Genomic DNA, 72089 nt, shown 5'->3' with positions numbered 1-72089 from the left:
AGATAGCCCCTGCAACCACAGTATCCTCTGTGACCTCATTGGCTCAGATGGCTAGAGCGTCTGCCATGTAAGCAGGAGATCCCGGGTCTGAGTCCCGGTGGGGCACACATTTTCACCTGTTCCCGTTGATGTATATCAACGCCCGTCAGCAGCTGAAGGTATTAATAAATAATTCTAATTCCATTTTATATTAGGGTGGTAGGTAAGTTCGTAGCCTTTCACCTCAGGTTTAATAAACGCAACAGACACACGTAAAGCCGCCGGCACACGGACCGTGCTGTCGAGCGTTAACGGTGAGCGTGCCAAGTTCAACGTCCTGCTGAACGCTCAGGAACGATGCGACTTGTGCATACGGTACGTGGGCCCCAACGTGGTATACGCGATCGCAACGCACTCCAGCGGCAGTTGAAGGATGTTTCTAGTTCATAAATCACACTGTTTACTGAACGGGCGTGCGTAAAATTTCCACGTTATTTCTATTAAAACACACGTTTCCTCCACCGTCCACGAAAAGGAAAGTACCATGTCCAATCAATAATGACGCAGGCTTATAAAAGTTCCATTACAAACAGTGCGGTACAAATTTGAAATACATACTTCTCCGCATAAGACAAACATTGTTTCATCATTCCCACATTTTAGTTAAACCCCAAGATCTGTCTTACTTGATCACTGTTCCAACCCAGTAGCAGAATCTTTGCAACATGTGAATTACGAAGCGTAAAAGACAAAGGAGCAAAATAACTTTATACAAGTAGCGCAAGCTGTCCTGTGGATTAATCCAATCAAACAAAGTCACCCTTCAAAAAAAGGTGAACTTATATTTACATAACATCAAATATTATAGCATAAACTTATATTAAACTAATAATAAAGTATCAGAACCTAATAAATGTTAGGAAATGTTAGGAAAAAAAATTTGGGTGTGTTAAGACGCGTACCACAGCCCAACAAAAACTAATTATTGGATAGAGGCTCTACTCATTACACTATACGAAAACCACAATCCTTGTACTTAATCATATTGTTTTACCCCGTGCTAAAAACGTTAATCGTAGCTAATTATGTTACTAATTGGAATTTAATCATAACAAATTGTACCAAGAAAAATGCGTTTTGGGTGGATCTTCAGTGTGTCGCTGCCTTCAAATAGCCTACTCTCATAATACGAAAGTTACAATAATTCATTACCACGAACATGATGTTTCTCATTATTTTATTGGAACGAATCACACAACTAACAACGGGTTTTCTAGTGATTCTTTCTTTGCTGGTGCTCAGAAACGGCATATATACATACAGGCTTGAAATGAACGCCAATATGGCGCCTCACAACTCTGTACTGAAGGGGTTGGGTTGTTTTGGGGAAGAGACCAAACAGCGAGGTCATCCGTCTCATCGGATTACGGAAGGACGGGGAAGGAAGTCGGCCGTACCCTTTCAAAGGAACCATCCCGGCATTTGCCTGGAGCGATTTAGGGAAATCACAGAAAACCTAAATCAGGATGGCCGGACGCGGGCTTGAACCGTCGTCCTCCCGAATGCGAGTCCAGTGTGCTAACCACTGTGCCACCTCGTTCGGTCTGTATTGAAGGGAGACGGCGTACGTGTGACGTAGGTGGCGTTGTGCCATCTCATTGGTCAACGCTCAGACGCACGCTCAGAATATCTGACATGCCAGATATTGCTCTGCACGTTCGGAAAGACTGCCGAACGTGCTGTTCCACACTATGACGTCAGAAACTCGGCACGCTCAACGCTCAACGTTCGGATGCTCAGTCCGTGAGCCGACGGCTTAATAGAAACTTTAGTATTCAGTAATATATCCTTCTTCACTACTTACAACGGTCTGCTAATGATGTTCCTTTTCGATTCAGTAAAAAACACTTGCTTTTGAGGCGAAGAACACGTCGAGCTATGTTCGGAGCGCAGTTTTGTCTGTAAAGGAAGTTCCTCGAAGGTTGTTCGATAGAAAGCGGAAAAAGGGAAAATATGAGGGTGCATGATCAGCTGAATAAGGTGGGTGCGATATGACTTCCGAATCCAACTCCTGTATAGTTTTTTGTTAGTCTAGCGGAATGCAGGCTGGCGTTGTCGTGGAGTAGCATCTCTTCACGCAGTCTTCCTGGCCGTTGTTCTCGTACTGTGTCTCCAAGACGTCTCAGTTGCCGAAAGTAAATGTCAGCAATGCTGGTTACAAATCGGGGAAGCAATTCGTATTGCTTCGCACCGTTGCTGTTCCGCCAGATGACTAACATTTGTCTCTGCTGATGTGCGCAGGTGTCCGTATGGGGAGATGCTGCTCTGTTTGGACTCAACCATTCCTCTCTTTTCCTTGTGGTAGCGTAAAGACACCATTTCGCATCACCGGTAAGGATACAGGATAGGGATTGCCCGAGTTGTTCACGAACCAAGTGATGACGAGCAAGGAGAGACGCACATACGGCCACCCACTGATTTTGGTGATTTGGGCATAGAGCTTGCTGCACCCCTACACCCGATTTTTGAACCTTCCCCATTGCATGCAAATGTCCCATGATGGTAGAATGACCACAATTCGTCAAGTTTTCCAGTTCTCTAGTGCACTGACGCGGATCATTGTGGATTAATGCGTTCGAACGATCAAATATCGAAGGCCTTCCTGAACGTGGAGAGTCACTAATGTCAAAACGACCCTCCTTAAAACGAAAACAACATTTTCTTGCCGTGCTCTGTCTAATTACATTACCCCTACACACGACGCACATGTTTCGGGCTGTCTCCGCTGCTCTCACTCCCCCCTATTGAGCACAGACAGAAGAGAAAGTCGGAAACGTTCCGATTTCTCCAGTTGGCACGCCATTTTCTAGCGTCCACAGCTCCACTCAGTATCTCCAAAAGACAAAATGACACTATTTAAACTCAAATAGCAAGAGTAAACTACAAATAAAACATGACAATGGATAAATACACCCATAGCAACCGGAACACTAACACGCAAAACAAAAACGCAACGAACTTATGCACCGACTTAATAGTTTAATAATTTCTTACGTCAGAACATTTGTAGATACGTTGGACTGCAGTCTGTTTCGAATATAATCTGTAACTTATTCGTGCTGGCTTTATTGTAATGTTTCGAGAACTTAGGGACTGTGATACAATAATAAAAAGAAAGTTACCTGTGCTGCCATACTTCTCGTTAAATGAACACTTTTAACTCTAACAGCTTTCGACCCTAACCCTTTCTGCTACATCTGCACACTGAGTATGCTGCACATACTCAAATCTTCCAAGATGATAACAGCCGTATTCGCAGGGCTGCACCCATTTTTCCTGACGTCGCACAGCATCTTGACTAGCTCGCTAAATCGCCTTTCCTTAATCACAAAGAGAATATCTACGACTATTTGATGCAGAAGGTGAAACGTGGCAACCAGCATCAACGTAGTTTGGAACTTCTAGGTGCACTAATCACCAATGAGACCTTTCAGTTGGATACATCATGCCTGAAGAAACATGCAGACATTCTTCCTCGCAGAACTTAGGTCGTTTCCAACGCTATAGGCGATGTTACGCGGTATTAGCGCGATGGAGATGACTAGTGTTTTGTCAGTCCAGCTTATTTGTTGTCACATCAGTACAGCACTCTTTGCGGCAGTTCCTGTCTTGAAAATTGTCGAAGCAGACGTATTTTGTTGTTTATCGATGATGTAGTGAAGCACTGACAGTGGAAGTATCTGTTACTATCAGGTTGTTTTGCATGTCGGTATTCCGGTTATTATGAGTACATTTATCGATTGTTATTTTTTGTTTGTATTTCACTGTTGCTATATGAGATTACACAACGGCCTTGCCGCAGTGGATACACCGGTTCCCGTGAGATCACGAAGTTAAGTGCTGTCGGGCGTGGTCGCCACTTGGATGGGTGACCATCCAGGTCGCCATGCGCTGTTGCCATTTTTCGGGGTGCACTCAGCCTCGTGATGCCAATTGAGGAGCTACTCGACCGAACAGTAGCAGCTTCGGTCAAGAATACCATCTTACGACCGGAAGAGCGGTGTGCTGTCCCCACGCCCCTCCTAAGCGCGTCCTCCTCCAGGGGTGACATGGCGGTCGGATGGTCCCGGTAGGCCACTCGTGGCCTGAAGACGGAGTGCTTTTTTTTATATGAGATTACATATTGTCACTCTGTCATTCGGAGACACTAAATGGTGCTCCGAACGCTAGAAAATGGAGTGCCAAGCATAGAAATCGAAATATTTCCAACAAATTCTTCTGTTGGGGTGCAATAGAGGGGTGAACGCAGCGAAAGCAGCCAAAAAATTAGCGCTGTGTATACTGCCATTGACCAGAGCACGGCAAGAAAAAGGTTTTCTCGTTTTAAGGAGTGTGGTTTTGACATCAGTGCTTCTCCACGTTCAGGAAGATCGTTAAAACGCATTAATCCAGAACGATCCACGTCAATGTACTCGAGAACTGACAGATGTGATGAACTGTCATTATTCCACTTCCGTGAATCATTTGCAAGGAATGGAGCTGGTTCAAAAATCGGGTATATGGATACCACATGCTCTAAACCAAAATCACAAAAATCAACGCCGGACGTTGTGGAAGAGCGGTTCTAGGCGCTTCATTCTGGAACCGCGCGGCTGCTATGGTCGCAGGTTCGAATCCTGCCTTGGGCATGGGTGTGTGTGATGTCCTTAGGTTAGTTAGGTTTAAGTAGTTCTAAGTTCTAGGGGGCTGATGACCTCAGATGTTACGTCCCATAGTGTTTAGAGCCATTTGAACTATTTGAACTATTTGAACAAAAATCAACGGGCGGCCATGTGTGCATCTCTGCTCCCTAGTCATCAACTGGCTCGTGAACAACACCGACCATTCCCATCCTGTATCGTCACTGAAGACGAGAAATAATGTCTTCACGCTAACGTAAGGGAAAGAAAGGAATGACTAAGCCCAAACCAAGCAGGAACTCGCCCTACAAAGACATGCGCTCATCCACAAAAGATATTGCTACGCATCTGACGGAATACGAAATGCTTCCCGAGGTGTAACCATCACTGCTGATATTTGTTGTTTACAACAGAGACGTCTTGTAGGCACAGTCCAAGAACAATGAGCAGGATGACTGCGTGAAGCGATGCTACTCCAAGATAACGCCTGCCCATATTTTGCTAGACTGAGAAAAAGCACTATACAGGAATTGGGTTGGGTAGTTATTTCTTAACCACATTATTCACCTGATCTTACACTCTCAGATTTTTACCTTTTCCGCTCTCTACCGAACAGCATTTAAGGAACTTGCTTTCAGAACGAAAGTGCGCTCCAAACATTACTCAATGAGTTCTACTCCTCAAAACGACGTGATTTGTACGGTCGCGGACTCGAAAAGTTACCTCAGTGTTGCCAGACTGTTGTAAATAGTGAAGGAGAATATACACTACTGGCCATTAAATGCGCTATACCAAGAAGAAATGCAGATGATAAACGGCTATTCATTGGACAAATATGTTATACTAGAACTGACATGTGATTACATTTTCACGCAATTTGGGTGTGTAGATCCTGAGAAATCAATATCCCGAACAACCACCTCTGGCCGTAATAACGGCCTTGATACACCTGGGCATTGAGCCTAACAATGATGGTGTGTACAGGTACAGCTGTCCATGCAGATTCACCACGATACCGCAGTTCATCAAGAGTAGTGACTGGCGTATTGTGACGAGCCAGTTGCTCGTCCACCATTGACCAGACGTATTCAGTTGGTGAGAGATCTGGAGAATGTGCTGGCCAGTGCAGCAGTCGAACATTTTCCGTATCCAGAAAGACCCGTACAGGACCTGCAACATGCGGTCGTGCATTGTCCTGCTGAAGTGTAGGGTTTCGCAGGGATCGAATGAAGGGTAGAGCCACGGGTCGTAACACATCTGAAATGTAACGTCCACTGTTCAAAGTGCCGTCAATGCGAACAAGAGGTGACCGAGACGTGTGACCGTGGCATCCCATACCATCACGCCGGGTGATACGCCAGTATGACGATGACGAATATGCGCTTCCAATGTGCGTTCACCGCGATGTTGGCAAACACGGATGCGACCATCATGCTGCTGTAAACAGAACCTGGATTCATCCGAAAAAATAGCGTTTTGCCATTCGTGCACCCAAGTTCGTCGTTGAGTACACCATCGCAGGCGCTCTTACATGTGATGCAGCGGCAAGGGTAACCGCAGCCTCGGTCTCCGAGCTGATAGTCCATGCTGCTGCAAACGTCGTCGAACTGTTCGTGCAGATGGTTGTTGTCTTGCAAAAGTCCCCATCTGTTGACTCAGGGATCGAGACGTGGCTGCACGATCCGTTACAGACATGCGGATAAGATCCTGCCATCTCGACTGCTAGTGATACGAGGCCGTTGGGAGCCAGCACGGCGTTCCGTATTACCCTCCTGAACCCACCGATTCCATATTGTGCTAATAGTCATTGCATCTCGCCCAACGCGAGCAGCAGTGTCACGATACGATAAACCGCAATCGCGATAGGCTATATTCCGACCTTAATCAAAGTCGGAAACATGATGGTACGCATTTCTCCTCCTTACACGAGGCGTCACAACAACGTTTCACCAGGCAACGCCGGTCAACTGCTGTTTGTGGAGGAGAAATCGGCTGGAAACTTTCGTCATGTCAGCACGTTGTAGGTGTCACCACCAGCGCCAACGTTGTGTGAATGCTCTGAGAAGCTAATCATTTGCATATCACAGCATCTTCTTCCTGTCGGTTAAAATTCGCATCTGTAGCACGTCATCTTCGTGGTGTAGCAGTTTTAATGGCCAGTAGCTTACTATTGACGATCAAAGTCTCTGTAATTTGTCTTATGGAAAAACTCTATGAATTTACACACCAACCCAGTAGTTGGTCTGATGTCCACTTTGGTGTGTGTAGCGGGGATGCATATCCGCGCAGGCGTCGCTGCACACGCAAGCCCGCGGGTGGCGCGGCGGGAATTTATGCGGCGCCACTAATTACATTAGCAGGCGGGCCGGCGCTCCGCCCTTAATGAATCACCTGTTTATTCTTAGATGAGCTGCTAATCTCGCGATCCCCTGCTATGCCCGGCCGCCAACCGCTAGCTGCCCGTTCCGCACTCCAGGTCGGCCACTGGCACCCTTCCCTCACCAAGTGCACCCGGCTTATCTCGCAGTGGTCACTGTGAGGTTTATGTTCCACAATGTGTGCGCCACAGTACGCCTGATAAGCTTTATGATGAATAATTGGCCAAGTGGATACGATGCTGACTTGAGGTGGACGTTAAGGAATTACCTGTTTTACTAGTCACCGTACCCTCAGACTTCAAGAAGAACGTAACCATTCCACTTTCAAAGAAGGCGGGTGGTGAGAGATATGAACACTACCGAACCATCAGTTTAACACATCAGGGTTGCAAAATACTGACAGAGAAATGGAAAAAAGCTGATAGAAGTTGCCCTCGACGTAGATTGATTTGTGTTCCGAAGAAACGTAGGAGCATGCGAGCAGTACTAAAGCTATGATTAGGGTACAGCGGTGCTAATCCACTCTATTCAACTATAAGCCCTATTTAATATAACGTGAGACTTCTTAAAAATCTATCAATGTGATACAGTTATGGTATTTTAATTCTATGCATTCCAGTATACGAAATGACGAAGGTCGTTTACACGAACGAAGTATTAAACATGCATCTTACAGCAGAAACACAATATATAAAAGTCATGAGGCTATCGCACCCTGTCAAGAGGTTATTCCACCCAGGCATTTCAGTGTCAAACATTTGCTAGAAGTAAATATCTTTTGCACCCACACACATTTTGTGAAACCATGCAGCACACTGCTAGCACTTTATCCGGAGGGGCTGCCTGTAACACTTATAAACGTTTGTTTTATGCCTTCCTCGGACCGTGAAGCACTTTGTTTTTCCTTTTTGTATATACAGAAACCATGAAAATACGTTCTCTAGAATTTCGCATAAATCATTAATTAAGCTAATAATTTGATTGAGCGGAAATAGCCCCACGTGGACAGGGCAATATAGCTCCACGTGTAGACATTTCGAAAGACGCGGCTAATCAGATCTTTGTGGGAAAAACCCACATCATTTGTTGATATACTGCGTAACCTGTATTCTTATACAAGTAACAATAAGAGTTATTGTGCTTCGTACACCTTAATTTGTCAGGTTGTGCTCTTTAACTACGCCAATAATCCATCACAATTCTCTTACATCTAGAGGTGGTTCCTCTGTCCCGTCAATAATGTAACAGAAAATATCATTTCTTCAATCGAGTGCAGCGACACAGAGATACTGGTATACAGTGAGGGCAAAACGACCTTCACACTGTAAGGAACTAGCGCACTGTTGCAACATTTCTTATTTCAGGACGACTAACCCCAAGCAGACCAACACCGACAACGATAGTTCAGGTATACATGCCGACGTCGCAAGCTGAAGATGAACAGATAGAGAAAGCGTATGAGGATATTGAAAGGGTAATGCAGTATGTAAAGGGGGACGAAAATCTAATAGTCATGGGTGACTGGAATGCAGTTGTAGGGGAAGGAGTAGAAGAAAAGGTTACAGGAGAATATGGGCTTGCGACAAGGAATGAAAAAGGAGAAAGACTAATTGAGTTCTGTAACAAGTTTCAGCTAGTAATAGCGAATACCCTGTTCAAGAATCACAAGAGGAGGAGGTATACTTGGAAAAGGCCGGGAGATACGGATAGATTTCAATTAGATTACGTCATGGTCAGACAGAGATTCCGAAATCAGATACTGGGTTGTAAGGCGTACCCAGGAGCAGATACAGACTCAGATCACAATATAGTAGTGATGAAAGAGTAGGCTGAAGTTCAAGACATTAGTCAGGAAGAATCAATACGCAAAGAAGTGGGATACGGAAGTACTAAGGAATGACGAGATACGTTTGAAGTTCTCTAACGCTATAGATACAGCAATAAGGAATAGCGCAGTAGGCAGTACAGTTGAAGAGGAATGGACATCTCTAAAAAGGGCCATCACAGAAGTTGGGAAGGAAAACATAGGTACAAAGAAGGTAGCTGCGAAGAAACTATGGGTAACAGAAGAAATACTTCAGTTGATTGATGAAAGGAGGAAGTACAAACATGTTCCGGGAAAATCAGGAATACAGAAATACAAGTCGCTGAGGGATAAAATAAATAGGAAGTGCAGGGAAGCTAAGACGAAATGGCTGCAGGAAAAATGTGAAGGCATCGAAAAAGATATGATTGTCGGAAGGACAGACTCAGCATACAGGAAAGTCAAAACAACCTTTGGTGACATTAAAAGCAACGGTGGTAACATTAGGAGTGCAACGGGAATTCCACTGTTAAATGCAGAGGAGAGAGTAGATAGGTGGAAAGAATACATTGAAAGCCTCTATGACGGTGAAGATTTGTCTGATGTGATAGAAGAAGAAACAGGAGTCGATTTAGAAGACATATGGGATCCAGTATTAGAATCGGATTTTAAAAGAGCTTTGGAGGACTTACGGTCAAATAAGGCAGAAGGGATAGATAACATTCCATCAGAATTTCTAAAATCATTGGGGGAAGTGGCAACAAAACGACTATTCACGTTGGTGTGTAGAATATATGAGTCTGGCGATATACCATCTGACTTTCGGAAAAGCATCATCCACACAATTCCGAAGACGGCAAGAGCTGACAAGTGCGAGAATTATCGCACAATCAGCTTAACAGCTCATGCATAGAAGCTGCTTACAAGAATAATATACAGAAGAATGGAAAAGAAAATTGAGAATGCGCTAGGTGACGATCAGTTTGGCTTTAGGAAAAGTAAAGGCACGAGAGAGGCAATTCTGACGTTACGGCTAATAATGGAAGCAAGGCTAAAGAAAAATCAAGACACAATATAAAATGGTGCAAGCTGTTCGAGATTCTGAAAAAAAGTAGGGGTAAGCTATAGGGAGAGACGGGTCATATACAATGTGTACAACAACCAAGAGGGAATAATAAGAGTGGACGATCAAGAACGAAGTGCTCGTATTAAGAAGGGTGTAAGACAAGGCTGTAGCCTTTCGACCGTACTCTTCAATCTGTACATCGAGGAAGCAATGATGGAAATGAAAGAAAGGTTCAGGAGTGGAATTAAAATACAAGGTGAAAGGATATCAATGATACGATTCGCTGATGACATTGCTATCCTGAGTGAAAGTGAAGAAGAATTAAATGATCTGCTGAACGGAATGAACAGTCTAATGGGTACACAGTATGGTTTGAGAGTAAATCGGAGAAAGACGAAGGTAATGAGAAGTAGTAGAAATGAGAACAGCGAGAAACTTAACATCAGGATTGATGGTCACGAAGTCAATGAAGTTAAGGAATTCTGCTACCTAGGCAGTAAAATAACCAATGACGGACGGAGCAAGGAGGACATCAAAAGCAGACTCGCTATGGCAAAAAAGGGATATCTGGACAAGAGAAGTCTACTAATATCAAATAGCGGCCTTAATTTGAGGAAGAAATTTCTGAGGATGTACGTCTGGAGTACAGCATGAAACGTCCCCTTAGAACAATTATACATGACTGTCCTTAAACTGACACACAATATTTTTAGCGCAACGCAATCTGACTTTCAATAATCCCTACAAAAGAATGGCCCCGATTAACATTAACCTATACCTTTCACGTATCACTTACCTCACAAAAATCTTCGTCACTCGAACTACTGCAATACAGCGAGCGCCAATATTGCCAGCTAAATAAAAGATTCAAACTACTGAAGGCACTAACTACTAATAGGCATAGTTAGCAAATGAAAGATTTTGATAGAGAACAAACAATGTATTTACCTTACTAGTGTTCAAAAGTCATAATATACATAACAGTTCATGACATCCAGTCTTACAAATTTCAAAACTCCGCTGGCGGCTCACCTCCAACTGCGCATCGCTATGCGCTGTTCACATCCAGCTGCCCAACAATACAATTGCAGACAACAATGCAAACTAGCCACAGACTGCACACAGCACAGCCAGTGATTTTCATACAGAGCGCTACGTAACGTTGCCAGTAAGAAAACATAAACAGCCTACTTACATAGCCACCATGCTCCCCACAAAAAATTTTACAAATTGTTTTGGGCACTGGTCAATACATATTTGTTACAATTTTTTTCACAACTACAATAACAAAGAAATCAAATGCACACACTTATTGATACAATGTTGGTCAAAAGCTAAAATTTTCTCACAGTCCATAAAGACAGTCCTGATCGTTTATCACAGTAAAGTAGCAGTGTTTTTCTCAAAGTCTGAGCAGTAAAAGAAAATGCATGCGGAAGTAGTGGATTTCCATGCAGTCTTGAAGAAGCAGTGTTGTCCTTCCAACGGAAAGACAGTGCTGACTCTCGACATGCAGACAGGTAATGGGTCACAACAGAGCAAATCCACAACAGAGTCAGTCGAAGTTTTGAAGAGTATTGGTAGGTAGGTCATCACAGAGTAGACGCACTGTAGTCCTGGTAGAGATTACGGTATTGGTGGGCCACCACAGGTGCAGACCCACTGCAGTCCTTGTATAAATAATGGTATTGGTGGGTCATCAAAGGTGCAGACCCACTGCAGTCCTTGTAGAAATAATGGTATTGGTGGATCATCAAAGATGTAGATCCACTGTAGCCCTTGTAGAGATGGCCAGCAGCCATCTGTTGCGACTGTGCAGGTGCACAATCACCATTGAAGAGTCTCGCGGAGAATATAGCAAGTCCATAAACCACCACTTGTCCACTCACAAAAAATTTGTTTGAAATGTCCTTAGAACCAGCAATGCTGTTATCCAGTCCCTTGCTGAATTATTAACACACGTGCAAACACTATCAGTCCCTACTTCTCACATATTGTCCATATACTATGACCAACAGAAACGTGTGCAGTGAAATGTAACTTACAAGTTACTTAATTTGATGAACTGGTGTCAATTACAATTTTATAACATAAGAATACAATAACAACAGTACAAAATACGTCATTAAAGAACATAACAATACAGATAACATTTGTAGTACAGGCTTTACAAAACATTAGAAATAAACATGTACATCAGTGTTACAGGAATTATGACATAAGTAAATACATAAAAGATCAGAATAACTTTTGAAACATCAACTTCACACATGAGCATTAAAACAGAACAGAATAAATAATGTCTAAACATCTTTACAAAGTAAATAACATATTATCAAAAAAATTCTACAACATAACTCTCATCAGATAAACACATAAAGACAGGAAGAACACAAATACCCAAGGGTACACAAACACATAGTAGGATAACACAAGGAAAGGACAGGGTATGTTTTACTGCAGTATTTTGCAAACAAAACTTTCTTTACTTCTCAGAGAACTCCCTTCGTTCTTCATCATTTCCAAAAAGTCCCATCTATACCTGCTTTCTGTACTTTTTTCGTATAACTTCTCAATGCATTTCTTCCAATGCATCGCAACTCATTCTCTTAAATAGTCTACCCCATCTTAAGCTAACTTAAATCTACTGAGCTCAGATGCTAAACTAAGGGACGAGGCAATGCAGCAGCACAAAACAATAAACACAAACAGCAATGACAAAAAATGCAAATTTGCAAAGCAAGCAGCATTACAGAAATTAGCAAAGCAATTGCAATATTACAAGAAAAATAAACCGGTAGTAAAACTGGCTTAACAGAGTAATACAAAGTGAAATTCAGTAGCACTATGCCTGGCAAACAGCAGCAGCAAATGCAATAACTTATATCTAAAAATGACATAGCTCAAGCAGAAAAAATATTACAGTAAAATTGGCCATGTTTAATACCTATGTCACATCTTAACACTAGGGTGAGGCATCACGAGAACTTACGCTAGCAGATAAGTTACCAAATCGTAAAAAAATTATTTATGTAATTCCTATGAAGGGAAATGTCTATTTATGTGCCCTCGTTTTCTTGGAAGTAGATCATAAATTTATAATTGACTGGATCTGTAGGCATAAAATTACTATATTAGTACATCTATTAAATTTTATTTTAACCAATGCTGCAGTGCAGCTAGAAACTAGATATTAAACAAAATGAGTAAATAAACACATAAAGCAAGCCATATGGCATTTCTCTCAACTAGTAAGAAAATAGCCGTGAAATGTTTCTCATCGTTTCATTAGGCATTTTAGTAAATATCATAAATTAAGAGCTCCACAGTATAATCATATGTTTTCAAGTTTGAGCATGTTGTATTTGCGATGCTTTCTACAAAGGAATGTCAATAGCGATGATAATGGCCTCTTTTTTTTTTCTTCACCTGTGCCTCTGAAAGGCACACACTAATGGCTTTTTTCCAGGCAACTGTCGCGCAGCTGGGTGCCCACGACTCATTACGTGAAGGTGGTCACTTAACTTCCTTACTGAAATATTTACGACACCAGTTTGCATTACAGTGACAGTCTCATATAAAAATTTCACAGGTCGAGAATTTGCGTTGCAAATGTGTAGAAACAAAATCCTATGAATATAAGAGTTTTCAAAGGGTTTTCGTCGGTATTGTGATACATTCACGCATTTACACACATTTCATAACTCTTAAAGTACGATTCTTGGTTTCCAACATCCTTTTCCACAAATCAGAGTCCCTAAACACTACTCATTATTCATATATGTATTCGTCAACACTTCTTCAATATTTCATCATAATAAATACGTAGCATAATCAAATTCCTCATATATGGTAGCATCATCTTATTAATCATAAACATACCTCAACAGCATAATACACATCATCATCGTAAAAATAACATCATAACACCTCAGTCAAATCTCAAAAACGTCGTAGCTTCCTCCAACAATTTCAAACCCTAAAAAATATTCTCTGCTCATTTCAATAGTGTCATCTAACTCAAACGTACTTGAAAATCATGCTCCCTTACCAAATACATCATTCAACGCTCTCATAGTATCACAATGGTTCCAAAAAAATATGAACAGTTCACAAAGTACAGACAAAATACAATTTCGTAAGTGTCAAGTAATCCAACTCTGTAATTGCGTAAACATGTGTCACTGACATAGTAAAAAAAGTGTTTATCTCTCAGTTAAATGATCAGATAGCTGTGTAATTTGTGTGTTAGAGAATAATGGTACTGATGTGTAAAGTTGTATAAGCAAATGCGATATTAGCTAGGGCTCCTTGTGCTTGCCAAACACATGGTACACAAAGTAGGCATGTACCCCCCTGAGGATAAATGAAAAATACCCTCAGGTGTTACAGATTACAGCAATGGAATGAAATCTATCACGGAAAACCTTTGTATCATTGTACTTCAAATATCTTCAAAAATAAATGTTTTAAGTACAAAATTAATCACTCAAATACGTTTACTGTAGCGCTAAACTGTGCGTCTTGTAAGATAATCTCTGTGGAAGTGTCGTAGTTATCGTCCTCCGAAAGCTAAGTTCCGCAAAAGTCAATGTACTTACCTCATGATAAACAAAAGTGAAATGCTTTGCGTATAGATATCTTAGTTATTACGCTTATTGCCATGATGAAGAAAGTACTGTGCTGTAACGTATTGTTGTGCTACAGAAAAGACTGTCTCATTGTAGCTATACCACAAAAGTTACTACTAAAACTTGTTTTACTTTCCAGAATAATACAGACAAACTGTGCAGATATAAAAGAGAAACACTGCAAAAGCAACATTGTAAATTGTCACTCATTAGTAGCGTCGTGATAAAATCGTGTAGCTGTCAAATAAACTAACCACTGTGTCATCTGGTATCTCACTGAAAGTACTTTAAATCCAGAATGTATTTTCAAGTAAACCAAAAATGTTGCATTAAAATCTCATTAGCAGTACCAGTATATGTTCTAAGTATGTAAGTCTTATAGTCGTTATGTAATCGTGCAACTAACAAAGCAAAAATGTACAAATAACAACACTGTGTCATCTGTTCACTATAACAATGCATTCGTAATTTCTGTTTAAATAAGTTCTCTTGGTTCTTGATTGGATATTTAACTTCAAACATTGTTGCATGGTAACAGTTTCTAAGTCTGACAATGCATACTAGAAATGTGAAGTGAAAAGTTTTATGGCAAAGACAAAGTTAAAAAGCAGATTATCTTTCAATAAACGGTTTTACATGTGAAATGTGGTGTAAACCTTTACTTCCTAATACGCAGAGTTTCAACTTCGACTCAATTATCATGTGGTATACGCCGGTAAAGAATACTGGAATTTTTCTCAAGGTTAGCGTCTATGTAATTTTTCCCTGAGCCAGCCGGCGCACGTGGCTGCCTGTGGTGCAAGTCATTGCCTGTCTCTTTGTTGGCGTGCGTCGTTATTGGGATTAGGAGACCTAACTTCTACAAATTCACCTTGTCGAGAGTGCCTTGCTCTGTTTGAATCCTGCCAGTTCTGATGGAATTCAGGTCTGTCGTTTTGTCGGTAGTTTACATAGTTTCTTGTTTGTCGGTCATGTGGTGGAGAATTTCTCCCGGAATCGTAACTGCGTGCTGAACTGTTGCGTCTGAAGTTATTCTGTATGCCTTGATAATAATTGTTTTGGTTTCCATATTGACTGTTTCTATGGTTATCTCTGTCATATTCATAATTATGGAAGTGCGATCTTTCTCTGTAACTATTACTACTCTGCCAATGGTTGCCATATGGGTGGTGTCTGTTTTAGTCACGATTTGTGTTGTGAGAATAGCCTTGTAGTGTCCATTTATTATTTATTTCGTCGCAGAATTGCGACGGATGTGACCTGTAATTGTTGTGTTCCTGTTTTCGCGTTCCGCGATTGTCAGTGTCAATTTATGATTCTTGTAAGAGTCCCTGAAAAGCTTCAATGTCGTCTTTGCAACGTCCTGCCAAAATAATATGTCGTAAATGTTCAGGTAATTTGATTAAGCAAATGCGAATGTGTTCTGAGGGGCTGTATGGGTTTGACAGGTACTGATTCTTGTGCAACATGTCTTCAAAATATTACACAAGACTGCAAAATTCAGATTGTTCGAAATGTTTCATCATTATGATGCTATGTTTTACTCGGTCTTGTGTAGCTTGAGACCAATATGCTGAGAGGAAGGCATGGTAAAATTCTCCTTTACTGTGACAATCGTGACTGACTGATCGCATTCTTACAGCTGGTTCATTCTCTAAATAGCCACACATAAATTCTAATCTGTGCTCTAATGACCAGTTGGGAGGAAAACAATGAGAGAATTGATGGAGCCACGCTTGTGGATGAATGTCGTTGCCAGAATTCTTAAATGTTTTAAATTTACATGTAGTAATGAACAGCTTATAGTCAAAATCATCATGTCGGCGAGTTGCATATCGGTCATTGTTACGTCTTTTCGGCGGTTCCATTTCAAAATTCGGTGCACCTTGCTAATTTCTTTCATAATTTCCGAAATGCGCTATGTCATTATTTTGTGGATGTTCCGTATTTCTATGTCCCTCTTCCCGTATTGGGCCGCGAGTGTCCTCTGAAATACGTAATTCTTGTGTTACCTGTGTCAGCTGATCTTGTACTTCCCGGATTTCTCTTTGGTGTTGCGTATTAATTTGATCCTGATTTTGTTTGAATTTCCTAATTTGTTCGCACTCTTCTGTGTCATTAAAGACTACTGGTTTTGTGTCATTCAGATTATCATCTACCTTCGTAGATAAATTATTTAGCTGATCCGAAAGTTCAACTACTTTCTCTGATAATGAACTAATTTCCTCCATGTGTTTTTATGAACCAATTTTCAGAGTATCTACTGTGTCCTTTAAGTTTTCCTGAGTTTTTGCAAGTTGCGTAACCGAATCGGTAGATGCAACTGAGTCAATTTTGGCTTGCAAGGCCTCATGATTTTCATGAACAATAGTTTGCAGTTCTTTTATGGCTGCTTCGTGATTCTGTAATGTATTTTTATGCCGCGAAAAAATAGGTTGGAAATGCTCACAAATTTGTGTTTTTATGTCATTACAGACTTTGACATTTCGCTTCGATTTTATGTAACTCAGTAGTTAAATCTTCACGTGTTTGTTCAAGCGTGGTATCTAACTTCCAAAGATTTTGTTCCATTGTGTCTACCTTTTGAAGCTTTTGCTGTGTTTGTCTCTGATTTTGTTCCATTGTGTCTAACTTTTGAAGATTTTGTCCCATTTGTTTCTGATTTTGTTCAAGCGTTGTGTCTAACTTTTGTAGCCTTTGTCCCATTTGTTGTATTGACTGTAATAACAGTGCACTGGTGTCTGAAACATGTTCCTCAGTGCTGTTCGGCAGTGCATTTGAGCCGGCAATATTCGCATTTTGAAAAGCAGAAAATGTGTCTTGATTTATTTGAGAAAACGGTGAGGACGCAAAACCTGAATCTACACTATTTGCATGATTGTGTCCTGTCATTTCAGAATCCTGAGGCGAGCTGTTGCCGACCGATCGATCGATAATGCTTCCCTGTTCACTAATTGTTTCACTGCCTACACCATTATTTGCAGCCCGCTCCATTTCCCTAAGCACAATTACCAAGTTACTACTTTGAACATTAGTTAATTCATTACATGGTGGCGCTAACACATTGTTTTCGTCTTCACTGTCATTTCTCAGTTTACTTTGGAGCCTAGTATTACGCTTTTCACACGCCATTATTGTCACAATATTTCACACGACAACACAGAAAAACACAATTTGAAGAGCAAAAATAAGAGAACACATTAACATAGCACTGAAAATAATATCTCGTTAATTGAAAGTGCAGCTGCGCAATACTTGGTGCAAATCTACATGCATGCCACAACTGTTTTACTGTACAACAATGAAAAACTACAACTACAAAGGAAATTCCCTCTATAATTACGCACTAGCAATAAACAATAGCTACACCAATTACACAAACTACAAGAACAAAATCAGAAGATTCCAGTGAGGTATCCTCGGCTAAGGGTCGACATATGAAACTTCCCCTTAGAAAAATTATACGTGACTGTCCTTAAACTGACACACAATATTTTTAGCGCAACGCAATCTGACTTTCAGTAATCCCTACAAAAGAATGGCCCTGACTAACATTAACCTATACCTTTCACAAATCACTTACGTCACAAAAATCTTGGTTACTCGAACTACTGCAATACAGCGAGCGCCACTACTGCCAGCTAAATAAAAGATTCAAACTACTGGAGGCACTAACTACTAATAGGCATAGTTAGCAAATGAAAGATTTTGATAGAGAACAAGCAATGTATTTACCTTACTAGCGTTCAAAAGTCATAATATATATAACAGTTCATGACATCCAGTCTTACAAATTTCAAAACTCCGCCATCTCTCTCCCCACATCCACCACTGCTGGCGGCTCACCTCCAACTGCGCAACGCTACGCGCTGTTCACATCCAGCTGCCCAACACTACAATGGCAGACCATAATGCAAACTAGCCACAGACTGCACACAGCACAGCCAGTGATTTTCATACAGAGCGCTACGTAACGTTGCCAATAAGAAAACATAAACAGCCTACTTACAAGCATTGTATGGTAGTGAAACATGGACTGTGGGAAAACCGGAACAGAAGAGAATCGAAGCATTTGAGATGTGGTGCTATAGACGAATGTTGATAATTAGGTGGACTGATAAGGTAAGGAATGAGGAGGCTCTACGCAGAATCGGAGAGGAAAGGAATATGTGGAAAACACTGATAAGGAGAAGGGACAGGATGATAGGACATCTGCTAAGACATGAGGGAATGACTTCCATGGTACTAGCGGGAGCTGTAGAGGACAAAAATTGTAGAGGAAGACAGAGATTGGAATAGCCAAGCAAATAATTGAGGACGTAGGTTGCAAGTGCTACTCTGAGATGAAGAGGTTAGCACAGGAAAGGAATTCGTGGCGGGCCGCATCAAACCAGTCAGTAGACTGATGACCAAAAAAAAAAACCCCCAAGAGCGGAAGTGGCCTACCCTACAAGATAGACTGAAGAAGGGCAAACCTACTTTTACAGTATTTATAGATTTAGAGAAAGATTTTGACAATGTCGACTAGACTACACTCTTTGAAATGTTAAAATTAGCAGGAATAAAAGAAAACGAAAGGTTATTTTCATCTTGAATGGAAACCATCAGCAGTTCTAAGAGTAGTCGGGCATCAAAGGGAAGCAGAGTTTGAGAAGGCAGTGAGACAGGGTTGTAGCCTATCCAGAATATTATTCAATCTGCTCATTGAGAAAGCAGTAAAGGAAACGAAATAGAAATATCGTTCAAATGGCTCTGAACTCTATGGGACTTAACATCTTAGGTCATCATCCCCTAGAACGTAGAACTACTTAAACCTTACTAACCTAAGGACATCACACACATCGATGCCCGAGGCGTAATTCGAACCTGCGACCGTAGCGGTTGCGCGGTTGCAGACTGAAGCGCCTAGAACCTCTCGGCCACACTGACCCGCATAGAAATATGGAAACTGAATTAAAATTCAGGTAGAAGAAATAAAAATTTTAATGTCTGCCAGTGAAATTACAGTACCGTCAGAGTCAGCAAAGGAAGTACTATACAGTGGAATGGGTAGTGTCTTGAAAAGTATTGTAGGTTGAACATCAACAACCGTGAAACAAAAGTAATGGAGTGCAATCGAATTAAATCAGTCGATGCTGAGGGAACTATATTAGGAAGTAAGAAACTAAAGGTAGTGGATGAGTTTCGCTATTTGGGCCGTCAACCAACTAATAATGGTCGACGTAGAGAGGATATACACTCCTGGAAATGGAAAAAAGAACACATTGACACCGGTGTGTCAGACCCACCATACTTGCTCCGGACACTGCGAGAGGGCTGTACAAGCAATGATCACACGCACGGCACAGCGGACACACCAGGAACCGCGGTGTTGGCCGTCGAATGGCGCTAGCTGCGCAGCATTTGTGCACCGCCGCCGTCAGTGTCAGCCAGTTTGCCGTGGCATACGGAGCTCCATCGCAGTCTTCAACACTGGTAGCATGCCGCGACAGTGTGGACGTGAACCGTATGTGCAGTTGACGGACTTTGAGCGAGGGCGTATAGTGGGCATGCGGGAGGCCGGGTGGACGTACCGCCGAATTGCTCAACACGTGGGGCGTGAGGTCTCCACAGTACATCGATGTTGTCGCCAGTGGTCGGCGGAAGGTGCACGTGCCCGTCGACCTGGGACCGGACCGCAGCGACGCACGGATGCACGCCAAGACCGTAGGGTCCTACGCAGTGCCGTAGGGGACCGCACCACCACTTCCCAGCAAATTAGGGACACTGTTGCTCCTGGGGTATCGGCGAGGACCATTCGCAACCGTCTCCATGAAGCTGGGCTACGGTCCCGCACACCGTTAGGTCGTCTTCCGCTCACGCCCCAACATCGTGCAGCCCGCCTCCAGTGGTGTCGCGACAGGCGTGAATGGAGGGACGAATGGAGACGTGTCGTCTTCAGCGATGAGAGTCGCTTCTGCCTTGGTGCCAATGATGGTCGTATGCGTGTTTGGCGCCGTGCAGGTGAGCGCCACAATCAGGACTGCATACGACCGAGGCACACAGGGCCAACACCCGGCATCATGGTGTGGGGAGCGATCTCCTACACTGGCCGTACACCACTGGTGATCGTCGAGGGGACACTGAATAGTGCACGGTACATCCAAACCGTCATCGAACCCATCGTTCTACCATTCCTAGACCGGCAAGGGAACTTGCTGTTCCAACAGGACAATGCACGTCCGCATGTATCCCGTGCCACCTAACGTGCTTTAGAAGGTGTAAGTCAACTACCCTGGCCAGCAAGATCTCCGGATCTATCCCCCATTGAGCACGTTTGGGACTGGATGAAGCGTCGTCTCACGCGGTCTGCACGTCCAGCACGAACGCTGGTCCAACTGAGGCGCCAGGTGGATATGGCTTGGCAAGCCGTTCCACAGGACTACATCCAGCATCTCTACGATCGTCTCCATGGGAGAATAGCAGCCTGCATTGCTGCGAAAGGTGGATATACACTGTACTAGTGCCGACATTGTGCATGCTCTGTTGCCTGTGTCTATATGCCTGTGGATCTGTCAGTGTGATCATGTGATGTATCTGACCCCAGGAATGTGTCAATAAAGTTTCCCCTTCCTGGGACAATGAATTCACGGTGTTCTTATTTCAATTTCCAGGAGTGTAAAATGCAGACTGGCAATAACAAGGAAAAAAAAAACAGATATGAAAGAGAGGGATTTGTTAACATCTAATAACAGTTTAAGCGTGTGAAGTCCTTTCTGAAGTTATTTTTCTGGAGTGTAGCCTAGTACAGAATTGAAACATGGACAATAATGTGTCCCGACAAGTAAGTGTTGAAATGTGGTGCTATAAAAGAATACTGCAGATTAATTGGGTATACTGAATGACAAATGAGGATATACTGAAACGAAATAGAGAAAAAATGTATAGAAAAGCTTGAGTAAAAGAAGGAATCGGTTGACAGGACACAGCCTGAATCATCAAGGAATTATCAATAAGGTAATGGAAGAAAGTGCGAGGGACAAAAGTTGTAGATGGATTGAAAGCGAATACAGTAAGTAGGTTCAAATGGCTGAAGGTTTTGGTGTTAATGCAGAGATGAAGAGCCTTGCACAGGATGAACTAGCAAGAAGAGCTGTACGAACCCATTCTTCGAACTGAAGACCACAACCACAATATTAATTACAGGTACATAAATTTTAAAATGGGCACTGCGATTTTAAGTTCCTTTGTATTTGCAGACGACAAGGTCATTTTTGGATAATGAGAGGACAACATGTAATTAATTGCGAATAAGCCTGAAAACATAGTCAAGAGATGTCTACAGCCAGAAATATCCATAACATAAACTAAGCGATGGGATTTCAAGGCAAATAACATTTGAAGACTGAAATACGAGAGTGTGCTGATAAGTTATGCCATCGAATTGTTTATGTGCAAACTGTTAAAGTTTAAACTTTAAGACTCGAGAATCGAATATATACATATTCGATTCTCGACGTAGCCACCCTGGCGGCGAACAAATTTCTCATTTCTCTCAACTACAGAAAAGTTTGTTCATACCTTCACTATAGACTATTTGACTTCGTTGTCGAATCTACAGCCTCACCTCGGCGTGTACCTCTTCATCACTATCAAAGTGAAGTCCTCGATGGTGTTCTTTACGTTTTGGAAACGAATGAAAATCGGACGGAGCCAAGTCGACATTGTATGGAGGATGATCGATGACAGTGAACCTAAGGCGTCGGATTGTTGTAGATGTCGCAGCACTCGTGTGTGGTCTGGCATTGTTATACTGAAGGAAAGTGCGCTCCGTTTGTGGACGAACACTTCGAATTTGAAACTCGATTACAACATACTGTTTCTCGCGCACCGACATAGTTACGTTACATACTGCCACTTTATGTGATAGAATTCGCAGCAGTCTAGCAGCAGAGGGTTGCAAATACACCCGACGAGCCAAAACATCATGACCACCTGTTTAATAGCGTGTTGTTCCACTTTTCAAACTCGGGTACAACAGAGATACTGCTTAGCATGGGTTCTACGAGTGCTTGACAGGATTCCAGAGACGCATGTGGCACAAGATGTCCATGCACAGCAAGCAATTCCCGAAAACTACGGGATGGTGGTTTATGGGCACGCGGCTGGCACCCGATATGTGTTCCAAAGGCTACAGATCAGGCACATTTGCTCGCAAGATATCTATGTGAGTTCACTATAACGCCCCTCAAACCACTGTAGTACGCTTCTGACCTTGCAACACGGACAGTTATGGGGCTGGGAGACACATCGCCACAGGAAGAGACTTCAAGCATGAAGTGATGCAGGTGGTCCGCAATAATGTTCCCGTTGTTCACTGCATTCGGTCACCACCACAGATTCCATGGAAGTGCAACTCAGTTCACTCCATAGCATAATTCTGCCATCATCGGTCTGCATCCGTGCCACAGTGCATATTTCGTGCGACCGTTCGCTTGGATGACGACGTGTAGGGACACAACCATCGACCTGGTGTAACAAGAAATGCGGCTCATTCGACAGGCGACGCATTTCTATTGATCCACGGTGAAAACTCAGTGCAATCATAACTGACGATGTCGTTGGGACAACACAGGAACCCATAGGGGTCGTGTGATGTGGAGCTCCATGTTCAACAACGTCCTTTGAACGGTGTGCTCCGAAACACTTGTGCCGGCACCAGCACTGTACTCTGTCGTCAGATCTGCCACAGATCGCTGCCTCCCCAGGATTACACTGTGGGTTATCCTCCACCTCTACATTTTGTGATGAGACGTAGTGTCGTCCAATACCATACGGCATACTCTTTATTTCACCATCCTTCAGCCGCATTCCATAGGCGCCCACAACAGTAGTACGCCAACAGCCGACCAGCTTCGACGTTTCAGAGATTCTTGTTTCCAGCTGCAGCGTCATAACAATGTGCCCTTCGTCAAAACCGCTTATATCAGTGGATTTCCGCATTTGCGACCTGTATCTTCGCTACAGTGACTGTTGATTCGTCTCTCTTCCGTTTACATTGTTTCCTTAATGTGTCACGCGCCCGCAACACCACCAGGACGTATTCAACCTCGCAGTGGCCAGTGGTCATTACACGCGTACATACATCAAAAAAAGTTTTGCATCACCCAAGTTCCCAGAACTCCTGAAGACAGACGTTGTCTGTGGATATTGTATTACAGGCACAGTCCATTTGACTGTTCAGAGATGTCACTAAACCCGCCCATACATGTAAACAACCGTGAATGAGCAGGGCCTATTAGACAACCGATCAGTTCCAGTCATTCCTCCAGGAAGGAGGTACACGGTTCGCGTTGTCTGTAGTTCAACGATGCCTAGACGGTCAATACCGCCGTTCGATTGCTTCCGCATTTTTACTTTGTGCCAGGAAGGACTCTCAACAAGGGAAGTGCCCAGGTGTCTCGGAGTGAACCAAAGCGATGTCGGACATGGAGGACATAGAGACAGAAACTGCAGATTACATGCCTCGCTCAGGCTGCCCAAGGCCTACTACAACAGCGGATGACCGTTATCTACGGAATATGGCTCGGAGGAACCCTGACAGCAAAGCCACCATGTTAAATAATGCTTCTCGTGCAGCCACAGGGAGTCGTGTTACGACTCAAACTGTGTGCAAGAGGCTTCATGATACGCAGCTTCACTCCTGACGTCCATGACGAGGTCCATCTTTGCAACCACATTGTGCAGCGCGGTATAGATGGGCCCAACAACATGCCGAATGGACCACTCAGGATTGGCATTACGTTCTCTTCACCGATGAGTGTCGCATATGCCTTCAACCAGGCAATCGTAGGAGACTTGTTAGGAGTCAACCCGGTCAGGCTGAACGCCTTATACACACTGTCCAGCTGTTTTGTGATGGTATTATGTGGGATCGACGTACGCCGCTGGTGGTCATGGAAGGCGCCGTAACGGTTGTACTATACCTGAATGCCATCCTCCGACCGTTAGTGCAACCATATCGGCAGCATATTGGCGATGCAGTCGTCTTCATGGACGACAATTCGCGCCCCCATCGTGCACATCTTGTGAATGACTTCCTTCAGGATAATGACATCGCTCGAATAGAGTGGCCAGCATGTTCTCCAGACATGAAACTTATCGAATATGCCTGGGATAGATTGAAAAGGGCTGTTTATGGACGATGTGGCCCACCAACCACTCTGAGGGATCTACGCCGAACCGCCGTTGAGACAATCTGGACCAACAGTGCCTTGATGAACTTTTGGATAGTATGCCACGACGAATACAGGCATGCATCAGTGCAAGAGGACGTGCTACTAGGTATTAGAGGTACCGGTGTGTAAAGAAATCTGGACCACCACCTTTTAAGCTCTCGCTGAATGGTGGTACAACATGCAATATGTAGTTTTCATGAGCAATAAAAAGGGCGGAAATAATTTTTATGTTGATCTCTATTCCAGTCTTCTGTACAGGTTCCGGAATTCTCGGAACCGAGGTGATGCAAAGCTTTTTCTATGTGTGTATTTTGGCTGATCAGTGTATGTAAAATGAAGACTAAAGAAGTAGAATGTTAATACCGTTTGTTTTATTTAAAAAGCTGTAGGAGTTTTCACATACGCCGTCTAAGGTGGATCATTAATAAATAGAATATATTAAGGTAACGTAAGCAGATGTGCTGTTGTACTTTTTGCTGCATAATGTAACTTTTAAGACTTAACAATCATCTGTGAACGCTACATGTACAGACATGTCCTTGTGCACCAAGACACTTTTGGATTGTCATCGTTTTATTTCTGACAAACCTTTGCATAATGTGCTGTATTTTATCCACTAATATGATAACTTGGCATGAGGTGCCAACTCAAAATGAATACGTTTTGCAACAAAAATGTTCGAAGATAAGAAGATGACAGCAAAGTCTATCGAAACCGGCTGTTGGAAGTAAAGAAGTATTCATGAGATCTGGGCTGTAGAAAGTTTTTTACCAAATCTCTCCTTCTCACTTCTCGACATGAGAAAATTCATTCAATTTTGAGTGTCTCTGACACCTGTATGGAGATTGGGGAAGCTAACACGATGGAACCGCATCTACATGATGGATGTTAGGTGCCTTCTAGCGCATATCGAATCCATCTGGAGGAAAACTGTTGCAGCTTAAAGTACTGGTGGCTTCTGTGACGAATGATTTTCAGGTTCTTCTTCCCGCGCATTGTAAGTCGTTGTTTTAAGCTTTTTATGTGTTGCGCTGTTTGCGAGTTGGCCCACGTTCTCATTTAGTTGGATGACCTGGTGCAAATAGAGAGTGGAAGACCATTTTCGTCAGTCCGTCATTTAACCTCAACCTTGCGTATTTCTGTGCTTTATTCGTGTATGTACTGTGAGGCGGAAATGGGCACCCTGTCGGAATTTGCGTGAAGAAGAGCAAAAGGTGGTCTAAAATGTCGTACTCAGGCCATCGAGATGGCGGCGCAGTGGTAACACACTAAACTCTTATTCAGAAGGACGGTAGTTCAAATCTACTTCTGGTCATCGATATTTAGGTGCTTTGTGATTTCCCTAAATTGCCTAAGGCGCATATCACATTGACTCCTTTGTAACGGCACAGCAGATTCCCCCCGCTCCCCTTCTTCACACATCTCAACTCGCACTCCGTCTCTGACATCATCACCGACCGGCCATTAAACTATAAGCTTCCTTCTAACTGAGGCTGTCAATAGTACCGGGCCAAAGGTTCTTACTAGGGCTGGATAAAAAGTAGCAGCAACACTGCCATAATATGAAGGATGTGCATCCAACGGTACGTGCGCTATCTGTAGCTGATACCAGAAAGGTAGTTGAAGTAATGCAGTGAGCGGCAACGGACGTGTTTGAGTCAGTTGCACTGTGTGTTGTCTGAAAGTGCGGGGGAGGCCAGTTCAAGCAGCCTAAAAATATGTCAAGGAAACACGAACAACATGCATGGATCAAGACTGAAGTGGCATGTGGTCGGAGAGCACAACAATGTTTTTAGGGACTGTGAGACTTTTGGTAATGCAGTATTGCCATATCGTATGGTGAATAGATGAATGAAAGAGCTTCTGGATGGCAGGGGTGTCATTCAGGATCAGTCCTGTTCGGGGATGCCCCCCCATGAATAGCACGACAATTGAGCTCCTTGCCTCCCTGATGTATGTCGATCGTCGATGGACTGCATCCCATCATCCTTCATGAAAATGCAAAATGCCACACAACGAACCCCATATGGGAGCTCCTGTGTCTGTGCAGATGGAAGATACTGGAACATTCATGGTATTTCCGCAACGTGAGTCCGTAAAGCTATGCTCTATTCGCCAAAACGAATGAAACTATTCGTGGCATACGCTACAACACAAGACATGAAAGTTCTATTCCTGGTCTAGAGATAATTTTTTTATGATATGGTACCGTTATGCTGCAATTATCACATGTTATACGCAAGACGGACAATTATTTAATACTAACACACAAATGAGAGTACAGAAGCTTTTATAGACGTATTTCGACTTTAAATGTTACTCTGTTGGCTTTGACGCGCTGCATCCTTCCATGCCTTCTTATCCATTGTCAATAACACCTTCTACAGCAAGTAAAAAAATAAAAAAATAAAAAAAACCCGACTCAGTAGTCTCTTTCTTGGTTTATCCCTGCTTCTTTTGTTCCTAAGTAGGTCCCTTGCAATCATGTGAATAACAACGTTTAACCATATTTTTTCACACTTCTTCATCAACTACATCCCAATCCAGTTTCCGCTATGCATTACTGCATTAGTTCCAAGTATCATACTTACCACTTTCTTGTCTGTTACATTTCTTTAGTACATTTCGTCCCCAGCGTGGCTAGCAATCCACATCACGGGTAATTACCAAACTCTGTTGCTACGTCACTTAGCATCGTTATAATACGATTAATTATGTATTTAATCTTTCAGTCAATTGACTGTGCTTTCTGTATGTAGTATGTATGTTTAACACCTCCACATAGACAAGTTTTGTAGTTATTTATTTCCTATGACAGTAATAAATTTTTACGACTATTGCTGTTTTGAGAGCCAACGGCATTACCTTCAGATCACCGAAGTTTAGCTATGTCGGACTTGGCTAGCACTTGGATGTGTGATCGTTCAGTTCTCCCGAGCGGCGTTGGCAAGAGTGGTGCACTCAGCTCTTGTGAGGCGTGTTGAGGAGCTATTTGTGTGGGTAGTAGCGGCGTCGGTCACGAAAACTGACCACGGCCGAGAGCGGGGTGTGCTGACCACATGCCCCTCCACATCCACATCGAATTCGCCTATCGGCTAAGGATGACACGTCGTTCGGTCGGTACCGTAGAACCTTCGGTGATCTCTTCAGACGGAGTTTAGTTTTAATACTCTTCATTAATATACCTGACTTCTCAGACCAGTAGTTATTATTTCAATGGTAGTTGCAGGATACTTACTGTTTAAAAATAGTTTATTCTAGAGCATTATTGAGTCGATCAAAATTCGCAAGATAGAAAAATAAATAAAAACGAAATTTTTGCTAGACATTTTTGTACTATCGATATGAAAGAGCTCACACTGTGGTACCCGCGTGCGTCAACTCTGGTTCACCCTGTATGCTTCTCACAACAGACACTGAATACTACTTTGTCATATTAAAATTGTTATTTCTTAGGTAACTGTGACGTAAAAATCGTACTGTTTGTTTGAAACCCTGGTTCGATGTGAGAGAGGGGCTGATGGTTCTAATCAGATCAGGTTAAATAAATGAATACATAAATTTCTTATCTCAGTATATGCGAAAGCTGAAGGATTTGTACACGTGAAGTAAGTCCCTTACCTTTTCCAATCCTGTCACTGCCGGCCCCAAGACCTCCCTCTGTTGTAACGTAGCTGCCATCACGGCTGTTGCGACCTGACCCCTGGCTGACAGAGGAGCGTGAACAGATCGACGACCCAGACTGATGACCCTGAGGTGCGCCTTGTTCGCACCGCGGCCATCTATCACGAGAGACGGGCGCGCCAGCGGCCACATCAAAGCATTCCGGCCGCCCGCGCCGTACCGCAGCCACCAAATGTCACGGAGCGTGTGGCGCTACCTGTTGATACATACACACCCGCATGCCAGTCCTAACTACGCTAGAAGCCACAACACAGGGCCAAAGAAAGATGTAGGCCACATGGCGTGAACTTGTCCGTACCTGAAAATAGCCGTTGTATATATACTCTAGTCCGCGTTACAAGCGAAGTATTTCTTACGTGAAAAATTAGTTTCACTTTTATCTGATATTATTATCAGTTCACTACTGTAAGTAGGCTGTTAAGGTTCTTATATTGGTAACGCCAACGCCTCGTAGCGCTCTGTATGAAAATCACTGGCTGTGCTGTGTGCAGTCTGTGGCTGGGTGGCATTGTTGGAATTTGCTATTGTAGTGTTGGGCAGTTGGCTGTTAACAGCGCGTAGCGTTGCGCAGTTGGAGGGGAGCCGCCAGCAGTGGTGGATGTGAGGAGAGAGATGGCGGAGTTTTGAGAGCGGATGATCTGGACGTGTGTCCATCAGAGACAGTAAATTTGTAATACTGGATATCATTATATATATATATAATGACTTTCGAACACTATTAAGGTAAATACATTGTTTGTTCTCTATAAAAATCTGTCATTTGCTATCTATGCCTATCAGTAGTTAGTGCCTTCAGTAGTTAGAATCTTTTATTTAGCTGGCAGTATTGGCGCTCGCTGTATTGCAGTAGTTCGAGTAATGAAGAGTTTTGTGAGGTAAGTGATTCATGAAAGGTATAGGTTATTGTTAGTCAGAGCCATTCTTTTGTAGGGATTATTAAAAGTCAGATTGCGTTGCGCTAAAAATATAATGTGTCAGTTTAGCGTTGATCAGAATAAGTAAAGAGAGTAATGTCTGAGTACGTTCAGTTTTGCTCAGCTGCTTGAAAAGCAAATAATGCAAGAGGTTTATCAGCACAGTCATTCATTAATTTTTCTAAGGGGTCGTTTCACTACCTTTCTCAAAATTTTACAATTGTACTCCGTATAAAATCGACTGGTGCTTAAATTTTTCCTCAAATAACTTGTATCAACAATATGGGATGACAATGTAAGGTTGTTGTCCACTTTGATGCAAAACCTTTTTTTTTTTTTGTTTATTTTCTTTCCGAAACTAGTTTCAGCGATAATATCGCCATCATCAGTGTTTTTTTCTTTATTCTAAAACATGTAAAATTAGCATCGTTACGAACATTACGAAACATTATTATGTGTCTACTGTTTGTTCCAAATATTATATTCTACGAATCGTTTTACATTACTTTTGTATCGTTGAAGATTTTTGAGATTTTTGTACTATTTTCATATTTGCCATGTTGTTATTGGAGAGTATCCATGAGCACATTAAATTTGACTATAAAGCTTATCAGCAATGTTCACACAATTTTTTATTTATTAAGTATGATACGGCACAGAATAGGAAGGGGTCGAAATTAAAAAAAAGGTATAGAAACTCATTCACTCAAGATATGCAAAACACTGAGGCGGGTGGAAGGGTAGAAGCAGGAAGCGAGCCAGTGAGTCGCCAAATCGTCTGGTCGGCGACACATTACGACGTGTGTCGAGTGAGGATACGCATTCATCAGAAAGCATACTGCGACAGAAAGCCAAAGGAAGCGAGACGAGCATATTCGTCAACTCGCAAGACATATGGCAAGGGACTCTATCTCTTTCACAACAGCACATATAAAGGAACTGTCACAGCAGTTAACAGCCTGTTAAGTTAAAATAGCAGGATAAAGAGGCCACATGCGGTCACTGCGAACCAAGCCTCGAGTCATAGCCTTAGGCCAGCTCCCCTCAAACACCCCAGCTCTCCAGCTCTCGTCATGAGTTGATTAGTGGAATCGATGGCATTCACAGTAATAGCTCTTGATTCCATGATTACGATAGTGTAGTTAATTTAAACTGAAGCGCCATAGAAACTTGTAAAGGCGTGCATATTCAAATACAGGGAATGTAAACAGGCAGAATACGCCGCTGCGGTCGGCAACTGCCATATAAGACAACAAGTGTCTGGCGCTATTGTTAGGTCGGTTATTGCTGCTACAATGCAGGTTATCAAGATTTAAGTGAGTTTGGGCGTGCTGCTAAAGTCGGCGCACGAACGATGGGACACAGCATCTCTGTAGTAGCGATGAAGTGGGGATTTTCCGGTACGACGTTTCACGGGTGTACCGTGAATATCACGAATCCGGTAAAACGTCAAATCTCCGACATGGCTGCGGCCGGAAAAAGGTCCTGCAAGTATGGGACCAACGACGACTTAAAAGAATCGTTCATTGTGACAGAAGTGCAACCCTTCTGCAAACTGCTCCAGATTTCAATGCTGGTCCATCAACAAGTGTCAGCGTGCGAACCATTCAACCAAACATCGTCGATATGGGCTTTCGGAGCCGAAGGCCCACTATTGTACACTTGATGACTCCACTACACAAAGCTTTACGTCCCACTTGGACCCTTTAACACCGACATTGAACTACTGATGACTGGAAACATGTTGTCCGGTCGGACGAGTCTCGTTTCAAACTGTATCTAGCGGATGGACGTGTACGGGATTGGAGACAGTCTCATGAATCCATGGATCCTGCATATCAGCAAAGGACTGTTCAAGCTGATGGAGGCTCTGTAATAGTGTGGGGTGGGTGCAATTGGAGTGATATGGGATCCCTGATACTGACGGGTGACACATACGTAAGGATCATATTTGATCACCTGCATCCATTCATGTCCATTGTGCATTCCGACGGACTTGGGAAATTCCAGCAGTACGTTGCGGCACCCCACACGTCCAGAATTGCTTCTGAGTGGCTCCAGGAACACTCTTCTGAGTTTAAACACTTCCGCTGGCCACCAAACTCCCAGACATGAACATTATCGAGCATATCTAGGATGCCTTGCAACGTGCTGTTCAGAAGAGATCTCCATCCGCTCGTACTCTTAAGGATTCATGGACAGCCCTCAAGGATTCATGAAGTCAGTTCCTTCCAGTATAACTTCAGACATTAGTCGAGTCCATCCACGTCGTGTTGCGGCACTTCTGCGTGCTCGCTGGGGCCCTACACGATATTAGGCAGGTATACCAGTTCCTTTGGCTCTTCAGTGTATATCCTCGAACAGTATGTGAACAAGCCAAAGATAGTCTTCATCTGATGAACTTCACGCTCTCTGCCTCCCATCGAGGAACTGTCTTCCGGCGGTACCAAATTGCAAGGTGCTTTCAGCACAGAACTCCAACGTGGAAGGCAGTAACAGGGCCTCTTTGGGTACACATTGCTGTCCAAAAAATGGTTCAAATGGCTCTGAGCACTATGGGACTTAACTTCTAAGGTCATCAGTCCCCTAGAGCTTAGAACTAATTAAACCTAACTAACCTATGGGCATCACACACATCCATGCCCGAAGCAGGATTCGAACCTGCGACCGGAGCGGTCGCGCGGTTCCAGACTGTAGCGCCTAGAACCGCTCGGTCACCCTGACCGGCCATTGCTGTTCAACACTCAGGCTCCTGCGGTTATAGGAACTTAGCAGGGACATGGAGGAGATCAACCGACACACGACTATCGACACCAGGTACATCGAGGAATGGTCATCGCACAATTTGGAGTGGGACCGAGCCCGCTGCAGCAGCCAGCATGACAATCACTTTATGCTGACAACGGCCGCACCTGTCGACCGCTAACCCCTCGTGGCTCCAAGGCCACTTTCTTTTTTTCCTGGATGTGAAAACGTTGAGTTGACTCGACGGACGTCAGTTAGAATCCAACACGCAGCTGAACGAGCAACAGCCGAGGCTGATGGGGAAGAACGACGACTTGTAAACATTGTGAATAAATGACTGAGCTCTAACGTTTTACTAGTCAAAGACACTTCACAGGTTACCAGCAGCTATCCTGACTTCACGCAGAGGTGTATCCGCTCTGCGCTCTGTAGCTGTATCAGTTTAGACTTTTAAGTCATTTCAAGAGTCCGAAATGCCTCTTGGCCTATGGCTGATTCAGAACGTGGTGGAAGTGAGCTCCTATTCGAGTCCTCTTCAAATAACGAAAAAGTCGAAACCGCTATAACTGCCAAGCAAAAATTAGTTTGAACATTGGTTGATAATGTTCTTAGTCATATTTGTACTGTCTCAGACGAATAGGGTGAGTGGTTCATTAAACAAATACCAATGCCGTTTCGTAACCAAGATAAAGACAAAAATTTAAAAAAAAAAGTAAATCTTGTGGTTACTGAATCAGAATCGTAATTCTATGTGAGAGAAATTCGGTGATATTTCTGTCAGTTACCTCTTTTGTAAGTCTGATTAGGAGTTCTAGAGTACAAATACATTGAATACCGGAATTTTTGTGGTGCTGTGGTGTTGTTGGGGCCGTTTCCACTTCTGTCTTTCTGGGAACTAGCGCCGCCGAGCCGAGCGATGCGTGATGTTTACGCCACTGCTGAAGGAAATCTGCGTCGTAGAGACCAGAGATTCTCAACATGCGAGTGTTGACACCTTGGAGGTAAAGAAAGAAGAGAGGTGTCATTGCATCACAAACTTGAAGCCGATGTCCACTATCTTAAGTAGCCCACAACATTATGTTCACCGCGGTGATGTTTTGCCATGATGTCACTGTGATATTTTCGTGTCCAGCTCCGACAGTGTTGGGTGCTTTGCGTGGAGACGTAGTTGTTTCATAAAAAATGGCAGATTGCGTTGTTCACGGGTCAACTAATTCGATATTAATCTAAAGTTTAAAAGAATAACGTTTCATTCACAAGTGGGGCAATTCAAACAATATATTCTTCTGTATACATGAATTATTGTTGCAGTCTTTACTTTTATTGTAATGGTTTTATTTCTGTCATTTGACTCTAGATTTCCCTTACTTTACTCAATGTCCGTTCTTTCTCTTCTTTCTTGTGTTTCCCATTGCCGTCCACGTCGCAAACGCTCCGACATCAGAGTCACACTGTATCAACGGTCGCGTCCCCGCACAACACACAGCTACTTAAAAGCGCTGATTGTTGGGGCAGCATCTGATGGCCTTAATTCCACTCACCGATAATTGTCATTCATTCTCCACATTTTCCACCCCTTTAAAAAAGATTCTGGCTAGAAGTGCCGGTGACAGTGGTAAGGTGTGCATGTATTTTGTGTGTAGGATTGTATAAATGTGTGCTCAGAGTGTGAGTAGTAATCTGTCCGTTTCAAAGTATAGTTATTCCTTCCTGACGTTTGTTGTAAGTACTCCATTGCACTTCAACAGGAACAACGAAGTACATAATTACAGTACCAGAAGAAAAACTTACATTCATTACGCCACATTAAGGTTTTCTATAGCACAAACAGTGGTTCATAATGCTGCAACCAAAAGGTTTGATATACAATGCCTGACACCTGTCAAAGTAAAATTTGAAACTAAACTATAAGCTTTTCTCTTTGCTAATTCCTATTATTCTGCGGAAGATTATCTGTTACTGTAATGTGTAAATGGCGGAGGGTAGGAATTACTAACAACTGTCAGTCTTAAGTAAGAAACGTAGCAACTAACAAATGATCAGCATGTAGGCATATTTACAACAAAAAAAATGTCAGCATATAACGACTCGTTCCATATTATTACGATTTTTCGTGCAAATGATACATCGAACATGAAACTAAGCAACTAACTATTCGTATATCACAAAGCATGGTATAGACTTATACACTTCGAAAACCTTAAAATGAAATACAAAAGTTAAATCAAGCAGATCATCAAAGTAGACGTACATTGCAATTGTGCTATGTTTGGTTATACGTGAAAAACTAACAGAGATAGGGCGAGAAACATTCCGGGAAGAAAAGCAAATTGGCTACTTTGGAAAGACAGGCCATCTTACATAGGTTAGGCTATCATTACTAAAAACTTATTCACGTTCATGTTATAACAAAATATCCATTTAAGGGGTCTTAAGCGTTTGAGACCATTCTCTTAATCGCATTTACATCATTCCACAACGCTGGAAGATGTTTAAAAAATTATATCTTTTTTTAACCCTGTAAGTTGCTATTGTTGGCCACACATTGAATGACGCCACAGGTAAGATTTCGGGGTGAAAACGTGGGTAAACGATAGCGAGACTGATGCACTGAAAATCTAATAAAACAAGAACTGCATTCTGTATGGAGGTATACCTCTATACAATTCTGTTTCTTTGACATTTCAATAATCATTCACTTTGTTGACATGTACAAGATACGATATAATGCCTTGCTTCTTTCCTCATTGCACCCATATATGGGCTAGCAAAGAACACGTAGGTAAGTTTTTACCAAAAGTGAGCGCTAAAAATATAGAACGCATGAGCCGAAAGCTGAAAATGTAACGAACAAGAAGCACTTTTAACATCTATACTTATGTCTTGAGCACGTTTTTATTGTTCGTCAACCTCACGCGGTTCCACTTTCCGTCATTTTCAAAGGCAGTACTGCCTTTGAAAATGACGGAATGTCAAAACGGGTAAGGTTGATGAGAAGTTAAAGTGTGGTCAAGACGTAAGTAAACTTGTTAAAAGTGCTTTCAAACGGCCGCGTCGTCTCATAGCATTTTGATGCAGACTGCAGGTGAACAAGGAGCAGAACCGATACCAGTAAGCAAACAAGCATTATTTTCGGAGTTCGTTTCATTTGCTATTGACACAAATGCACTAAAAGTGAAATAAATGGGTTAATAGAGCATGCTTTTCACGTCAGTTCCTTCTGTTTCTGGTTATCCGAAATACACCAGCAAACAGCAAGTTACGTTGAGACAAAACGTGTCATGTTATTAGAGCAAATACCGATTCAAGAACTGTGTAGATCGGCTGCCCAGAAAAATAAAGTTTTATAACTTTTTATGTATGATAAATTAGTTGATGTTTATCAATCGTGTAAGTGATTTGCTTGTTACTTCAGTTAAGGTAATCAGTGTGAGTTACAGTTTGCTTGCAGTGTTACTCGTACAGAAAAATATTTATCCTTTTCCATAAAATCCTTTACCAAAAAAATTTCGTATTGATGTTTTTTGCAAGCTAACAAAATATTTTATGTAAGTAGTTTCTGTCGTCATAGTGAAAGTTTCAACCCATATTGCTGCCTTGGTCCGTATATCAATAAATTACTCCACGTTCAACTAAGCTGTGTTAACCTTGACGTAGCTTGTAGTTGAACCTTCTTCAGATATTACCGTTACTGTAGTGTTAGAGAAAGACAAAATAACTCTAGTTGGTAGTTTGTTTAATCCGTTTTCAACATTCATTGTAGCCGTTCTGGTAACAGAACGTGAATCACAAACGGGAAAGAGCAGCATGAGATCAGCGATAAATATATAATAAGTGTACCTACGCGATAAGAGTAAGGTGAATTAAGGAGGTTTACACACTGAATATGTTATTATACGCAATTATGGCTGCATTTGGACATGTAATTTTATCTGGTTGTGTCACTACGTCTTGAAATAGCGCCTTTTAACTGAATTGTGCGCTCAAGTAACTTTGCTTCGATTGTGTCTGCTAGTTTCCTTTGTGCTTATTACTGATTTCGAGTGAAAGAAACAGGAAAATGGTATGCCGTTTTACGAAGAACGCCGACAATATGGAGCTAATTGCAATGAATGTGAAGCTAAGACATTACCAGTTAGTGATCCACCCTGATGGTTTGTATTCGTCTAAAAGTCTGGCATTAGCATAAAAGCAAAAGATCCTAAGAAAAAATTCTTGAGCCAAGGAAAAGAGATGCTATTTAACGACTGCACAGCAACCTGGAGCTGAAGAGACTACAACCATTTCTTTCTCCATCCCTGCCGAAGCTGAGCGTAACTACTTTTGCTCATCAATACTTCTCACTCTCAGTAATCCTGACATCGTTGAGTCAAAATCATTTCTCAGCCTTAGGCTGAGTGTACTGAAGTGTATATATGTTGGAAAGTGTAAGGCGTGTGAATCTACACCTCGTCTGAATGAATCACAGGCTGAATTACGATACTTCATTGTATCGGAAGAATCAAGTGTGATATACCAGCATCAGAACTGTAGTGTGTCGTTCACACATGATCACTCGTTTAATTTATCCCCCTTGAAACCTAATCCCTTAACGGAATAATAGTTGTGGAGTGTCTCTGATAAACCTCAAGTCTTGTTTCGTGCGTTAAAAGCTACTAAGACCTTCTTATATCTTTCATAACATCACAGAAATTGTGCGCATCGTCGATAGAATTGACTTCATGTTAGCTCAGCAGCTAGAATCCTGCTCACCTCGGCTTCGCGTACGTCATTGCACATCATGAGCTCCATTGACTTATACGACTCTCATGCTTTACAAGCTCAGTACTCTCCCTTCTTCGACGACGCTGTCGTTCATTTGTCTTCCTCATTACAAATCACTTGAATCACGTCGTTAGTTGGAAGCCTACGTACCTTTGCATGAAGACTTTTTCCTCAGTCATTTACCATTTTTTTTTTTTTTTTTTTGCATTTGATGTTTAGTATACCATACAGCAGTCCTTTCTAAACCTTGTAAGTCGTGTGTGCTGTGTTCAAAACTTGTTTCCTATCATGAGGAATTAGACATGTCGTGACCTATGAAACTATGCTCTGTTACGTGTATGAATATTCATGACTCGATATGCAGTTCGTAAATGCTATCTGACCATAAGTAAGTGAAGGAATCTGATATGACAACAAACACACGTATCCCTAGGAGTTCACTTACGTAAATCAGAGTGACGGAAAATGGATTTTCTTACCTTACAGAGGATGCCCCTTTTAAACCTCTCATATTTCAAAGGCCCGTGAAAGAAAACTGTAGCAGGTAACACAACGAAACTGCACCGCACGCTATACCGTCTCAAAGAGTTTATATTCCCACGCCAGGCGTGCCAAGCACTGTCGCCAGAGTGCAGCATGATCACATGAAGTGAAAATGGCGGCTACACAGCAGTGGGCGCATGCAGTAGTGTGGTTCGTAAAAACAAAATCGCCGATTACTGTGCAAAGAAATTATCGTAGTTTGTATGAATGTGATTCACCTGATGTGAAAACCGTTAAGAAATGCTACTGTAAGTTTCTGTCAACATGAAGTGTCCTGAAACACTATGGCGGTGCATGTCGTACTGTTTCGGAAGAGGCAGTGGACGACGTCAGACAAGCGTTCCTTTTAAGCCGACTTAAGTTAATATGACAGGCATCTAGGGCACTTAATGTAGCCGAAGTGACATTGCATTGTGTAGTACAACAGCTTCTTCGTTTGTACATTTACAAAGTGCAAATTCTGCAACATTTGATGCCGAATAACAAACCATGCCGACAACAATTTGCTTCGGATACGTTGCAGTGTATTGAATGAATGCCAGCTTCCTGGAAAAATAGTTACTGTCAGACAGGGCAACCTTCCATGTTTCAGGAACGGATAATTGGCATGATGTTCTGATTAGGGGAGCGCAACATCCGCACACTGTTACTGAACGTGTTCGTGATAGTCCTAAACAGGACTACCTAACAGATCAAAACGAAAATATCTGTTCCGACACTGACAATGTTGAGTGTTTATGGAAAAAGTTCAAGGCAATCGTAAAATGCGTTTTAGACAGGTACGTGCCGAGTAAAACTGTGAGGGACGGGAAAAACCCACCGTGGTTCAACAACAAAGTTAGGAAACTACTGCGAAAGCAAAGAGAGCTTCACTCCAAGTTTAAAGGCAGTCAAAACCTCTCAGACAAACAGAAGCTGAACGATGTCAAAGTTAGCTTAAGGAGGGCTATGCGTGAAGCGTTCAGTGAATTCTAAAGTAAAATTCTATGTACCGACATGATAGAAAATCCTAGGAAGTTCTGGTCTTACGTTAAATCAGTAAGTGGCTCGAAACAACATATCCAGAACTCCGGGACGATGATGGCATTGAAACAGAGGATGACACACGTAAAGCTGAAATACTAAACACCTTTTTCCAAAGCTGTTTCACAGAGGAAGACCGCACTGCAGTTCCTTCTCTAAATCCTCGCACAAACGAAAAAATGGCTGACATCGAAATAAGTGTCCAAGGAATAGAAAAGCAACTCGAATCACTCAACAGAGGAAAGTCCACTGGACCCGACGGGATACCAATTCGATTCTACACAGAGCACGCGAAAGAACTTGCCTCCCTTCTAACAGCCATGTACCGCAAGTCTCTAGAGGAGCGGAAGGTTCCAATCATTTGGAATCTTCCGTTCCAAATGATTGGAAAAGAGCACACGTAGTCCCAGTCGTCAAGAAGGGTCGTCGAGCAGATGCGCAGACTATAGACCTATATCTCTGACGTCGATCTGTTGTAGAATTTTAGCACATGTTTTTTGCTCGAGTATCATGTCTTTTTGGAAACCCAGAATCTAATCTGTAGGAATCAACATGGATTCCGGAAACAGCGATCGTGTGACACTCAACTCGCTTTATTTGTTCATGAGACCCAGTAAATATTAGATACAGACTCCCAGGTAGATGCTATTTTCCTTGACTTCCGGAAGGCGTTCGATACAGTTCCGCAGTGTCGCCTGATAAACAAAGTAAGAGCCTACGGAATATCAGACCAGCTGTGTGGCTGGATTGAAGAGTTTTTAGCAAACAGAACACAGCACGTTGTTATCAATGCAGAGACGTCTACAGACGTTAAAGTAACCTCTGGCGTGCCACAGGGGAGTGTTATGGGACCATTGCTTTTCACAATATATATAAATGACGTAGTAGATAGTGTCGGAAGTTCCATGCGGCTTTTCGCGGATGGTGCTGTAGTATACAGAGAAGTTACAGCATTAGAAAATTTTAGCGAAATGCAGGAAGATCTGCAGCGGATAGGCACTTGGTGCAGGGAGTGGCAACTGACCCTTAACATAGACACACGTAAAGTATTGCGAATACATAGAAAGAAGGATCCTTTCTTGTATGATTACATGAAAGCGGAAGAAACACTGGTAGCAGTTACTTCTGTAAAATATCTGGGAGTATGCTTGCGGAACGATTTGAAGTGGAATGATCATATAAAATTAATTGTTGGTAAGGCGGGTACCAGGTTGAGATTCATTGGGAGAGTCCTTAGAAAATGTAGTCCATCAACAAAGGAGGTGGCTTACAAAACACTCATTCGACCTATACTTGAGTATTGCTCATCAGTGTGGGATCCGTACCAGATCGGGTTGACGGAGGAGATAGAGAAGATCCAAAGAAGAGCGGCGCGTTTCGTTACAGGGTTATTTGGTAAGCGTGATAGCGTTACGGAGATGTTTAGCAAACTCAAGTGGCAGACTGTGCAAGAGAGGCGCTCTGCATCGCGGGTTAGCTTGCTCGCCAGTTTCGAGAGGGTTCGTTTCTGGATGAGGTATCGAATATATTGCTTCCCCCTACTTATACCTCCCGAGGAGATCACGAATGTAAAATTAGAGAGATTCGAGCGCGCACGGAGGCTTTCAGACAGTCGTTCTTCCCACGAACCATACGCGACTGTAACAGAAAATGGAGGTAATGACAGTGGCACGTAAAGCGCCCTCCGCCACACACCGTTGGGTGGCTTGCGGAGTATAAATGTAGATGTAGATGTAGACATCTGGTTTGTGTAATGCACGACAGGGTTGTTGGACCTTTCTTCTTTGCAGAAAACACAGTGAATGGGTCAGTGTATCTGCAAGTGTTGGAGCAGTTTGTACATCCTCAGATACAAGGTTTGCAACTGAACATAATCTTTCAACAAGATAAAGCTTCACCGCATTGGTCAACAGCTGTTTGCAAATTGAAGGATACGAAATTTCCCAATCGTTGGACGCAGAGGACCCATTCCATGGCCACAACGATTACCCAACATTAAGCCACTGGTTTTCTTCTTGTGAGGACTCTTGAAGGACTGTGCGTACGCGACCAAAGTGGACGATTTTATGTTAAAACGTCGTATCACTGATACGGTTGCAACAGTAACAGAGGGCACGTTACGGAGAACATGGCAAGCAACTGAATACAGACTCGATATTCTTAGTGCTACAAATGGTTAACATGTAGAGGTGTACTGATGATATTAAATAAATTCTTTGAAATGCTAAAGCATATGGTGCATTTGAATATCATATCTACTCCAGTGTTCTACCTGTGCCTTTGAAAGTGGGAGCTTTGAAAAGTACAGCCTATACAATTGAACATAAAACAGATGGTAATCACTCATAAAATTCTACCAGAATTATATTGAATAAATAACTTCAGCTTTTAGCCAAACGCTGTCCAGTGACGATGGCTCCTCTTGACTCTAATTAAGGAACTGGGGTTAGAAACAGATGTATCCAACCAACAGAATCAGACCGTACTTTAAAGACCAAGTCTGCACTTACTGTTGAACATGGAGAAGACATTGTCACCATTGCTACACTAAATATGTCGTTATTATATTAATACACAGACTGCGAAGTCTCTCATAGCAGTCTGCATTCCGGAAACAACATATACTTACCTTCCTGCACCTGGAATTACTCATGCAAAGAGCGGGATAGTTCTTATTAATGAAGTGGTAGAGCTGTATACGAGTGAACAGTTTGATTATACTTACACTGAATGATCATCGAGGAGACGAAGGGGAATTTTAGCTACACGTGACAAGATGGCCTTACACAAAACGTGCACCTATCTTACATGCAAGAGTTTATGAACGGCTTAGGGAGAGCAGAAACAGCTAGCTGTAATAGTGGGTTCAGATTCTATGGTGGCTTCAAACTGATCAGCCATGTAATATAAGCCGCATTTAGTTCTCAGTGCACGTGACATGTCCGGTAAAGCCAAGAACAATGTCTTCTGTACACGGTGGTCAGAAAAGGTCTGAAAAGCTTGTAAGGTTGTTGAAGGGAAGGTTGTGGGGAAAAATAATTGTTAGGAAAAAATTCGATATGTTGCGCCGTTTCCAAGTGAATTAGCATTTAAGTTAACCAATCAGGCATTAGCACCCTCAAATTCAAGCGACCCGCCAGAGACGGTGTCGCCCAACGTGTTCTTCGGTTGGTTTCTTATAACTGAACAAGAGAGCGACGCAAAAATTGCACGTAGTACGGTAGAAAGGGTCTAACCCGAGTCAAAGGCTGAGCGGTCTCGTGCGCAGTCATCTACGCTATGAGGACAACTGGCAATAATTTAATATAGTGGGCCGCTTGAATTTGCGCACGTAACGAAGTGATTGGCTAAGTTTAATACTAATTAACTTTAAAATGGAACAACGTATTATTCCTGAGCACTATCTGCCCTCCAGCACACTTACAGACTTTGCACACTGTTTCTGACCACTGTGTATGGAGGGGATGGGTAAAAACACGGAGTCACCTCGAGAAGTGAGCTCTAGAATATAAATGCAGGTGCTAGCCAAACCCACGGGTTGGGCTGTTATATGACCACGAAAAGGACCTGTGCAATGTCCTCAGCACGTTGCAAGTGTCATTCCTGGTCAGAATGGCCTTCTGTGTAGTTGTCAGTGCTTTATGACGGAATTCACTCCTTTCGGACACTGGCAAATTGTTGGTGTTCTTATGGTGGTTGCTCCCGTAACAAATGTACCAGAAGTGGGTGTATCTAGAGGCACGTGTCTGACATTTACATAGCATAAAGGAAAAGCAGAATAACATCATCCGCTATCGCACAACGCGGACAAAAGTGTGCTTAGAGTGACTTTGACGGACAGTCATTGAAGAGGACTCTGACGGCAAAGGACAACAGCTGCAGAGGTCACTGCAAAACTGAGTATCGCACTCACAAACCCTATAAGCACCAAAAAACATGAAGGAAGCTGCTTAAACAGGGAATTGCAGGGCGAGATAGAATTACGATATTACTCATCAGTGACGCATATTCCCGTAAACAGAAAACGTGGCGACGAAGCCATAAAAGCAATTGAAGAATGTCATTTGGTTTACAACTTCTGACCGAAGCTGTTTGGGCAGCCGTATCGTGGTATTCCATGGGTCTCATGGTTAGGCTGCAAGGTCTTATTACTGAAAAGGTTTTAGTGGCCATTTTGGCTGATCGGATCCATCTTATGGTACAATGTTTGTTTCCCAATGGCGAAGCTGTATTCCAGAACGACAGGGCCAGTTTTCATAGAGATCGCACAATCCAAGACTGGTTTTGTGAGCACGAGGATGAACTGTCACATACCAAATGGACACCACAGACACCAGACCTCAGTAATATTGAGCCTTTGTGGTTTACCAAGGAGAGAAGAGTCTGTGATCGCTATCCACCTCCATCGTCGTTATCCGGACTTGTCAGTATTTTTCATGAAGAATGGTATAAGATTCCGTTTAATAGCGCACAGGACCTGTATTTATCCATTCTGAAACGTCTAGAAACTGTTTTGAAAGCCAACGGTTTCCCTACACCCTATGAGGCATGATAGTATGTTGTCATTTGGTGTTTCCATATTTCTGTTCACCTTCTCTATATCTTCTAGTAAAGCAACAAATTAATGTGCAGGAGAAGGTGATAAGATTCGATGCATAATGAATAGAACTGAATAAAAACGATTCGATTCTGTACACAACTTCCAGATTATGAAAAACGAGCGTTCACTGAGCTTTTATAACGTCTTGTGACTGAATAACAAAGCATTTTATAATTCATAGCAATTTGTGAACGCAAAATGATTGCAATTTAACTGTGCAAGTATTTGTATGGTCTAGACGTTGCCTAAGAATAATCACAGCAAAATAACTGAAGCGGTCTCACCAAAATCTGCAGCACTGCAGCCGTCGCCACCGAACTGCTCACCTCCGATAACCAGAACACAGTGCAAATTGAAGTACAGACGGCCCCATGGCCATTTGACTGCGAGCGTCCCTGATTGGCTAAAGAGCGAGCGTCCATCCGACGATTTCAAACAAAATAAAAACTTTGGATAAAATTAGAGTGCAGTTTAACATGCAGCATTCAATATTACTAAATAGAATCAGTATTAAGTACTTTATTCGACGTGGATAGCATATACAGGCTGTCTCTCCTAGGAGCCGCAGGCATATTTTCTTTCGTGTTTCGGCAGATATTTTCGATTTTGTTTTTGCGACGTGTAGCTGTAAAATCAAGACACGTTCATAGGATTTGTCGACCTGGAAAAAGCGTTTGACGATATAAAATGATGCAAAGAGTTCGAAATTCTGAAAAAAGTAGGGTAAGCTAAAGGGAGAGACGGGTCATATACAGTATATACACTCCTGGAAATTGAAATAAGAACACCGTGAATTCATTGTCCCAGGAAGGGGAAACTTTATTGACACATTCCTGGGGTCAGATACATCACATGATCACACTGACAGAACCACAGGCACATAGACACAGGCAACAGAGCATGCACAATGTCGGCACTAGTACAGTGTATATTTACCTTTCGCAGCAATGCAGGCTGCTATTCCCCCATGGAGACGATCGTAGAGATGCTGGATGTAGTCCTGTGGAACGGCTTGCCATGCCATTTCCACCTGGCGCCTCAGTTGGACCAGCGTTCGTGCTGGACGTGCAGACCGCGTGAGACGACGCTTCATCCAGTCCCAAACATGCTCAATGGGGGACAGATCCGGAGATCTTGCTGGCCAGGGTAGTTGACTTACACCTTCTAGAGCACGTTGGATGGCACGGGATACATGCGCACGTGCATTGTCCTGTTGGAACAGCAAGTTCCCTTGCCGGTCTAGGAATGGTAGAACGATGGGTTCGATGACGGTTTGGATGTACCGTGCACTATTCAGTGTCCCCTCGACGATCACCAGTGGTGTACGGCCAGTGTAGGAGATCGCTCCCCACACCATGATGCCGGGTGTTGGCCCTGTGTGCCTCGGTCGTATGCAGTCCTGATTGTGGCGCTCACCTGCACGGCGCCAAACACGCATACGACCATCATTGGCACCAAGGCAGAAGCGACTCTCATCGCTGAAGACGACACGTCTCCATTCGTCCCTCCATTCACGCCTGTCGCGACACCACTGCAGGCGGGCTGCACGATGTTGGGGCGTGAGCGGAAGACGGGCTAACGGTGTGCGGAACCGTAGCCCAGCTTCATGGAGACGGTTGCGAATGGTCCTCGCCGATACCCCAGGAGCAACAGTGTCCCTAATTTGCTGGGAAGTGGCGGTGCGGTCCCCTACGGCACTGCGTAGGATCCTACGGTCTTGGCGTGCATCCGTGCGTCGCTGCGGTCCGGTCCCAGGTCGACGGGCACGTGCACCTTCCGCCGACCACTGGCGACAACATCGATGTACTGTGGAGACCTCACGCCCCACGTGTTGAGCAATTCGGCGGTACGTCCACCCGGCCTCCCGCATGCCCACTATACGCCCTCGCTCAAAGTCCGTCAACTGCACATACGGTTCACGTCCACGCTGTCGCGGCATGCTACCAGTGTTAAAGACTGCGATGGAGCTCCGTATGCCACGGCAAACTGGCTGACACTGACGGCGGCGGTGCACAAATGCTGCGCAGCTAGCGCCATTCGACGGCCAACACCGCGGTTCCTGGTGTGTCCGCTGTGCCGTGCGTGTGATCATTGCTTGTACAGCCCTCCCGCAGTGTCCGGAGCAAGTATGGTGGGTCTGACACACCGGTGTCAATGTGTTCTTTTTTCCATTTCCAAGAGTGTACAACAGCCAAGAGGGAATAATAAGAGTGGACGACCAAGAACGAAGTGATCGTATTGAAAAAGGTGTAAGATAAGTATGTAGCCTTTCGCCCCTACTGTGCAATCTGTACGTCAAGGAAGCAATGATGGAAATACAAGAATGGTTCAGGAGTGGAATTAAAATTCAAGGTGAAAGGATATCAATGATACGATTCGCTGATGACATTGCTATCCTGTACAATTACATGATCTGCTGAACGGAATGAACAGTCTAATGAGTACACAGTATGGATTGAGAGTAAATCGAAGAAAGACGTAGGTAATGAGAAGCAGTAGAAATGAGAACATGGAGAAACTTAACATCAGGATTGATGGTCGCGAAGTAGATGCAGTTAAGGAGTTCTGCTACCTAGACAGTAAAATAACCAATGACGGACGAAGCAAGGCATTCCTGGCTAAGAGAAGTCTACTAATATCAAATATCGGCCTTAATTTGAGGAAGAAATTTCTGAGAATGTACGTCTGGAGTACAGCATTGTATGGTAGTGGAACATGGACAGTGGGAAAACGGGGACAATCGAAGCGCTTGAGATGTGCTACTACAGACGAATGCTGAAAATTAGGTGGACTGATAAGGTAAGGAATGAGGAGGTTCTACGCAGAATCGAAGAGGAACAAAATATGTGGAAAACACTGAGAAGGAGAAAGGACAGGATGATAGGACGTCTGTCAAGACATGAGGGAATGACTTTCATGGTACTAGATAGAGCTGTAGAGGGCAAAACCTGTAGAGGAAGACAGAGATGGGAATACATCAAACAAATAGTTGAGGACGTATGTTGCAAGTGCTCCCAGCGTCGATGGAAGGTGTATATTTCTTTCCCATTCCAAAGAAAATGATGTTTAAAATATAATTTTACTTGCCCATTCGGCACAGTGCTACCGGATTAGTCTAGCGCGATATTCGTTTTACCGATGTGTGTTAACAGTTACAGTAAAACACCCGGAATAAGGCGTACCGCAGCAGCGACAGAACCGCCCTGGCTCGTGATGACTGCTACAGCCTTGCAGAGGCACACTGGTCGGTCGTTATTCGAATACCGGTTATGCAGCGAGTTTTAATGTTCCTGTTGACACTGATCGATAAAACTAATATAGCACTACACTAATCTGGTAGCTCTCTCTCTAATGGGCACGTAAAATTACGATTTAAAAATCATTTAGTGTGAAACTGGAAACAAAGAGTCGTGTCCCGTCGACGCTGAACGTCATATGAAAGAAGTGAGAGTTGTGGCGTAGCAAGAGGAGGGGAGGGGGGGGGGTGCAAGGGGTCTGGACCGGGTGCCAGTTTCATGGAGGTTACAAAACTTACCAGGTTAATTTTTTTTTGTCTTTTCATTCCTGAAACTGATCGGAGTGGGCAAATAGAGAGTTATTGAACGAACTTGACCCTTTTGCGTGCATACACGCTATTAACTCTAAAATTACGTATAAAAAATAATTATTCTCACACGCTACTTGACACAGTGACGTCGGTTATCTTATACATTAAATGTACTCGTAGTTGCAAATACGAGCAAGCATCAGCTGTATGAGGGAATGACGGCAGTGGCAATCCATGCCGGACCAGGACCCGAAGCCGGGTTTCCCACATTACGCGAGCGGTCACCTTAACCACTTTGGCAGTCCGTGCATGACTCACAGCCAGACACAAACTTTCATTATGTAATTCCCATACAGGAGAGGAAAGTCGCTGACAAGAGAAAATGCCCGTGACGACGCATGGGAGAGACACCCGGTACACAATGTTGTTGCTGTGGTGTTCAGTCCGAAGACTGTTTTGCTGCAGCTCTCCATGCTAGTCTAACCTGTGCAAAACTCTTGATCTCTGCATAACTACTACAATATGCCTTGGTCTCCATCTACAATTTTTGCACTCACACGGCGCTACATTACCAAATTGACGATTCCTTAAAGCCTCAAAATTGTCTAAACTGCACACTTGGCAAGTTATCTGCCGCTTACGGACACCACGGCAGAATCTGACCTTGGCGTGGGTTTCTGTCGATGGTGTAACAACCACAGTCAGCGTATTAGAGACACGCGATTTTCTTTTCTTTTTTTTTGAAAAAAATATTTATTTCAACAATAATATGAATACAACATCATTAACCCACCCCCTAATACATTAGTGGGTCATATTTTTGTACAATAGTTTGCAGCAAATCTACAATGATACAAGAAGTGTTTAAGTAAGAACTACGAGCAACAACTACTCCTTATTATCATTAAATCTACTTTAACTAGCTACTCTGCCAAACTACACTACCTGCAGCGTTACAGGTGTGCCAGAGAATACAAACCTACTTCGTCTGACCGTGTCCACCGAGCTAACCCCAGTGGGCATTCCCCTTGCCTCAGGCTGGCAGTAGAACTTAAATCGCTGCAGTTTACTACTTAAATGATGTTAGAGAAAACTACTTCCTACATATAAAACTAACCTAATTCTACAGGTCATAATCGGCGTGTGGTGTCGTATCCGGCTGGTGACGCACCTTACCCCCAATCCAAGTCGCGGCGATCCCGATCGTCATGGTGACCGACCAGTCCGCACCCTGGCGGAATGAGATAGGTACGTAGGAGTCTTCTATCTGCTTCTGATTTTTGATTATCCTTATGATAATCTCGCAAGACTTTTGATGATAGCTTGTTGGCGAGACTGTCAATAATTCTGAGGTGTCTATCTACATCTACATCTACATCTACATCTACATCTACATGGATACTCTGTAAATCACATTCAAGTGCCTGGCAGAGGGTTCATAGAACCACCTTCACAATTCTCTATTATTCCAATCTCGTATAGCGATCGGAAAGAATGAACACCTATATCTTTACGTACGAGCTCTGATTTCCCTTATTTTATCGTTGTGATCGTTCCTCCGTGTGTATGTCGGTGTCAACAAAATATTTTCGCATTCGGAGGAGAAAGTCAGTGATTGGAATTTAGTGAGAAGATTCCGTCGCAACGAAAAACGCCTTTCTTTTAATGATTTCCAGCCCAAATCCTGTATCATTTCTGTGACACTCTCTCCCATATTTCGCGATAATACAAAACGTGCTGCCTATCTTTGAACTTTTTGGATGTACTCCGTCAGTCCTGTCTGGTAAGGATCTCACACCGCGCAGCAGTATTCTAAAAGAAGACGGACAATCATAGTGTAGGGAGTCTCGTTAGTAGGTCTGTTACATTCTCTACGTGTGCTGCCAATAAAACGCAATCTTTGGTTAGCCTTCCCCACAACATTTTCTATGTGTTTCTTCCAATTTAAGTTGTTCTCTAATCAGTGATCTCCAATCAGGTGGTACGTGTCGTGATTCGGCAATTCTTGTAATCTAGCAGCCACATCGTCGAACAGGGGGCACTCGTAAACCACGTGGTCTGGAGTGCCTTCCTCAGCACCACAGTCACACGAGGGAGTAGCCCGCTTTCCGAAACGGCAAAGGTATGCTGGGTATGGTCCATGTCATTTGAAGAAGTGCAGTATCCCTCTGCTTGGCTTGAAGTGTTTGAGCTGCAGGCGTTCCCTAACATTGGGTAACAGCTTATAAGTCCTGTATCCAGTCTACTCGCTATCCCAATACTCCTGCCAAAGTTCTTCCTCCCTTCTTATAATCGTAAACTTATCCCCAACGTGAACTCCGTCCCCATAATTTCTGCAGTTTTTCCAGTTTTACCCTTTTTGGACCAGTACCATGCTGCTTGTTTCTGTATCTTAATATCCAAGGGACAAAGCCCCCTGAGTAAGCCCCCTCCCCCCACCCCCCAAGAGGTGTCCTGGTACGTGAAACCTTCTATATTCAATCACTATCAGGTTGTTTGGCACCTCTAATGAGCTCTGGGTCACCGTGCCAATGTGCTGAGCAAAACTCCACCTCTTATCGATGAATACCCCCAGATATCGGGCCTCAAGACGCAAAAGAACTGGTGAACCTTCGATTCCGACGGATTTCTAGCGAGCTGCGTTTGCGTAAGTGATGTAGCGCCGAGACCCGTTAATTTTCCAGACACTGCTGCCACCCTAGTGCCGCGAGTAGAGTTTGACGGATGGCGCGGTCATCTTTTGTGACGGTGCGCGTCTGCTCGAGCCCCTCCAGCCTCGGCGCGGACAGATCTCTCAATAACGCCACCCGGAGACGGAGCGACCCTCACCGCCAAGGAGACGCCGGCTGAGCCCCGGCCGCGCGTCCGGCGGACAATATAACTGCGGCTGCAGCAGCGGCGGTCTGCTGATAAATGACGCTTGTAATATGTGCTCGGGCGCCTCCCGCCGCGTATAAATCAACCGGGGGCCGAGCCGCGCCCCGGACGGCGTCGCCCGCCGTTATTTATCGAACGCATCGGCTCGGGGCCCGCAGGAAGCGGCCGTTCGTTATGGGAGGCGCATCCGTCATCTGCGAGTGTGTCGCCTCCGGAGCGCGGCCGGACGTGTTTCTCAGCTCCACTGTCGCGCCCGCCATCTCTGCGGACAGCCGCGGCCTCTCCTCTGGTCTGTCAGGCGTGTGCGGCAGAAGCCAACGACCCAGCGGAGCTACACAGTGTAGCTCGAGAGCTGGGCGGGATTGGGTGGGTGGGGGAGGAGAAATGTTCAAATGTGTGTGAATTCCGAAGGGACCAAACTGCTGAGGTCATCGGTCCCTAGACTTACACACTACTTAAACTAACTTAACGCTAAGGACAACACACACACCCGTGCCCGAGGGAGGAATCGAACCTCCGGGGGAAGAGACCGCACGATTAGTGACATGGCGCCTCTAACCGCTCGGCCTCTCCGCGCGGTGGAGGAGAGAGAGTTGGGTGTTGGAAAGGAGGCATCACTCGGGTGATGCATACTTTACTTGCTCTTTCATGTCCGGGCGAGTTTTCAGCCATGCAAAACTGGCAGAAAACTCAGAGAGATTCAGGTTACATGTAAAGTAGCCTACACCAGGGTCAAGGCGCAATCAATACCTTCACTGCGCGATAATAATGCTTATGTCACTGATGATACGGCCATTGCCGGCCGCAGTGTCTGAGCAGTTCTAGGCGCTTCAGTCTAGAACCGAGCGATCGCTACAGTTGCAGGTTCGAATCCTGCCTCGGGCATGGATGTGTGTGATGTCCTTAGGTTAGTTAGGTTTAAGTAGTTCTAAGTTCTAGGGGACCGATGACCTCAGATGTTAAGTCCCATAGTGCTCAGAGCCATTTAAACCATTTTGTACACGACTATTAAGGCAGAGTAAGTAAACACGATTTTCCGAAACTCTGTCACCAAAGTAGACGAAGTAAATTTTCCAGGATTTGAATGTACACTAAGGTGACAAAAGGCATGGTATATCAACATGCATACATACAGCTGGCGATAGTATCACGTAAACAAGATATAAACCGGAATTGCGTTGGCGGAGCTGTCATTTGTACTCAGGTGAATAAACGCGGAATGTTAGTTGCGGCTAGACAGATGGGATATTCCATGTTGGAAATCGTTAGGGAATTCAGTATTCAGAAATCCAGAGTGTCAGAGTGTCAAGATTGTGTCGAATGTACCAAATTTCGGCCATTACCTCTCGCCGCAGGCAACTCAGTGGCCGACGACCTTCACTAAACTATCGAGAGCAGCCGCGTTTGCGTAGAATTGTGAGTGCTAACAAACAAGCAACATTGCGTCAAACAGCCGCAGAAATCAATGTGGGCCGCACGATGAACATATCCGTGAGGACAGTGCGGCGAAATTTGGCTTTAATGGGCTACTGCAGCAGGCGACCGACGCGAGTGCCTTTGCTAATAGCACTACATTGCCTCCAGCGCCTCTGTTGGGCTCCTGACCATCTCGGTTGGACCCTACACGAGTGAAAAGTCGAAGCGTGGTCAGATGAGTCAAGATTTCAGTTGGAAAGAGCTGAAATTCTGCCGTGGTTTAGAGGTAAAAGAGAGGGGTAGCGTCGCAGTGGCGCAGTCGCCTTTCGGCCGGCTAGCGGCACGGACGTCTTGTTTTCGTCCAAGCCGCGTAGTTCGCTCGGGGAGTTGTTTACGTGATTCTGCCGTCTTAGCGCGTTCTATTTCCTTCGAAAGAGAATGGCTTACGCCCACAGAAAATCGACACTGAAGATCAGCTTTTCACCTGAATATGGCCGACCAAAAGCTCTTGAAATCGAACAGTTTATCAGAGCTGAAGTCAAGATTGTTGCAACGATCTGGTTGCCATCCACCTGTCTATACTGAGCAATGTGGTATCCGTGAAATTGGGTTAGGAAGATATATATGTAACAAAATTACAAGTGCAACTCTAAGTGGTCTTAAGTTTCTTCACTCTGATGGGCAGATCGGTTACGTAGCTGTGGAACATGCGGGACTTGGACTGCGAACGATCCGTGCATTTGAACTCCCTTTCAAGGTACATTCCGAGGTAGTGGTATCTGCATTCTGCCCATATGGAAAGGTGGTTAGTCATACAACTGAAAAGTGGATTTAATTCACTACATACCCGGATCTTAATGGAGTTCGACAGATACGCATAGAGCTAACCAAACATGTGCAATCTTACTTATATTATGATCGATGTTATGCGATTATAATTTATGATGGCCAGCCGAAGACATGCTCGGGATGTGGCAAAGAAGGACACCTCCGTTCCAGCTGCCTGCACCGCAGACTCACAGTTGCTTCCTGGGGACCTGCAGGCCACGACCGCTCGGACGACGGTCCCGCTGACGTTCGTCGAAGTTCTCCATAACGACCCCGACCGCGACCACTACTGGCTCCTACTACTCATACATCGTCGTCTCCGGTAATGCCTCAGGCTTTTGCGGACGGACCCATTGATGCCCTCGACTCCTCCCGACATGTGCAGTGGTGAGCAAACTCTAGTGCAGGGGATGGCCCTTGACTCCATGGTTGTACCTACCGATACTTTTGTGTCTGACCATCTGGATTCCCAGGCTTCTTCGGACACTGAAGATCACGTGGGCGAGCAACGGTCGCCGAACAGACGTCGGAAACGGCTGATCGCCCCGTCTGAAACCTGCAGGACGCAGTCTTAGTGCTATGAGGACCACAACTCTCAAGATGTACCTCCGATGGAGCATCCCATGGTGGAAGCACCCGCCTGCTCCCTGTCGGAGGTACAGCCATCTTCGCATGCACCAGATGCTGTACCTATGGATGCTGAACAGTATCTGAGCCAGCACCACTCTTCCACTACCGACGTGACACCGCCTTCGGACTCCACAGGTACTCCACTGCACGCGTACCATCCACGCACCTTTGGATGATCTGTCGATGTAGACGACGAAACACCCACCGTTGTGGCAGCAGTGAATGCTGCTGCTCCAACCCACGACTGCTAATCCACAGGGTTACGGGATGGAGATATACAGCCTGCTGGGACAACGCTCCTGTTCGCTGCTGATCTTCGTGCCTCCATGAGCGTCCCACTAGTCCCAATCCGCGAAAAGCTTACAGGAGTGGCTCCATCAGTGTCAACACCATTGGCACGCATGTCAATCTACAATTGATCTGCCGGCCGGTGTGGCAGAGCGGTTCAGGGCGCTTCAGTCTGGAAACGCGCGACCGCTACGGTCGCAGGTTCGAATTCTGCCTCGGGCATGGATGTGTGTGATGTCCTAAGGTTAGTTTGGTTTAAGTAGTTCTAAGTTCTAGGGGACTGATGACCGCAGATGTTAAGTCTCATAGTACTCAGAGTCATTTGAACCATTTTTACAATTACTCTGCGAAATGTTAAGGGCGTCGGACATCGATGTTTCCCTTCTGCAGGAAGTTCGCCTAGCGACGTTTTAAAGGAAGGCATTGAGATAGACGTGATTTACTTACCGTCGGCTACGCGTCGCCTGTGACTTTCCACAGTGTCCGAATCATCAATGTTTACCTTACCTCGGGCACGACCAAGCGACGGGAACAGTCGCGATTCTGTTCAGAACAGGTAGCTCCCTTGTTTGTGGGCCGCTAAGGTCCTATTATTCTTGGCAGCGACTTCAATTGTGTGTTATTCCAGAAGGATCAACATCGCCATTTCACCACATGCCAGGAACTCAAGCTGCTTGTGCATGAACTAAGCCTCACTGATACTTGGGACGGCGCGCGTGGTGATCTACTTGGATATACGTACGTCACCAGCCATTCAGCAAGTCGTCTTGATCGTGTCTACGTTTCCCAAAGGATCGTAACGGCCACGCTTGACGCTGAGTTATGTCCTCCGTTCCTTGACAGGTATCCTTGACAGGGCTGCTGCGGAGATTCTCACAGTGACAATTACGGCTGATGACGTCGCTGATGCTCTTCATAAGGGTGCGGCGAACAAAGCCCCAGGTCCCGACGGGTTTCCGCTGGAGTTTTACCTTAAATTCCACTACATCATGGGTTCACGCTGGACTGCGATGTATGAAGAACTGATAGACCCTGACCTTCCCCTCCCACCCGAATTCGCAGAAGGCTTCCTCATCCCGGTCCCCAAGCCGTCGGGAGGTCGGGGAGTTGGACATTATCTGCCACTGACCATGTTAAATTGTGACTTCAAGATTTTTACCCGGATTCTTGCCGCTCCCCTTCGGTGCATCATCTCTCCAGTCATCCGTGCTTTTGTTGAAGTTTCGAGAACATACCTTCACCGAGGAGTCAAGCAATATGTTGCTCCCTCCTACGCATATCTCGCGAAGAGACCATGAAGATAAAATCAGAGAGATTAGAGCCCACACAGAGGCATACCGACAATCTTTCTTTCCACGGCCAATACGAGACTGGAATAGAAGGGAGAACCGATAGAGGTACTCAAAGTACCCTCCGCCACACACCGTCAGGTGGCTTGCGGAGTATGGATGTAGATGTAGATCTCTCTGGATCAAACGTGCTTTGGTGGTGACAGTAACATTGAGACGGCACTCAGCGATTACCCTGACGTCATAGCCCTGGCCACGACCTGCCGCAGTCGCGGTGCCTCAGTGACAGTGGACTTCGACCACGCCTTTGATAGAGTGAGTCATGACTTTCTAGAAAACGTACTCCGACGGATGGCCTTCCCCACAGATTTACACGCATCGTATTGCGGCTCCTTCGAGGTGCCATGTTACGAGTGCTGATCCATCGCCGTGTGGTGGGTCCTAATATTATGCGGTCGGTTCGTCAACGATGTCCGCTGTCTACGCTCCTTTTCGCCATCGCCCTCGAGCCACTGTTACACGGTTTGAGGAGCCGGTTGACAGGGATAACAATAAAGGGGCATGCTTTCATCTGCCGCGCCTATGCAGATGACGTGGTGTTCCTTATTCTATCGGAGGATGAAGTGCGACAGGCACTGGCATGGATCAACCAGTACGGGACTGATGCGGGCAGTCGTGTGAATCTGACGAAATCTAGTGCTATGTTCGTCGGTAGAGGTCTTCCAGAGGGGAGCGTGGCTCCATTGCCATTACTGGACAATCTCAAATGTTTGGGGATCACCTTCATGCGTGATATACAGCGCACTATCTCATTTAACTATAAACGCCTGCCTCAAGCTATCCGCACGAACGTTCGTGGCAACCTCCTGAGAGCATTGGACATGTTACAACTGGTGGATTTTGCTAACACTCATCAGTTTCGCGACTTCGCCATTTAGCACAGATTTTACCGACACCAAAGGCAAAGGCACACAGACTGCAGGCGGCGTTCGGCTACTTTGTAAGTGCTGGTCTTGTCTTCAAAGTCCGCTACGACACGCTGACACTTCCTCCTCGGCCTCGTCAACGTCCAAGCGAGAGCAGCTGTCCCTTATGTAAGTACGATGGCTAAATCGTGGACCCGCCGCCGAACCGGATCATCGGGAAGCCTGATGGACGAACTGGCCCCTTCCTCTCGAGTGGCACCCGTTGCAGTAGCCCGTATTTCTTCCTCTCTCTCACATGTCAGGACCTTTTTTCATCGAATACAGTTATGTCCATGTCGACTTGGCTAGCACCAGGAACCTTACGACATGTGATGTTTACCTCCTAATGATGAGAAATCGTAGGCAGAATGTTGTGGAAAGCCAATATACTACGATCGCATGGCCCGTGGTTTTGCGCTCTGTGCACCATGCCCTTCTCGACACGAGTGCTCGTGCGACCTGGTATCTGGTCGTTAATGGAAAATACTTGACACAACTTCGTCTACATGCCATAAAAATGACAGATTCGCCGCTGTGCCCTCGTTGTAACACGCTTGATACGGTGTGGCAGCTGATTAAAAAGAGGCTTGCCTTTCTTCTACGTACGGCTACCCACGCCATTACACCGAAATCACTTCTGTTCCCAGATGAGACTTATTTCCCACGTACGAGGACCAACGCAGTGATCTGGATAAAACTTCCTCAGTCTTGGGTTCGTGCTCCGCTGACTCATAGAATCTGAATAAAAATCATCAGCAATAGCGGCTGAAGACTTCCGGCAAAGGAAGCCACGCTCATCATGTCAACGGCCTTGTCAGGACGGTGAAGGAGCGGAAAGAATATTGAGGAAATCTCTTTCCTTGGGATGGGAAACTACCCCTGAAGGCAGAAGAATCAGCAGTGTGCAACAGCATGTGCGTGCAAAAGGCAATGGAAACCACTGCCTTAGAGACACATAATCTGTATCCCTTTGAAATGTGACCTGTAACTGAAAAAGTGTCAAGATGATCTCTCCATTAGCAAATGGTATCTGAATAGTCCCCCATTCGGATCTCTGGGAGGGGATTACCAAGGGGGAGGTGTCAATGAGAAAAAGATTGAATAGTAAACGAAAGGGTGACGTTCTACGACTCAGGGCGTGAAATTTCAAAAGTTTGAACTTGATAAAGAAACTATAAAATCGGAAACAGGGGATGCTAACTCTCAGTATAGATATAGCGGGGATCAGTGAAGTGAAATCTAAAGAAGACAAGGATTTCTGATCAGATGAGTGTAGGGTAATATCAACTGCAGCAAAAATGATGTAACGGGAACGGGACTCGTCATGAATAGGGCAGAGAGTGGGTTCCTGTGAACAGTTCAGTGATGGAATTGTTCTCATCAGAATCGACTGCAAGCCAACACCAACAACGGTAGTTTAGGTATACAAGCCGACGTCGCAAGCCGAAGACGAAGAGACATGGGAAGTATATGAGGATATTGAACGGGTGATTCAATATGTAAAGGGAGACGAAAATCTAATAGTAATGGGAGATTGGAATGCGGTTGTAGGGAAAGTAGTAGAAGAAAGGGTTACGGGCAAATATGGGCTTGGTACTACGAATGGAAGAAGACTGATTGAGTTCCGCAGTAAATTTCAGCTAGTAACAGCGAATATTCTGTTCAAGAATCACATAGGAAATGATATAGTTGGAAAATGCCGGGAGATACTCGAAGATTTCAGTGAGATTACATCATGGTCAGGGAGAGATAATGGAATCAGATACTGGATTGTAAGGCGTACCCAGGAGCAGATATAGACTCAGATCATAGTTTAATGGTGATGAAGAGTAGGCTGAAGTTTATGAGACTATTCAGGAAGAGTCACTGTGCAGAGAAGTGGGGTACGGAAGTATTAAAGAATGAAGATATACGAGTAAAGTTGTCTGATACTGCGATAAAGATTAGCTTAGTAGCCAGTTCAGTTGAGGAGGATGGACCTCTCTAAAAAGGGCAATCACAGAAATCGAAAAAAAAGAGAAAACGTAGGGACAAAGAAGGGAACTGCAAAGATCGCTGGGTAAGAGAAGAAAAACTTCAGTTGATCGCTGAAATGAGGAATCACAAAAATTTTCAGGGAAATTCAGGAAGGTAGAAATACTGATCACTTAGGAATGGAGTAGATAGGAAGTGTATGGAAGCTAAGGCAAAAAGGCTGCATGAAAAATGCGAAGTAATCGAAAAATAAATGATTGTCGGAACAATTAGCATATAGAAAAATCAAAACAACCTTCGGTGAAATTAAAATGGCTCTGAGCACTATGGGAGTTAACATCTGAGGTCATCAGTCCCCTGGAACTTAGAACTACTTAAACCTAACTAACCTAAGGACATCACACACATCCATGCCCGAGGCAGGATTCGAACCTGCGACCGTGGCGGTCGAGCGGTTCCAGACTGAAGCGCCTAGAACCGCTTGGCCACACCGGCCGGCCGTGAAATTAAAAGAAAGGGTGGTAATATTAAGAGTGCGATGGAAACTCCACTGTTAAATGAGAGAGGGGAGAGGTGAAAATAACCAGCCGAGGGCCTCTATGATAGAAGAAGAAACAGGAATTGATTTAGAAGAGATAGGGGATCCCGTATTAGAATCAGAATTTAAAAAAAACTTTGGAGGACTTAAGATCAAACAGGGCAGAAGGGATAGTTAACATTCCATCAGAATCTCTAAAATCATTGGGCGAAGTGGCAACAAAACGATTATTCACTTTGGTGTGTAGAATGTATGAGTCTGGCAATATACCATCTGAGTTCCAGAAAAACATCATCCACAGAGTTCAGAAGATTGCAAGACTTGACAAGTGCGAAAAGTATCGTACAATCAGCTTAACAGCTCATGTATCCAAGTTGCTGACAAGAATAATACACAGAAGAATGGAAAGGAAAACTGAGGTTGTGTTAAATGACGATCAGTTGGCTTTAGGAAAGGTAAAGGCACCAGAGAGGCAACTATTACGCTGCGGTTCATAATGGAAGCGAGACTAAAGAAAAATCAACACATTCACAACTTTCTACAACGTCAAATGGTGCAAGATGTTCGAAATTCTGAGAAAAATGGGGGTAAGCTGTATGAAGAGGCGTGTAATATACAACATGTACAAGAGCCAAGGGGGCATAATGAGAGTGTACTACCAAGAACGAAGTTCTCGGATTAAAAAGGGTGTAAGACAGGGATGTAGTCTTTCGCCCCTACTGTTCAATCTGTACATCGAAGAAGCAACGATGAAAATAAAAGAATGGTTCATGAGTGAGGTTAATGTATAAGGAGAAAGGATATCAATAATACGATTTGCTGATGACATTACTATTGTGAGTGAAAGTGAAGAAGAATTACATGATCTGATGAATGAAATCCACAGTCAAATTCGTACAGAATATAGCTTGAGTGTAAATCGAAGAAAGACGAAAGTAATGAGAAGCAGCAGAAATGAGAACAGTGAGAATCTTAATGTCAGGATTGATGGTCACGAAGTAGATGAAGTTAAGGAATTCTGCTACCTAGGCAGCAAAATAAACAATGACGGATGGAGCAAGGAGGACATCAAAGGCAGACTAGCATTGGCAGAAAGGGCATTCCCGGCCAAGGGAAGTCTACCATTATCAAACATAGACCATAATTAAAGCAAGAAATTTCTGAGAATGTACGTACGTTTGGGGCAGAGCATTGAATGGCAGTGAAACATGGGCTGTGGGAAAACCGGAACAGAAGACAGTAGAAACATTTGAGATGTGGTGCTACAGCAGAATATTGAAAATTAGGTGGACTGATAAGGTAGGAAATGAGGAAGTTTTCTGGAGACTCGGCGAGGAAAGGAATATGTGGAAAACACTGACAAGAAGAAGGGACAGAATGGTAGGACAGCCGTTAAGACATTAGCAAATAATTTCCATGGTACTAGAGGCAGATGTAGAGGGTAAAATTAGTAGAGGGTGACGGAGATTGGAAGACGTCCAACAAATAATTGAGGACATAGATTTTTTTTTTAAATAAAAGTTGATGGTAGGGTCAGAGCATGGCACAGATCCCACAAAGAAATGGACCTAGGGTGTCAACATGGCACTGTGCAAGCTGATGATGCATCAGTAGTGGTGTGAGCTGTGTTTACATGGAACATTGACTGTAAATGGTTATGTTCCGCTATTTGGAGACCATCTGCAGTCATTCATGGACTTGATTTCCCAAACAACAATGCAATTTTTATGGATGACACTGCACCATGTCACCGAAATACAATTGTTTGGGACTGCATTGAAGAACATTCTGGACATTTCGAGCTAATGTTTGGCCACCCATATCACCTGACATGAAACCCATTGAACATTTATGGAACATAAAATCAGTTTGTGCACAAAATCAACACCGGCAATCCTTTCGCAATTATGGATGGCTGAACACCGATAGGATATGAGGAGGTATCCTATGACTTTTGTCACCTCATTATAGCACAGCTGCCAATACAAGTAACTTAGAAGTAGATATCTTTTTGTAGCGAAGCCGCTTAAATCATTTAGGTAAAGCGAGGTCTGCTGATTGTAGACCAGTCAGGTTCATTTCAGAGTATTTTGATACAGTATCTCCATACTCAGCAACCATATGCAACCGCTTGCTCATCGAAAGATCCGTAGCTAAAGGCCGGAAAGTTGTACAAGTCACACTAATACTCAAGAAAGGAAACAGGAGTAACCCATCGAATTATAGACGCATATCACTAACGTCAAATTGCAGTATGATTCTGGAACATATAATGTGTTCGAACTTTATAAATAACCTCGAATAAAAGGATGTATTGACATTTAGCACAGATTTAGAAAATATTGTTCTTGTGAAACACAACCACAACACCGCTCTTTAATTTCAATAAATGACATCTAGTTCTGTGTAGATAAGGCCTAATATCGTCATGTCATGGTTTTTGTTTGTGACTATCGAGGTACACTCCTGGAAATGGAAAAAAGAACACATTGACACCGGTGTGTCAGACCCACCATACTTGCTCCGGACACTGCGAGAGGGCTGTACAAGCAATGATCACACGCACGGCACAGCGGACACACCAGGAACCGCGGTGTTGGCCGTCGAATGGCGCTAGCTGCACAGCATTTGTGCACCGCCGCCGTCAGTGTCAGCCAGTTTTCCGTGGCATACGGAGCTCCATCGCAGCGTGGACGTGAACCGTATGTGCAGTTGACGGACTTTGAGCGAGGGCGTACAGTGGGCATGCGGGAGGCCGGGTGGACGTACCGCCGAATTGCTCAACACGTGGGGCGTGAGGTCTCCACAGTACATCGATGTTGTCGCCAGTGGTCGGCGGAAGGTGCACGTGCCCGTCGACCTGGGACCGGACCGCAGCGACGCACGGATGCACGCCAAGACCGTAGGATCCTACGCAGTGCCGTAGGGGACCGCACCGCCACTTCCCAGCAAATTAGGGTCACTGTTGCTCCTGGGGTATCGGCGAGGACCATTCGCAACCGTCTCCATGAAGCTGGGCTACGGTCCCGCACACCGTTAGGCCGTCTTCCGCTCACGCCCCAACATCGTGCAGCCCGCCTCCAGTGGTGTCGCGACAGGCGTGAATGGAGGGACGAATGGAGACGTGTCGTCTTCAGCGATGAGAGTCGCTTCTGCCTTGGTGCCAATGATGGTCGTATGCGTGTTTGGCGCCGTGCAGGTGAGCGCCACAATCAGGACTGCATACGACCGAGGCACACAGGGCCAACACCCGGCATCATGGTGTGGGGAGCGATCTCCTACACTGGCCGTACATCACTGGTGATCGTCGAGGGGACACTGAATAGTGCACGGTACATCCAAACCGTCATCGAACCCATCGTTCTACCATTCCTAGACCGGCAAGGGAACTTGCTGTTCCAACAGGACAATGCACGTCTGCATGTATCCCGTGCCACCCAACGTGCTCTAGAAGGTGTAAGTCAACTACCCTGGCCAGTAAGATCTCCGGATCTGTCCCCCATTGAGCATGTTTGGGACTGGATGAAGCGTCGTCTCACGCGGTCTGCACGTCCAGCACGAACGCTGGTCCAACTGAGGCGCCAGGTGGAAATGGCATGGCAAGCCGTTCCACAGGACTACATCCAGCATCTCTACGATCGTCTCCATGGGAGAATAGCAGCCTGCATTGCTGCGAAAGGTGGATATACACTGTACTAGTGCCGACATTGTGCATGCTCTGTTGCCTGTGTCTATGTGCCTGTGGTTCTGTCAGTGTGATCATGTGATGTATCTGATCCCAGGAATGTGTCAATAAAGTTTCCCCTTCCTGGGACAATGAATTCACGGTGTTTTTATTTCAATTTCCAGGAGTGTATAATAGTATCCAGCAAACAATGTTGTGTACATAAACATTATGTACCTATCTGATATATTTCTTTAACTATTTGCCGACGGATGCCGCATTTGGTGCTCCCGTGTTGTTCCCTGTAGTGATGTGATGTCCGCAGCGAACGACAGGCATTGCTACGGTACATGACATGTGGTTCCTGCACGTCAGTTCCTTCTTGACACTGAAGTGTGCACATCGCTAGTATGGCTTCACGAATGGAGATATCCATAGAAAACGTGCTACAATTGTAGCACTTAGCCAAGCAGGTTTATCTATTCGCCAAATTTCGAAACAGTGTAGTGTGTCTAAAGGGGGAGTGCAATAAACCCTACATCGCCAGAAGATACCAGGTAGCAATAAGGACGACCTCCTAAAACAAATGTATCAGAATTACTAGTAAGAGAAATAGATTCAAAGCAGCGCCCCAAATTCGTGCAGAATTGGTAGAAATGAACACGACAACAATATCTGTTCAACAGTAAAAAGGCGACTGACCGAAGCCGGCTTGAAAGGATGTGTCACAGCAAGAAAATCCCTTCTAAGGCCCATAAATAAACAGAAGAGACTTGAATGGGCTAGAAAACACCGTAACTGGACATCGGAAGAGTGGACGAAGTCGTTATTCACCGATGAATCGAAGTTCGAGATTTTTGGAATCAGAAGAAGAGTATTTGTTCGCCGATTTGTAGGGGAAAGATTAGCCCAGCAGTGTGTTATACCTACAGTTAAACATGGTGGAGGTTCTGTTATCGTTTAGGGATGTTTTACTGGAGGTAGAGTTGGCGACATTGTGAAAGTAAAAGGATGTATGAATCAGAAGCAGTACCACCGATTACTTCAGTATCATGCAATACAAAGTGGATTGCGCTTTATAGGGAAAGGGTTCACCTTACAACAGGGTAGTGACCCAAAACATCGGTCAGCATAGTATACGAATTACATTGCATCAAAGGAAAAACAGAAATTACTGAATGATATGGTATGACCATCCCAAAGCCCCGATTGTATACCCATTGAAATGTGTAAGTAGGCTGTTTAGGTTTTTATATTGGTAACGCCACGTAGTGCTCGGTATGAAAATCACTGGCTGTGCTGTGTGCAGTCTGTGGCTGGTTTGCGTTGTTGTCTGCTATTGTAGTGTTGGGCAGTTGGCTGTTAGCAGCGCGTAGCGTTGCGCTGTTGGAGGTGGGCCGCCAGCAGTGGTGGATGTGGGGAGAGAGATGGCGGAGTTTTGAGAGTGGATGATCTGGACGTGTGTCCATCAGAGACAGTAAATTTGTAAGACTGGATGTCAGAAACTGATATATATATATATATATTACAAATGGTTGAAGCGATTTCATAAATTCACTGTAGCTCCATTCATTGACATATGGTCACGACACACTACAGATACGTACAAAAACTCAGAAAGTTTTGTTCGGCTGAAGCCGCACTTCAGGTTTCTGCCGCCAGAGCGCTCGAGACCGCAGTGAGACAAAATGGCGACAGGAGCCGAGAAAGCGTATGGCTTGCTTGAAATGCACTCACATCAGTCAGTCATAACAGTGCAACGACACTTCAGGACGAAGTTCAACAAAGATCCACCAACTGCTAACTCCATTCGGCGATGGTATGCGCAGTTTAAAGCTTCTGGATGCCTCTGTAAGGGGAAATCAACGGGTCGGCCTGCAGTGAGCGAAGAAACGGTTGAACGCGTGCGGGCAAGTTTCACGCGTAGCCCACGGAAGCCGACGAATAAAGCAAGCAGGGAACTAAACGTACCACAGCCGACGGTTTAGAAAATCTTACGGAAAAGGCTAAAGCAGAAGCCTTACCGTTTACAATTGCTACAAGCCCTGACACCCGATGACAAAGTCAAGCGCTTTGAATTTTCGGCGCGGTTGCAACAGCTCATGGAAGAGGATGCGTTAGTGCGAAACTTGTTTTCAGTGATGAAGCAACATTTTTTCTTAATGGTGAAGTGAACAGACACAATGTGCGAATCTGGGCGGTAGAGAATCCTCACGCATTCGTGCAGCAAATTCGCAATTCACCAAAAGTTAACGTGTTTTGTGCAATCTCACAGTTTAAAGTTTACGGCCCCTTTTTCTTCTGCGAAAAAAACGTTACAGGACACGTTTATCTGGACATACTGGAAAATTGGCTCATGCCACAACTGGAGGCCGACAGCGCCGACTTTATCTTTCAACAGGATGGTGCTCCACCGCACTTCCATCATGATGTTCGGCATTTCTTAAACAGTAGACTGGAAAACCGATGGATCGGTCGTGGTGGAGATCATGATCAGCAATTCATGTCATGGTCTCCACGCTCTCCCGACTTAACCCCATGCGATTTCTTTCTGTGGGGTTATGTGAAAGATTCAGTGTTTAAACCTCCTCTACCAAGAAACGAGCCAGAACTGCGAGCTCGCATCAACGATGCTCTCGAACTCATTGATGGGGACATGCTGCGCCGAGTGTGGGAGGAACTTGATTATCGGCTTGATGTCTGCCGAATCACTAAAGGGGCACATATCGAACATTTGTGAATGCTTAAAAAAACTCTTTGAGTTTTTGTATGTGTGTGCAAAGCATTGTGAAAATATCTCAAATAATAAAGTTATTGTAGAGCTGTGAAATCGCTTCAATCATTTGTAATAACCCTGTACATATATATATATATAATGACTTTTGAACACTATTAAGGTAAATACATTGTTTGTTCTTTATCAAAATCTTTCATTTGCTAACTATGCCTATCAGTAGTTAGTAACTTCAGTAGTTAGACTCTTTTATTTAGCTGGCAGTAGTGGCGCTCGCTGTATTGCAGTAGTTCGAGTAACGAAGATTTTTGTGAGGTAAGTGATTTGTGAAAGGTATAGGTTAATGTTAGTCAGGGCCATTCTTTTGTAGGGATTATTGAAAGTCAGATTGCGTTGCGCTAAAAATATTGTGTGTGAGCTTAGTGTTGATCAGAATAGGTAAAGAGCGAAATGTCTGAGTACGTTCAGTTCTACTCAGCTGTTTGAAAATCAAATAAAGTAAGAGGTTTATCAGCACAGTCATCATAAATATTTCTAAGGGGACGTTACAAATGGTCTGGGATGAAGCGAACAGATGTATCAGTTAAGTTAATATGTCCAGCACAGAACATCTCTGGAATATTGTTTAGGATGTGTGGAATCATATAGATTCACGATACCTACAAAAACTGATTGACCGCGTGCCTTGAGTTTGTGAGGCAGTCATTAAATCCAAAGAAGGATACTTTGATGAAAGTAAGATATAATGATTCTGATTGTATTATATATATGTGGAAGTTAATATAATTATATTTTGTGAGAAATAACGTTTGATTTGTGTTGGAAATCTGAAATACCGCGGTGTATTGAAATTAATGAGAGGTAGTGTAGCTCTTTACTCTCACGAAGTGGATGTCAGATTGATTCCATGTTTTCAGATTTACAGAACGCTTTTGACACCGTTCCTCACAAGCGGCTTCTAATCAGATTGCGTGCCCATGGACTATCGCTTCATTTGTGCGGATGCATTCGTGAGTTACAATCAGAAAGGTTATCGTTCGTAGCAACTGACGGAAAGCCATCAAGTAAACCAGAAGTAATGCCTGGCGTACCCAAAGGAAGTGTTACAGCTCCTCTGCTGTTCCTGATATACATTAACCACATAGCAGACAATCTGAGCAGCCCCCTTAGAATGCTTGCAAATGATGCTGTGTCATTGACCGTCTTGTAAAGTCATGAGATGATCATTGGTAGTTGCTAAATGATTGAGACAGAAACGTGGTAAAAGACTCTAAATAGTGAAAAATGTGAGATCATCCAGATGAGCACTAACTTTCGGTGAGACTATAAACCACGCAAATCTAAAGGCTATAAATTCAAGTAAATACTTAGCGATTACAATTACGAATAACTTAAATTGGAACGATGACATAGACGATGTTACGGGGAAAGCAACCAAAGACTGCGATTTTCTGGCAGAACACTTAGGAACTGCAACAGATCTACTAAAGACACTGCTTACATGACGCTTGTCCGCTGTCTTCTGGAGTATTGGTGTGCGTTGTGGGGTTTCTGTCAGATTGGAGAGATGGAGTGCAACGAAAATGTTCAAAGAAAGACAGCTCGTAATGCATTATCGTGAAACAGGGGAGACAGTGCGATGGATATGATAAGCAAATTGGGGTGGCGATCATTAAAACAAAGAAGTTATTCGTTGCAGCGGGCTTTTCTCGTGAAATTTCAATCGCGGATTTTCTCCTTCTTCTGCGAAAATATTCTCTTTGCGCCCACCTACATAAGGAGTAATGATCATCATGATAAAATAAGAGAAACGATAACTCGCACAAGATGTAAATGCTCATTTTTCCTGGCCGTTCGAGAGTGGAAAGGTAGAGTAAGTGCTTGAAGGTGGTTCGATGAACCCTCTGCCAGGCACTTAATTGTGAACTGCTGAGATGTAGATGTAGATGATCTGTAAACCTTGTCGTCTCTTCTAAAATTATCGGCCCAATATTGGGCGATGCCAGCAGCTGACTGCATTGCTTCCAAGACGTACATCTCCGAGCGCATACTTACAAGGACTGACAGGACAGTCTAAAGCAGGGCTTACCAATTCGCTGTATTTGAGCGTGAGCACTCACATCTGCTCAGGCTCTTGCTCGTGAGCAGAACAGCTGCGGTCTGATGTGGTGGGAGAGAAATGCGGGAATACCGTGTGGTAGCGGAAGCACGAGGTAAGCGCCATCTGTGAGGTAGGGCAGCATCTAATAGTAGCAATGCAGAGTCGGTGTTGTGTAGCAGCAATAATGTCTTCCCACATCAAGCCACAGCACGTAGAATCTTATCTTTTTACACAAAAAGGAAAGTTCGAAAATTTTGAGTGTATCTTAAGACACTGAATAGTTTCAGGAAGTTCAATTTACAGTGGGACGTCAAAGAAAGCGGAAACGTAAAATGTGAACAATCTGGCGTGTATAAGAAGTTTTAAATTTTAGAAGGAAGCTCTCTGAAGAGGAAAGAGAAGAGGAAGAAAAATCAAATGAGTGTGCCGTTCGGATGAGCTGCAAAACTGCGTCCTTTCACTGATAGTGACTTAGTGAAAGTATTATTCGTAGTTGCAGCTGAACGTTAATGTCCGCTTCAGGTACAACAGTTTCCCTTAGTTTCGTTTTCAAACAGGAAAATCACGCGTCCCACACATGTTGTGGCAGACGACATTCAGAGTCAGCTTGTAAAATCATTGTAAAGACATTGAATCACAGTCCGTGGCGCTCTATGAAAGCATCGAAATCACAGCTGAACGTCACATTCTTAGCACCATTCAAGGAAGTGTAGAAAATGTAGGCTTGTCTTGGAGTTTATTACTTTATGTGTCTATACACGGATCGCTAGTCTGTCGGGAAATAAGTCAGAATACCTAAGCGCAACTGAATGAGAGAATGAAAAAGCTTCCAGTACCTTCCGCGCTGATCTGCAGCTTGAAGTAATTGATCTGCATTACGACTGGGTATATGAAGACATTGTACATGTTTCACGCATTTCCCTGAGGATGATTTCTTGGTTTACACAAATCCCCACTCGTGTTGCCATCTTATTCACTGTGTCGATAGAGGGGAGGGGAGAGCCTGTGCTTAAAACACCGTCTGCTCGAGGAGCACGTTTGCTGTAGGCCCTGAATGTCTGTGCAACATCCTGCGCATAACAGGTACAATTGCAGGAAATTTCGCTGTCATCTAGTAACCTCCATCTTGATGCGTTTGCTGTTACTGATGCCACATATGCCCGTAATCAGCTGAGTATCTTATAACTTACCCACTCCAGTTGGTCACTTGTCGGTTCAGTTTCTCGTGGTAGGTACCACACAACCGGCGCACAGTGTATCTCCTGGCTGTTAAATGTGTGCATCAGAGAAGCAATGACGGAAATAAAAGAACAGTCCAGAAGTGGAAATAAAATTCAAGATGAAAGGATATCAAAAATTTTGTGATGATGTAGCTATATTGAGTGAAAGGGAAAATGAATTACAGGACCTGTTCGACGGAATGGCCAATCTAACAGGTACAGAATATAGATAAACCCAGGGAACACAAAGGTAATGAGAAGCAGTAGAAATGAGATTAGGGAAAAACTTAAAATCGGAATTGGTGACAAAGAAGAAGATGAAGAGAAGGAATTCTGCTAGCTGCGAATCGAAATAACATATGATGGACGAAGCAAGGAGGACATCAAAAGCAGACTAGCATAGACGAAGAAGGCATTCCTGTCGAAAAGAAATCTACTAATATCCAACATTGGACTTAACCTGAGGTACTCTAGCATATTAGGCCAGCAACTTTGCTTACGGCGTTTTCTTCTCGAAGTTCGAGGATTTACTGTGAAAACTTATAAAACCTTTGCGACGCAGAGAACTAGCCGTCTTTGACCACTACTTTCTCACATCTTTCGCGCAGCATTCGAATTCTGCGGAAGAAGAACTTGACGTCTTTGGAGGAGATCCATGAATGTATCCAATTTTGCACTTGTCATGTGACGGGAGATATTGGTCAGCCAGGCCGTGTGCCATTGATCGAGAAAGGTGGTAGTCAGAGTGAGCGCTGTCTGAAGAACATAGCGGGTGGGGTAGGGCTTCCCATTTCAACGTTTCGGAGTATATATTGATGGGCTTTACGACACTGGATCGAGCACTTTCATGCTGCAAGATCAACTTTCAAGTCTGTCGCTGTATTGCGGCCGTATGTCTTTCAGTGCTCGGCTAAAAGGCATCAATAGCTTTCGATAACAATCTCCTGTTATTGTTTCCATCGGTTTCTATATCTTCTAAAATCTTCTCTCTTTCACCGCCATGCCGGTCTTCGACGTTAAAATCACCGTCCTCGAAGAGTTGAAACCATTCTCTGCACCTTATTTCCCCAACAAATGGCTCACCATAGGCCTTACCCAGAAATTTACGAGCTGCAGCTGCAGATTTCTTCCTATTAAAGCTGAAAATTAAAACTTCCCACATATGACGAGAAGTGGGCTCGTAAATCGAGAACAACTTTATGACGCAATAACAAATCGACTAATATTTCGATAGCGTTATGTTTACAAATGACTAAGCTTATTGTATGACACTTACGGCCTACCACCTTCACTGCCATCTATTGTGGAAGCAAAGATGTGCACCTAACATGCTAGAATTAATTAGTCGTCGTGGCTTGCGAATGGTGGCCTGGCGGTCTGTCAGCATTTGATGAACAGATATTTTCAGTAGGAGAGAAATCGTGTTACTTAGAGCAACAGCCGAACATCCTCTGTACTGAGGTAGGTAAAGGCAACACAGGCAGCATGCTATCTTCCGTCATCTTGTTAAATGCTAATGATATGGAGATATCAAACATAGGGCACAATCATCGACCTTAACACATCAGAAATCTAATGGCTACTGTGAATAAACGGCAGTACGAACCAGAGGTAATCGGGGTTCGCAACCAGTGGCATGTCATGCCACCATGCCAGTTGCTGGATCCGTATAATGAAGGAAAATGCGATCTGGCAATGTTCGTTCTCCTAGGAGCCTCCGCACACAGGTACATCCATCAATAATGCTATACGCAGAAAAGACAACGTGGTGCCTGTGGTATTACGTGTTGATATCACTTCGTGAGCGTCAAAGTTGGCAACGGAATTGCAAGTTTGCGTCAGACGCCGATAGCGGTCGTGGGGGATCAGGAGGACCCAATGGAGCACGTCCGCTAAGCCACATCTTTAGCGGCTCTGGACTGGGCAGCACAGTTACGCAGTACTGAATGAGAGTAACTGTAGCACAAGTGATTACAGCGTTAGACGTCTACTTCACATCGAAAAAATGCACGAGATGCGATTTTGTTACAGATAATTTAGTTCTGTTAGAACGCAAGGAATCGTGCTCTGCAGTTCCAGTGCTCCAGTATTAGGTAAATCTGTATTTTTTAAAAATATGACTTGATTGATGAAAAGCAATATCGTTAGTATGAATCCACCATCCCATGTGGAAGAATGAAATGATCAATAAATAATGAAATCTATATCGTTAGTGCTACGTTTAGCGTGAATGCTGCTTGTATTTACTTGCTACTCCAATTATTGAACCCCTCGCCGAGGACTTGTTTTCTGTTGGGCTTTCCTTCATTTATTTTTTGCGACTCTCCTATTAAAACTTATGCTACAGACTGCTCGTGCGTCGAATGGTTCTACACTGGATTTCTCATCAGCCTTTGACTGATGTTCTGCTCTGGCTTATCGTAGCTTGTGTCTACAACCACCCATTGCAGTTCACCTACTTAAATCAGTGCTAGTATAGACACTGAGGTCGTGGAATATACAGCTGAACAGCAGCAAGCATGTCTGTACATGTGCACGAAGGTTTTGGAGGTATTAATAGTAACAGATGTAAACAACTTGTATGGTTTCCACTGCCTAGTAAATGAAATAACGGATGTGGCAACTTTAAGCTGATTATATCCTCAGGGACCTCGCAAGTCACCACATATTTTTATTAAGATGTTTTTCAGTCTACTGTAAATTACTAGCGGGTCACTGCCGGTACAGGCAGGAATTTCACTGGCGTCAGCATCAGCACTTTCTTATCTGCTGTGTCATATTACACCTTAGACAACTGTACATGTCGTATCAGCATCAGCACTTACTTATCTCCAAGCCTATTCGGGGCGAAGGAGGGGCGGGAGAGCCTCGTCTTTGGTCCGCTCCTGCGTAGAATCTAGATGTAACCTGTTTTCCAGCTATAAACCTCATCAGTCTAGTACTAGTAACAGCAGCATCAGTGTTAGTCTGTCACAAGTAAGACTCATGTATTAAGTATTCCTTGACTGCCAGAAATTTCGCACTCCAGACATTTGAATTGTCTCAATGAGGATGCTTGATGGTGCTCGATGCTGTGTGACTGCTTGTGATGGTTTTATTCTTCAGTTGGAAGACTGTGAGACTGATGTAAGTTGTGCAAAATTGTTTACGGGGAATAACCATCAGCACAGTATGGACCCAGCTGGTATGTCACTGGAGACAGTGCTGAATTGTATACGTTCAGTTATCTGAGCTGAGTCATGTGTCTTCATCAGGGGCTTGGAGAAAGTGAAGTGAGTTAAGGACTTGACATCAGAATATGGAAAAATGAGAAGTATCCCTCACTCCCTATGCTTTGACTGAAACTGTGTGTTGACACAAATGAGCTAGTTACTGCTGAGTTAAGTCTGAAACTGCTGAAAGTGAGACGGTTACTCATGAGATTTCTTCCCCTGCCCCTCCCACTCCATGCCCTTGGCCCGTGGCTGGATGCAGTTTCCGGTATGATCTTGGAGATAAGAAAGTGCTAATGCTGATATGGCATGTGCAATTGTCTCAGACACTGTAGATTAGAAAGTGCTGACGCTGATGTCAGTGAAATTCCTGCCCGTGCCCCACTAGTTTAATTGGTATCTGAATTTGCCTGAAATCATTCCTTTGATTTAGTTATCTAGTTACAGAACTACCATGAGGAAAGAAATATTCCGTAAAGTATTGTGTTGCTCAGACGCTCATCTGAGAAACGCGTGCTTTGCTGCTGAGAAGCCTCGAGCGGTGTTCACGTGATTTGAGCGAGACAGGCAGTCGGAGACACACCGCTAAAGCGACACTAGCACGACTTTGTCCATCCCCGGTAGCTGAGTGGTCAGCGCGACAGAATGTCAATCCTAAGGGCCCGGATTCGATTCCCGGCTGGGTCGGAGATTTTCTCCGCTCAGGGACTGGGTGTTGTGTTGTCCTAATCATCTTCATTTCATCCCCATCGACCGCGCAAGTCGCCGAAGTGGCGTCAAATCGAATGACTTGCGCACGGTGAACGGTCTACCCAACGGGAGGCCCTGGTCACATTCCTGTGATGAGTGTCGCCACCTCCTGATATATATAGGGTTGTTACAAAAGGGTAAGGCCAAACTTTCAGGAAACATTCCTCACACACAAATAAAGAAAAGATATTATGTGGCCATGTGTACGGAAACACTTAATTTTCATGTTAGAGCTCATTTTAGTTTCGTCAGTATGTACTGTATTTCCTCGATTCACCGCCAGTTGGCCCAATTGAGGGAAGGTACTGTTGACTTCGGTGCTTGTGTTGACATGCGACTCATTGCTCTACATTGCTCTACAGTGCTCATTTATGGGGGAATTTGAAAACTCTTGTCTACGGAACCCCGGTACCAAATGTAGAGACTCTTCTTGCTCGTATTGTGATACAAGCACATCAGTACGTAACATCAACAGGTTAGTGTTCATCACGAACGTGGTTTTGCAGTCAGTGCAATGTTTACAAATGCGGAGTTGGCAGATGCCCATTTGAGGTATGGATTAGCACGGGGCAATAGCCGTGGCGCGGTACGTTTGTATCGAGACAGATTTCCAGAACGAAGGTGTCCCGACAGGAAGGCGTTCGAAGCAATTGATCGGAGCCTTAGGGAGCACGGAGCATTCCAGCCTATGACTCGTGACTGGGGAAGACCTAGAACTACGAGGACACCTGCAATGGACGAGGCCATTCTTCGTGCAGTTGACGATAACCCTAATGTCAGCGTCAGAGAAGTTGCTGCTGTACAAGGTAACGTTGACCACGCCACTGTATGGAGAGTGCTACGGGAGAACCAGTTGTTTCCGTACCATGTACAGCGCGTGAAGGCACTATCAGCAGCTGATTGGCCTCCACGGGTACACTTCTGCGAATGGTTCATCCAGCAATGTGTCAATCCTCATTTCAGTGCAAATGTTCTCTTTACGGATGAGGCTTCATTCCAACGTGCTCAAATTGTAAATTTTCACAATAA

This window comes from Schistocerca piceifrons, chromosome 4, assembly GCF_021461385.2.
Source record: "Schistocerca piceifrons isolate TAMUIC-IGC-003096 chromosome 4, iqSchPice1.1, whole genome shotgun sequence".
Taxonomy (NCBI): domain Eukaryota; kingdom Metazoa; phylum Arthropoda; class Insecta; order Orthoptera; family Acrididae; genus Schistocerca; species Schistocerca piceifrons.
Note: the sequence above shows the minus strand (reverse complement) of the source record.